Source organism: Rhamphochromis longiceps, linkage group LG9 (assembly GCF_057381845.1).
Source record: "Rhamphochromis longiceps isolate RC_006_pf linkage group LG9, R_longiceps_female_GT1.1, whole genome shotgun sequence".
Taxonomy (NCBI): Eukaryota; Metazoa; Chordata; class Actinopteri; order Cichliformes; family Cichlidae; genus Rhamphochromis; species Rhamphochromis longiceps.
This window is the reverse complement of record NC_140565.1, coordinates 7,850,267-7,922,355: the sequence shown is the minus strand read 5'-3', so window position 1 is coordinate 7,922,355 and position 72,089 is coordinate 7,850,267. Positions and strand designations below refer to the sequence as shown.

Genomic DNA, 72,089 nt, shown 5'->3' with positions numbered 1-72,089 from the left:
GCTGAGTGACTAGTTTTGGCATGTGATGTTTCATACGCCCCCTCTATCTTCCCTTCCCACCATCCTCTTCTACATAGTTAGATAAACATTCACAGACATATAAAGGGGCAACTTAAGAGACTAATGGCGCTAAAAGCCCCAGTGAAAAGGAACACCGAGCTAATAAATGTCATGTTTTAACGAGTTGAACAAACAAAGACCCAAGGGCAGTTTGGTTGTGTTTACTCACTAGTACTTAAAGGACATGAGGATCCATGGCGCAACATGAAGTCCCTTAAGAAACTCCTCATAAAATTTCATCAAAGGTTCAGTCTGAGGATAAGTGTGTGTTTTTTCTCCAGTGTTAGTTTTCCCAAGTCATTAACATGAGTGTTGTTTACCTGATTGAACCCTACAACTTCCCATACATACATCACTGTTTTCTTGAGACTTTTGCATGACTCATCATTTCAGATTTTTAGTGTTATACTGTTGGCTACAAAGGTCAAATAAAACCCAGCGGTGTTCCATCGGGATAAGCAAGGCAAGCAGTGCTTGCCTGGTCTAATTTAAAAACAGAAATAAATAAAAACATATCAAAGTAAAGCGATCTGTCGCCATTCTTATTAGGAAGCGTTCTCATAAAGCTCCTCCTCTGTTTGCATCAATCTATTACATTACTCCCATCTTGTGGCCATATTCAGCTATTGTTGCTGAAAACTCCACTTGTTACACATTCACAGGAAACTGTAGCTGTTCCCATTTTAAAGGTCTGTCCATTTCCCATTAACAATGACTTGAGTTGGGTTCTAAACCACTTTGTCCAACATGTGAGATGTGGGGAAGATGGGGTGTGAAAAAGTTCTTAATCACTCCTTTGGTACGTTAGTAAGGAAATAACTGACTATTATGGAGAGAAGATGGAAGCTCTGACCATGTCCGGTCTAAGAAATCATGTCAATTGACCAGGTGTGGGCTCAGAAGCAGATTAGCATCTCTGAGAAATCATTTGGTTGTAAGGCATTAACCAACTGTTTTGCCAACACCCCACATTCATTTTTAATTTTATTTTTTAGTATTAACTATAAATATCATAGATATTGACAGCTAACCATGTCACATACTGCTCAAGGCTTTTAATTCAGATGACTTTTTTGTTATCGCTATATTTTAATATCTGTTTTCTTTTCAAGATGTAGACATGTGTTTTTGAACTCAAGAACAACTTATTTGATTCAGAGATGTGGTCCTCTTAGGACAGCCACTACAAACATAATAAACATAACAAATTCATAAAATATGATACTGAACATTAAACAAAATATAAAGAATTTAACATGAGCTCAACCTTATAAAGCTGTTGCAATAATATTAATCAATTTAATGTTGATAGGGAACATTTTTCTGGAGAAAAATTTTTTTTGTCTTTGATACTTCAAGTATAATTTTCTAATAAAACAGTTTTGTGTGTACTGAGGCATTTTCATTGTCTTTTATTGCTTCTTTTCTGAAAGGATTGGTTTGAAACATTCCTCCACTACCTGCATCGTCAGCTTATAGTAAATATTTTTTGGTGATACAGTAGATATTTATTTAACTGTACAAGTAAAAAAAATTTACAATTCTTTAGCCAAGTAGGAGTGCAGAAAGATGAAGTCCATGTAGAGGGACTTCACATGTCCTCCATAATATTTTCTTCATCCTGAACAGAGCTTGTGCCATGTTGATCTGGGGCAAATGTCTTCCCCAAAAGGAGGTTCAAACCTATATCACCTTTGACCCCAGCAGCACGTCTGTAGCCCAAACAACTCGCCTCTGTTGCACCTTTTCTGGTTTTAATTACAGGCTGAGAAAAGTTCATGTTTGATGTGGATGGGTGGTTAAGAAGTACAGAAGAAGAGAAGGAGGCAGGGGAAGGAAGGGCTTGCTGTCGGAACTGGGTGACCAGTCTATTTGATGTCTACCAGACATTCAGGCTCTGTCACTCAGGCCAATTCAGGCTCCTTTCAGAGGCAGTCAACTTCAAAGAGGGGAACCAGTCTGTCTCTTGCAGTGGTCTTGTCCAAGCTCAGACCACCAGGTAGAAAATGCAGAGTGAGGAAAGAAGAAAAGATGGGGTCCCAGATTGGATGGCATGAAACAAGGATAGCACTATACTTACCATGCCATGAATAGAAACTATAACTCAGAGGACCACTTGAAGCAGGGATGGTATTGGGATCGTGAAACCTTGCAAGTCAAAACCTTAATAAGATCACATGTAGCAAAGTTAGACCCTGACGGGACCTGATCCATCCTCTTGTGGACCATAATACTACATGCAGTGTTTCCTATATTAAGAATCAGTGTGTTCACACACTGTAAATATTATACCAGAACCTTAGTGGCTATATAAAATTGACTTTCCATTTTGAATCTCTGACGTACGCTGACATGGACGCTCTCAGTATTCCAGTCTCCTGCGCTTCCTTCCCTTTTACACTGAAGACAGACTTTGTGTGTCCTGCTGAAGAGGCTTTTTCAGAGGCAAACAGAAAGAGGGAAAAATAAAAGTACATCCTGTAAGAGTTCACCCCAGTGTGTAAAACTGTTTGCATTATTTTAAATAGTGGTCACTACATTCCATTCAAGCCTTCTGAGCTCTGAGATGGGTGTCTACACTGAGGTGAAAGGAAAGGATTTACAGTGGTTTGAAAAAGCAGTTGCCACCTTGCTTATTTGTTAATGTGCATCCACTTAACGTCTTCCAGTGGCTTTCTACTATAATAATGTGTCATGTCCCAATGCAATTTGTTCGGCAGATTTTATTCCCTCCCCAAACACGAGGTCCAAATCCAGAACTCCTCTGAGCTGTTGTACATGAGAGATCAGCAACATGATTTCAAACTGACGACATGATGAGCGGAATCCTGTCAAAACGGAGCAGAATCTCAAATTCATGCTCCTAAAATCCATCACTTCAAGATTCAAAGATTCAAAGTGTTTATTGTCATGTATCACAAGAGAAAAGGCATTTCTTTGTGCAATGAAATTCTTTCTTTGCTCTCCACCCACAGATGCCGATTATTATATACAATAGAAATAGAACATATAAATACAAATAGTACAAAATAAATAGCTGAAGACAGAAAAGGAGACAAAATATGGAGATTTCAAACAGATGTTTGCAAAAGAGCTATAGTTTAATATGCTGGCTTAATATGTAAGATGATCAGACATGCAAAAAAAATTATTATTACTGTTCAAAATGGGTCAGCTGTTGAAGAGTCTGATGGCAGTGGGGAAGAAGGAGTTAGTGAGTCTGGATGTTCTGGATTTCACACTTCTAAACCTTCGTCTCGAGGGCAGACGTGTGAACAGTCCGTGTTGGGGGTGTGTGGGGTCTTTGAGGATGGAGGCAGCTCTCCTCTGGACTCTGCGATGGTAGATGCTCTGCAGAGAGGGCAGCGGAGTTCTGATGATCTTCTCCGCGGTTGTTATCACTTTCTGCAGGCGTTTGCGGTCCATACAAGTAGTGCTGCTGTACCATGCAGTGATGCAGCTGGTCAGGGTGCTCTCCACAATGCAGCTGCAGAACCTGCTGAGGATCTTGGCCGACATACCAAATTTCCTCAGCCTCCTCAGGAAATACAGCAGCTGCTGAGCCTTCTTGACCAGCTGTGTGGTGTTCAGTGTCCAGGTGAGGTCCTCAGAGATGTAGACGCCCAGGTACCTAAAGCTGCTCACCCTCTCCACTTCAAGGTCCCGGATAGACAGCGGTGGGTGAGGCCTCCTCTTCTTTCTTGTGTCCACTATCATCTCCTTTGTCTTCTCAGTGTTGAGGGTGAGGTTGTTGTGCTCACTCCATGACACCAGACCGGTCACCTCTCTCCTATAAGCTGCTCCAGTGATGCGACTGATTGCTGCAGTGTCGTCCGCGAACTTCAAAATGATGTTGTCTTTGTTGGAGGCGACACAGTGGTGGGTGTACAAGGTGTAGAGGATGGGGCTGAGGACGCAACCTTGTGGGACGCCAGTGTTTGTAATAATGCTGGCTGAAGTCCTGTTGCCGATCCTGACAGACTGGGGCCATGAACCAAGAGAAAGGAAAGGAGGCTAAAACTGTGTTATCATGTCATAGTGTAATATAATGCTGTTGCCATCTCTCTGTTACACAAATGGTTTGCCTTGGTGTCTGTGCCCTGACACACCAGCTGCAGCATTATTGGCTGCCTAAAGCCAACGAACCTGTTTCAGAGAGCTTCAGAGCCTGCATCAGGAGGCTGGAGTGGGTGAAGATGACAGCAAAGAGAATGTGGTTTACAACATTTTAGTTTGCTTTTCTTTTTTTTCTTATTTGTTCCTATTTTTACTTCCTGGTTTAGACATCAAAAGCTATTTTGCTAGGTTCAGGAAAATATGATGGTTTGTGTTCAAATACAGACGTTTTTAACTGTCGCGGTGCATGTCGACAAATGAGGAGTTGGGAGTGACAGACTCGTCTCACAAATGTCACAACCTGGCGCATCACACTCTGTTGCCGAAGGACAATTTGTGCGTCAGTAAGCCCTTCCTGCAGCTCTCACAAGACGATGTTGACGCCTCAGGAGAAAGAACACACAGGCTGTACAGGAACAGGTATGTACCTGGAATTAAAGTATGGAAACAATCTTTTTGCTTATTAAAAAAAACAAAACACCAACAATCTCTCTGCTTCACTCTAATTTTTTCAGAGATAACCAACAGGGCATCCTTTGAGCACTGAACCAAAGCGTCTGAAATCACAACAAGATAGCGATGTCTTCTCTTCCGAGACGGAAACTCAGCACCCGCCAACCGGGCACAGCTACACCCCTGTTTTTTAGAACAAACTACCTACACAATGGGAACCTTCTTTGGATGAAAGGACAGGCGGGGTTGGGAGGGGAAGGGTGTGTTTAAGGATTGGGGGTGAAGGCAGGACAAGGGGATGACAGTGCTGCACCGAGTGTGTGTCAGTTTTGGGAGTTAAGCAGAATTCGGAGGCAAGTTGGAGTGATGGGAGGGGTTGACGGGGAGGTACCGCTGGGAGACAGAGCAGAGGCCTGTGCGTCCGACACTTTGAATGCAGATTATGTTACACTGTACACGGCTCCCCCTGAGTTCAGAGGGAGCGGGTCATTTATTTTGTGGATATTATGAATGTCGGGTTTGTGTTTGAGTCAAACCGAACGAGGAAGTTTTCGCTTGTTTCTCCACACAGGGGCTGAGGGGTGGGCTTTTATTTTTCTCATATGGAAACCATAGGATTAATCACTCTGTAATGTAAAGCCTCCTGCAGTAGAAGTGTTTACACTAGCAGAGAGCGTTTAAAGCAAAGTTTCGGTGTGAAAAACACTAATGATAGGAACTTAAAAGCAGGATAAAGTGCTACATGTGCACAGTTACAGTGCAATGTACACAATCTGGGAATTACAGAGGGGTTAAAAGCTTTTTCTCAGCTGACCTGTTGATCACAGGTCAGCAATAATAACCCAAGGCAGACTTTGCTTGATGAGGGAGGAAGATAAAGCCTCACATGGCAAAAGTAAGGCCTGGGCCAACACAACACTAACATTATTGGCCCTTTTCTTCCTCTCTCCCTTTCCTTTGGCTAAACAATGTCTGCATTCATTTTTCCTTCTTTTCTTTTTAAGCAATAACGATATGAGCGAGCGCTGAGACACATTCCAAGCAGAGACGGCATTTTTCCACTAGAAGCATCGCCGAAAGAAAATCAAAAGCTTGGATTTATCGGGGGAGATACGGTCACATTCCACGACGTCTGTGTGTGTTGTTTTAACGCGCAGGCAGTGGAGGAGACCGAGAGAGACTGCTTGTTGGTTTTGCATCGATGGTGCATATTAAATATTTTCAGAGCGACTACTTAGATTTAGAGGTCGAACGAAGGGGTTTGATCACTTTTAGTGGAGTGGCTATTTTAATAAACTGAGCAAACAGGAGTTGGACAAACCGGCCTTTGTGTGGAAACGGCGCGGTTGTGAAAAATGTTTAATAATAACTCCTGCGACAGGCTGAGCACAGAAATGTGTGAGAGCATTTTGGGTGTGTGTGCATACTTGTGTGGGAAAGTTATGTCCCCAAAACGCTCACTCTGTTTTGTTTTTGCTTTTGTTTTTTTGCTCTAATCCTTAACTTTTCCTACACTGCGAAGATTTTTTGCCCTCTTTAGTATTATAATCCTATTTTCCACCTCAGTGTGATTTCCTCCCGCAACAGTATTCTTAATTAAACTGGCTCTGAGTCGGGGGGGGATTAGCACATATCACTTTTAATGCCAGCAAAAGAAATGACTGCCATTAACGACATCACAGCACCATCTCAGCAAGTCCCATCATGCTTCAAATGTACACTCAGTGGTTCTCCTATTCTTTTTCCAGCTTCTCGGACCTGGAAGACTCTTTTTGCTATTTAATCACAGGCAGGTATTTGCAAGGGTCACTGCTCGCCATATATGATGGATCTCTTGCTACTAATAACACAGTGCCCATTCAACAACCCCTGGTGGGTTTAGGCCTGAGGGAATGGTGTGCGTGTGTGTAAAGATGGACAGCAAAGCTTTAATATAAAATACTTTTAGTCTGCTTCTATTAAACATTAAAAATTGTAGGAAGATTTCACATCCAAATGTTCAGGCATTTTCTTTTGTTTGTCACCCTGACCTCACGTTAGGGGGCCCTCTCCCATTTCATTTTGACACCTTTGACAGCTCGAGAAAAGTCTTATTAAAAGACTGGGAAGGGCAGGGAGAGAGCTGGGGGGAGACCCCCTGCTTGTTAGCCTGGGAAGGTACTTTTTCCCCTATGAAACAACCCCAGCTGACTCTGTCACTCAGGAGCAAGCGTTTCACAGGGAGGTGTATGTGTGCGATAAGTGGATAAAGAGGGAGATAGAGTGTCAGCTGTACGAGCCCATATTGAAAGTGGGAACTCCCTATGGAGGGACTGCACAGACACGCTCAGCAGGATGATCACTGACGCCCAAAGTCTCAAAGCAGACTGAAGGTGGTGGAGCTGGGGAGGCAGTGGAGGGACAAGTACGTGGGTCAAAGGTCATCAGGACCTCTGAGTTTAAGGGGAACAGAGGGGCCCTGTAAAATATCTCTGCACACTGGGGGTCGACAGACTTTTAAAGAAGTCTTTAAACAATATAATAATATTTATGCTAATAAAAACATTTACATGTTTTAATAGATTAATTACATTTTAATGAGCCTGTTTTTTCTGTTACATTGTCCTACTAAATGTTTCTTAGAAAGAAATACAAAATGTAATTACATCTGCAACAAGAGCAAAAATCGAAACAAAGAAAAATAAAACATTAATTAAAAATGACCAAAACAACCTATTTGCTCACTTTCTCTTGTTTTGTTTTTTCACAGTGGCAGTTATCAGCAGAAATCTTCAGTACAGAACAAAAATAAGAACCCTTTTCTCAACGTATCCAAGGATCTTGAAAATAACGTAACTAATTAAAAATGTTTAAATGTTTAGCACATATATATTCATAAGACTGTTGAACTACTTTCCAGACAATTTGATTAATGCTTTATTTTGTCTCTATATAATGTAATGTTTTACAATGAATTTCAACAAATTTATGCTGATTCATTAAAATCACATCTTTTCAGTAGGGATGGACAGATCACATCACTGTGGCCAATAGTTTTGTCACATCAACTTACTAGATATTCACAAAACATATCATGAGTCATAAGAAACTGCTAAATTTTTGTTCTCTCACATATCTGAACACAACAGCCACCATTTTTCCCCATATAAGCCAAAAAGGAAGTCATTGTTTTGTGATTAATGCCTCAGTTCCTGTTTTTTGCTGATAAATTGGCAAAAAAAACTCTCTGTATGCTGACTTAAAAGAGCTCAATTTCCCCCTCCTCTGGCACTCGAGAAAAATCTTCTCTAAAGACTCATTTGTAATGTTGAGCCAAACACGCTCTCTGGACCTTCTAAATATAGCATCCCCTTTGGTTCCTTACTGAATGTCTAACTCTAAACTTACAGTGCTGTGTAATACAACTCCACTCTTTTCAGTTGACATTGTCAGATGAGCTCGACATTATCTGCACAGTGTGGAGCGGCTGAGAGCCGAGGGTGGATCAGCACGCAGTCACGCATGTGTTACCAGTTTTAAACACTGTCAGACACAGACACATATGCTGCACTTCTCACCCAAAATCAAACGGCACTCTTGGTGTTTCATCCCGTGTAAATCGTTTCAACTGTTTTATGTGCAAACAGGTCGACCAATTATGAAAGCATGAATCTATCAGCTGTCAGTGCACAGCAACTGAAGGGAATTATCGCTATGCTTTATCTGTCGTCAAGAGACAAACAGGCCCAAGAGTCGAGGAGCTGGGGATCCAATGTTCTCACAAACTAGCCCTTTATTGTTTTTAAAACCTTCTTAAACATCACATTAGCTGCTGACTCCAGTTATGGCCTCAAATATTGAACTATGGCTGGAAAAAATAACTCTGTAACTTCTGTCGGTGCTGTGCTTTTGGAAACCGAATTTCCCAGAGGAACCCACCCGAGGGATTAATAAAGTTTTATCTTATCCTATCTTATCTTATCTTATCTTATCTTATCTTATCTTATCTTATCTTATCTTATCTTAAATCACCAGTAATACTCTTTATTGACCTGTGGACGGTGGTGCGCCACGAAATCTGGATGCCCATTATTTTTTATTCAGTTTTATTTATATAGTACCAAATCACAACAACAGTTCCTCAATTTGCTTTCGTGCATATTAACAAATGCATTAATAATTGATGCATTACAGCTCTCTACTTTTGTGCTTTGGTTTACTTTTTTAATTTAAGAAATAGATTTTCCTGTATTTTTAATTCAATTTCATACCCATGTTAGTTTGTCAGTTTGTCACAGTGAAAGAGACAACGTTCCTCCAAGATCATGGTGCTACATATAACAGACAATCAGCACAGGACTACATGAAGTGCAATGTGCAAACATTGCAACAAAAACAAAACAAAGAGACACGAGACAGTGCAGACACAACAGTGCAATAGAAATGTGCAAAAGATTCAGCATTGTGCAAAAAGCAACTTGGTGTTTAATGGTGTGCATAGGATTCACTTCTGTGGATGGATGCAACATGAGAGGAGGAGCTGGTATGGAGGTGGAGGGTTTTCAAAACAGCTTGCAATAACTGGCAGACTAAAGCAGTTTGAATAGTGTGCCCTGTATTAGATAGCTAATAATAGTAGTAGTAGTGTATCAGTTGAGCCATCGGGCAACGTCGGCTGGCATTGAGATCAGCTGATCTGCTAAGGCGTGGAAGGAAAATCGGTGAGATTTTAGGTCCACAGTGTGAGCCCTGTTGCACGCATACAGCAAAGCAGAAAAGTTTAACAAAATAAAATGACAAAGTGAAAAAAGGTTTGCTTGAAATCCATGCAAATGAACTAAAAATAAAAAACAAAAAATATAACAAGTACTCAAGTATTCACAATCTTTGCATGACACTCAAAAATGGGCTCAGGTGGATCCTGTTTCTACTGATCATCTGTCAGATGAGTCCACCTGTGGGGAAGTCAGCTGATTTGGACATAATTTGGAAAGGCACACACCTGTCTATATAAGATCCCGCAGTTGTCAGTGCATGACAGAGCACAGACCAAGAAGTCCAAGGAATTGTCTGTAAACTTCCGAGGCAAGATTGATTGATCTGTGGAAGGGTACAGAAACATTTCTACAACATTGAAAGTCCCTGTGAACACAGTGGCCTCTATCACCTGTAAATGGAAGAACCACCAGGACACTTTCTATAGCTGTCAGACCAGAGAGGCTCTGTGACCATGAAAAAATGCTCTGGTCTGTTGAAACAAAGATAGAAGGCTTTGGCCTGAAGGCCGAGCATCGTTCATGGAGGAAACTAAAGTAGCCAAAATCATCCTAACAGTGAAACAAACAGTAGGGATGTTTTTAGCAGCAGGAACTGTGAGACTAGTCCAAGCTGAAGAAAAGATGAATGCAGCAATGCACAGAGACATCTTTGATGATAAACAGTTCCAGAGCGCTCAAAGCCAAGATAACACAGGAGTGGCTTGGACTTGAACCTGATTGAACAACTCTAGAGAGATCTGTAAATGGCTCTGCACCAACACTCTCCACCCAATTTAATGGAGCTTGAAGGGTTCTAAGAAAAGTGGGAGAATCTGCCCTAAAATAGTTGTGCCAACCTCGTAGCATCATACTCAAAAAGACTTGAGGCTGTAATTTCTGCCAAAGGTGTTTCCAGAAGGTATTGAGTGAAGGGTCTGAATAGTCATGTATGTGCATATAGACACACCTCCCATGGCTTTTACTGTAATAGCAGTAGACCTTCTATGTCTCTTGACGTTATAAAATGCTTACGTGGGTGCATGCGTGTGTGTTTTACAGTAACAAGCCCACCACCATGCTAACTGACTTGACCTACACTATACTTATCCAAACCGTTGTGGGGTCAGTTCTTGTGCAACAGCCTAACCTCAAAGCTTTAAATAACCTTGCCTTCACCTTGCTGAATCAGCAGCATCTGTGATGTCTCACAAACAAAGAGGCTTTATCTCCAAATAGCAACCCACTCTTTGGGTTTTAGACATGTTTCCCAAAAGTCCTGACTCGTTTCCTCCTCCGTGTTAATAAAGTCCATTACCGGGCCAAACGTCCTCCTCAAATCGCAGACACACGCCCAAATCGCACACAGTCTTGAGCTTTTAGTGCCCCTTTGGTTGAAAGAAAACAGGAAGCATGGAGACTCTGGGATGGGAAGGGATGGCTCCCCTGTCTCTGGATGTTTTAGTTGGATTCCTGTTTGGCCCTAAAATAAGCTTCACTCACTTTTCTCAAGACCTGATTTCATATTTTCATCAGATTTTAGAAATCCAAAAATACAACACAATGGTTCAGGCTTTGGGATATGAGAGAGGCAGTTGAGTTCGTTCCTGCCATGTTTTTAGTATCCCTCCATCCCCTCCTTCCTCCCCCTCAGGGGGTACCTTGACTTGTTGCTGTGTATTCCCAAGAATCTGCCTCATGAATCCTCATGGCTTTTTTTTTGTCCCCTGCCATTCTTGCTACTTCCTCTGTGAGTTGTATAAGCTGGCCTCTATGAACAAAACCTCCGCTGTGCTTTTTTAATTCACAGCAGTTGAATTATGCTACGGTTTCCACCTGTAGCCATGTTTTCCTCTCGTTCCCAGCTGATTTTTATCATCACAATGAGGACCACTGTGTCTGTCTCTGATCGGAACTCCACTCCTAGGCCAGCTGTCAACATTGTATATGTAAAGTGTAGTGAATACTGTGTTGACTCTATTGCCCAGGATGTGTTTAACAGGCACACCAATGACAAAAACAAACCCCCTGAGAGAGTTTGAATTGGACAGAGTTGCACGTGCCAGCTACGTTCAGATCACGGAAAGTACAACAGAATGTAAAAAATGTATTGGCAACATTTAATACATTCAGTCAGAAATATGTTTTTAATGTGAAACCACTGGCCCTTTGGCATTTTTTCTCACTTAGGCTTTAAGCATGTACTGACAAGTGGGATTTACATCAAAATCTGAAAAGTAAAAATCAGATGGGGTGTCACGGTATGGCATGGCACACCGTGGAAGGAGTGGGGAAGGAGGACCCAGGCGCGGTGCTCTATGTATAGGCAGTGTTTATTTACAAAGTGAAAAACAACGTAGCAATAAATCCCCGTGTTCTCCCAGACTCCCGTGTCGTGTCTCCCCGTGAATAGTCCGTGTTTCTGTGCTCTCCGCTCCCGTGTCAGCACCCCCCGGTGCTCGCTGCTCCCGTGTCTTCCACGCTCCTCCTGCGGGAAACAAAAGACGCAGCCGTCAGGACACATACAACTTGCGGGCATACACACACTAACTCGGTAACAGGACGACTAACGTGGGGTCTCATGCAATGATCCCGCGTCAGTGGGAGCTCCAAGACTCTCTTAAGTAGCTCCCCCGACGAGGCCTGATCAGCAGCAGGTGTGTGGCTTCGGGTGTGGCCAGTCCCCTTGCAGGACCACACCCTCCAGGCCTGACGCCGCCTATAAACAGGTGCTCAGCCACACACACACACACACATATACACAAGCACAGAGAAGGGAAGCAACACCAAAATACAAATAATAATAATAACAATATAATTCATAACTGCTCAGGGATCCTGGGTCGCTCAGACCCAGGACCCTGACATGGGGCAAGGATAACTAAGGGAAAATAGAATTCAGCTCAGATGAATGAATATGATTTTTTATTTTAGTGAAAATAAATATGAGTCTTCTAACGTTATTGTGAAAATGTTTTGTTTTTGTTTTTTTTACTAAAATTCAGTCTATTTTTTCATGTTAATGATAAAATTAAAAACATAAATTGCCGTCTGTAGCTTTTTTTTAGCTGCATTTTCCAGATAATGTTTGATAACCACTAACTAAAAGACAGCCTGATTTGAGAACTTGCACAACAAGCAGCAAGTTTATCTACAATCAGTGATATCAAAATAAAACATAACACAGGCTAAAATATCGTGTAACACCAGCTCTTGTATAATGAACATCATTTGGATCACTGCTCCCGTCAAAACTGAAAGCCCAACCACCCCATCCAGTGCTCACCCTGCTTTTGGATGAATGTAGCTTCATATTTGCACAAATTCTTCTTCTTTCAAAATATAATTTTGCTTTAAACAAGCCTGGTAGGTTTTAAAACAAATCACCACCACTGATGGTGAGCACAGCTGACGTAATTCGCCAAACACATTCATGTTCTCCTCAATATGACTTGGGCTTTGTGATAACTTTTAAGTTTCAGCACCAGTTTTTAATACTTTGGGTTATGACAAAATATTTGCTAAGCTAATGAGCCCCAGCTTACTTTTTCTTTTTTGCTAATTAGCATTGATGTGCTAGCATCTGAAATTACAAATCCATCCATCCGTTCACCCTGGATAGATTCCCAGTTCATCACAGGCCAAACAGTACAAATTAACCACGCTAAAGATTGCATCTGCAAGTATTCAAATTTAATTTGTGAAGTCCTCAAAAAACAAAAATAAAGAGCTGAGAAGTACACTAAATTAATTATGCTGAAATATTTTTGGATCTGGTGGACAGAGTGAATGACGTTTCTGGTTTTTCTTGGGAAAGAAGACAGTATAAATCCATCTCACTGAGACACGAGGGGGACGAACAGCCTCGCACAGACTCCAGTTGTTTGCGTGTATAAACGAGACAAACAGGCCTGTGTTTTTTTTAATTGTACATCTCCAAAGAGCATGAATGGAAGACAGCCTCCTCTGTTAGCGTGGCGTGACCCTCCTCACGCCTTAAGAAAAGGCAGAGCATTCTTAAGAGAGGTTATGACCCCAGCATAGAAAAGACACAGTGGTGAATGTGCCACACTGTTAGCTAAAGCCCAGCTAAGAGTGAGCAAAGGAGGAGGGATAGGCTAGTCAGAGGAAGAAAAAAAGAAGGGATTGAAGACCAAGGAATATCTGTGGTCTCACTGAGCTACATGCCAAACCTTACTCCGGATACCAACCAGCCCAGGATGCCATGTTCCTTCACTCACTCTTACCCTTTTCCCCCGTTTTTTTAAAGGACAAACAGACCTATGGAAAAAAGGAATGTGTTAATTAAAAGTGTCCAGATGCAGGTGTGTGAGAGGTCAGCCAGGATACCTCCACTTTGGATTTGAGGCCAGCATGCTAATGAACTTGGGCCTTCATGTTGTGTGGTTAGGGCTACACTCACTGAGAAAAAACACAGGATGGAAATACCCCATGTTAAAAACATGGGGAAGAAGCCGAGAGAAAATTTAGAACAATAATGATATCTCCCATAACTCTCACTGAGCCAAGCTTAGAGCGTTTTATTTCTGATACTTGCCTGGCCCCAAATTGAAAATGACAGCATTGATCCGCAGTCATAAACTTGAAAGCAAGGATTCAGATTTGAGTTGAATTTCTTATATAGTGTAATTGCTTCATGTGTTTATCATTTCCTCTTGGAAAATTATTATTCAGCGGGACTAAAAGAGCCTGGGAAAATAGCCCCCCGCCCCCCATAGTTATTGTCATTGCTGTTGAAGCAGAGTAGGAAGTGCATGAAGCCATTTTCTGTTATGATTGTCGAAAAGCTTCAGCAGCCTCAGCGCTGCGCAGCTCTTCTGTGACTGAGGCTCAGACATGTAATTAGGAAAGATCTGAGGAGTTGTGGTTTGGCCTGGCTTTAGCCACAGGACAGGGATGGCACTGAAAGAGATGAGAGGGTGTGTAGACAGAGACAAATGGAAAACTAGCAAATTTTAGTTAGGAGGTTTTGATTGTATCCTGCTGAGTTGCCAGCTTTTTCTAGCATATCTTCACAAGCTAGAAAAATCTTTATAACCAATATGCCTCCATCCGGCACGGAGCATTTAAATATTAGTTTAGTTTCGAAGGGGAGTCACTCATAGTCTCTGTATAATATACAGATGATATAATACCATGAGCATCACCCCAACCGGTCGCAGCAGATGGCCCCGCCCCTCCCTGAACCTGCTTCTGCAGGAGGTTTCTTCCTGTTAAAAGGGAGTTTTTCCTTCCCACTGTCGCCAAAGTGCTTCCTCATAGGGGGTCATATGATTGTTGGGTTTTTCTCTGTATCTATTATTGTACGATCTACTGTACAATATAAAGCGCCTTGAGGTGACTGCTGTTGTGACTTGGCGCTATATAAATAAAATTGAATTGAATTGAACTGGTTCAGCTGGTCTAAGTTTAAGATATTGGTATATTTAGAATATTTTTTGACGATAGACTGAAACATTTTCTCACTGTCTTCAACACCACCAAACTCATTTCCTAACACGAGGTTGCAGTGCATGGGAACGGCCACTCTAAGGCTGTCTCTGCTTTCCCTAGCTTTTAACCAGCCCTTAAAGGAGTGTCAATAAAAATAGCTCCATTCAATGATAATAGTTTTCCCAGAATTACCCGACGTTATCAACATTATGTGAGTGAGCACATATGATCCTATTTATACTGCAAGAATGTTTAGTAAGTCAGTACAGGAGTAAGTATGCCCTCGTCCAACAGGTTGGGAAGAAGAAATGAAGATGGAGAGAGGGTGGTGGAAAGCACTGCTTCATTCTTGTGAATTGGAGAATGAGTAAAGATTACAGTGACACTTGGCACAAACAAGACAAGTGCACAGGTGTGGCTAGCTTGCTCTTTGTATCTGTGTGAACACAGAAAGTGAAAGTGACCGCAGGGTGTTTATCTCCAACTTCTAGCATGAGGAGAAAGATCCCACCAGAACTTGGTAGAGAGCCAGAGGCCAGTCAAACAGTTATCTGCATTCCCTGGGAGCAATGGATGGCAGAGAGAAGGATTATCCACATGCAACCTATGCAGACATACTTGTGTGCAGTTCTTTAAAGAGCCGACACTACGTAGCCAGATGGGGACGATGCTGTGTGTACGTTAAATGCTGACTGGTTGAAAAGTGGGCCTGAACAGCAAAGTTCACAAAGAATTGGTAGATGCCTAAAGAAATATTTTAGATCAATAAAACCACATGAAAAGCACAGACAGTGGCTGAGGTGCACATTTTTTATAGTTTTATCACTTCTCTGTTTCACTTCAGCTCTTTGCATGCTGTAACCATAGACAGTGTAAAAAACTGAGATAGCTACCATGATGTCATCCATTGATTTCTCAGGGCCTGTCTTGAAGCCTTGAGATCAGCGTCTTCACTGTTGCTTGGTTTCAAAAAACTAAACATGATGAGGAGAAGTGGGTCTGACTGTCAGAACAAGTCATCATCCAATGAGAATGACATAGATAATCGTCTTTTTTGAAACACAATATGACCAAGATTTGCACAGAAGACTGGCATTTTTCTTCAGTGTGATGAAAAATAGGGATACGCTCCAGCCCCCGAGACCCTGAACTGGATAAGTGGAAGAAAATGGATGGATGACAGAAAATGAGTAAGCCCAGAAACTCATCATGTGTACAGAGTTCAAGAGAGAAAGCCATATTCCCAGAGACTAATTATGTTTAATTAGAATATGCTAGAGACCTGTATGCTGTTATTATATTTAAGGTTTTCTATCAAATACCATCTGCTGAGTTAAAAAAAATGAAATATGCAAATGTTTTATAGCTATATAATCTTCTTTATATCATGTTAGCTATACATAGAGTTTTGTGTGAACTTGTATATTTCTATTGTAGCTGATCAGGTATAATGCAAAGTTTTCCTGTTATTGAATTCTTTGAGCAACTTGTCTTTCATATTGCACCACCCAGTGGCAGCAGGGCTCTCTTGACTCAGGTACACTTGTTAATAGGGTGTTGAGTTCTGTTAAGTGCAAAGAAAGTGGATGAAGCCAAAGCCAGCTCGGTTAGCACCATGGTTCAGAGCTCACCGTGCCGTTCATTCCACCTCTTTGGGAAAGAATTAGGACATTTTTTTCCGCACGTTGTTCAGTAAATCACACATTTTTGGTGTACTTAAAGTAAGCCCCCCGGCCCCAGCAAGCAGTATTAATTTATAACAGCAGGGTGGTGGAAAAGCGTTAGCCGTGTTTATACATTTCAGCTAAAGGAATAACATAAATCCTTAAGTAAACCTAATCTGTCTGTGATTGTAAACAGTCTGTCGCAGTAATGGCCCCAGGAACAAATGAGGACCTCATGGCGGGGCCTCAAGTAAAAGCCCTCCACATACCAAACCCGTTATCCATCCCTCCCTCCCTGTCTTGCATTTTACCACTTTCCATTTAAAACGTGCATCATACTCAGCATATATGTCTATTTTAAGAGGGAGGAGATGTTAGAAACTTCCTGCCGCTGCTTTAAACTCTTGGGGCACTGATTATGAAAATGGCAGGGCAATGCAGGGCCAACCCCTACTCTGTCTATCTCCATGGGAGGCCTGGGGGGGGGGGGCTCCTCTGACACCAAAGCAGGCCAAGCCAGGATCTGTGCACGAGATAAGACAGGCAACAGGAAGGAGACAACCCAGAACCCCGTGCTCCCTGACGTGACAGAGCCACTATTCATTTTTCAGGAAGAAAGAAAGAAAAACATCATCAACAATATCAGATGCAGCATAGAAGAGGAGAAGGGGGATAAAACGAGGAGAAGCAGGCATCTAATGGGCAACTTAGGAAAAAAAAAACATGTCTCTGTTTGTGTTGGCTTGCTAGAAATCGTTATTAACAAATAATTTAAAAATCACCATTTTTTTTTCCAAGTCAGCGAATAATCACACAATATGTCTCCACAAATTAAAGTTGCTGTGGCGTTAATGGCTCCGGGCTTCAGCCAGTTCCACAGGATAAAGAAATGCACTGGCGCCACAGCAGTCCAAACACTTGTTGTTGTCACTACACACATAAATCACTTCTTTCTCTTCATCGCTTCACAGGAGCTGTGAACAATAGCAGGTAAACAGAGATGACGTTGGAAGAAGAGCCTGTTAGCTCAGTGCTGTCCTCTCCCACACACATTCCTAACAGCCTGTGTGTGGAGTAAAGGTGCAGATTAACAGCCACGGTGCCCTATGTCAGCAAAGCAAACATGCCAGGCAGAACAGGGGAGACAATTAGGATCACACACACACACACACACATGCAAATGAAAGAAACTGCTACACTTGTGTGTCAGAGAGCACGCAGAAAGCCCAAAGCAAGAAAAGACCCATGAATGTCATATACAGTGGCTTGCAAAAGTATTCGGCCCCCTTGAACTTTCCCACATTGTGTCACATTACAGCCACAAACATGAATCAATTTTATTGGAATTTCACGTGAAAGACCAAAACAAAGTGGTGCACACGTGAGAAGTGGAACGAAAATCATACATGAGTCCAAACATAAACTGCTGTTCACAAACGCTGTCCATCTAATCTGACTGAGCTGGAGCTGTTTTGCAAAGAAGAATGGGCAAAGATTTTAGTCTCTAGATGTGCAAAGCTGGTAGAGACAGACCCTAAAAGACTGGCAGCTGTAATTGCAGCAAAAGGTGGTTCTACAAAGTATTGACTCAGGGGGCTGAATAATTATGCACACCCCACTTTGCAGTTATTTATTTGTAAAAAATGTTTGGAATCATGTATGATTTTCGTTCCACTTCTCACGTGTACACCACTTTGTTTTGGTCTTTCACGCAGAATTCCAATAAAATTGATTCATGTTTGTGGCTGTAACGTGACAAAATGTGGAAAAGTTCAAGGGTGCCGAATACTTTTGCAAGCCGCTGTAGCTGACTCACTGCTGGGTTGTGGAGATTTTAATGAAATGTTCATTCAACCATGTTTGCACACAAATGAGTTCACTTCAGCGATTTTGGTAAACGACACTGTGCAGACTGCATTATGTCATAGGTGACAACTTAAATCAGGGCTGTCGAACTCATTTGACATGCGGTGCCACAAACAGACTGCTTTGATCTTACGTTGGCCAGTCCAGTGAAAGTACATAATAAATGTGTAAAATTACAGAAAATGTTTCTGTTGGTTCATTGTCGGAATGATAAAATATGTTTTCATTAATTCAAAGAAAATGTTTGTGTATCAAGTGTAAATTTATAAAGCAGATTTTGAATAAACAGGAACTTTCTGTCATTTAATTGTTCATCTATTACTTGATTGCGTTGGTGCAGTATGAATGGCAAATTATCAATACAGCTGTAAAACCTATCCTAACCTAATCCGTACACTCCTGCACATTTTCTAGAGCTGTCCAGTGGGCCAGATTGGAGTCTTTGTCTGGCCGATTCTGGTCCATGGGCCTTCTGTTTGACACCCCTGACCTAAATAAATACTGTTGCACCGTTCACTCCTTTGAGCTCAGCTAACAGAGCGTCACTGCTGCTAAATTGCTTTGATGTGAGTTTCTAATTTTGCAGCTTCACATATTTAAGTCATCAACAAGCTTTTATTATGCAGCAGAAGAAATGAGGTCTACATTCCATCACATTGCAAAACCTCTTAACTTAGAATTAAATATTTTAAGATTTTTATTTCCAGAAAGAACAGACTTTAGTTGTCCCAAAACACACCAAAAAGAATGACCCACAAGCAGTGAGCCTTGAAGTCATGCTTTGCCTGTATGTGCTGTCAGGCTGGTGGTCTCTGGAGTGGAGGATCAGCTCCTTGTCCTGCCTTCACAGTGGGAAGACAGAATGGCAACAGTGTGGACAGAGACATGTGGATTGAGGAGTGGGAAGAGGAGGAGGACCAAGCTGGACTGGACTGGCAGCAGCAGCAGTTTGCCTAGGGAACAATTTGGACCGCATAAGTGTTTGGTTCACTGTTTCACTTTAAAGACGAAAAAAGAAAGAAAGAAAAAAGAAACACTTGGTGTCTGATCGAATGAAAAGGCCCCATCTTGCTGTGAGGTTAAGGGTTGTTGTGGGTCTGAGTGCACGTTTATCTCAGACGGGGACATCGTAGAGGCAACTGCTTGTGGTGAAGTACTGATACATGTCAGTGATACATCATTTGGCTCACGGGCGCGTCACTGCAACTCCCCCTGGTTTCTGCTCCGCGGCTGCTGAGTGAGCCCTCATCTGGGACTCTCCTCAGCTCTTTCTGGGACAGTGGCGCGGCTGCCCCTCTGTTGGTCTTCCTTAGTCTCTTGTGTTCTGGGGGCCTCTGGATGTCTGGAGTTTTGATCTCCTCCATACCTGCTTCATGCCCTGGAGGACGGGGCTGTGCCCCCCCCCCACCCTCTAGCAGATCATTACATGAAGGAACCTTTTAAAAAACAAAAAACAAGCGCGTCCATGCTCACAGGTGTACAAACGGGTGATCACACCCACAAACTACACCCTTTTTGGCTCCTACCTCAAAGCACACTGTGTTCTGTTGATCTTATGTGCTGCACAATAATGTTTAACATTTAGTATTTACTGTCATATTCCCATATATCATTGTGATGCTGTTTATTCTATTACTCTTGTTCTCTTCTGCTTGTTTTCTTTTTTCTTTCTCAGCAGGTGACCCAGGTGATTGATATATGCTTTTTTTTTCTTTTTTTTCTTCTTTTTTTTCTTTCTCTGCTCATTCTGTTGGTTTTTGTCTTTTGCCCTTCTCCCCCGTCCCTCTTCTCAGCTGTTTCTCTTTCCCTCTTTCTTTCTCCCCTTCTTTCCCCCAGTCAAGTCTGTCCCATATTCAGTAAGTGAAAATAAAATAAACAATAAAAGGTGAATCAAATGGACCATTATGGCAAGGCTGGGATGGTCAATTTGGTAAAGTAAATCCGTTGGGCATCTTTCTTTGCCTTTAGACAATAATTCTGATGGCAAAAGAGCCAAACGGGACAGGCAAAAAAAAAAAAAAGAAAAAAAAAAAAAGATACATCATTTGGCCATATTCACTTTATCAGAGATGTACCTTATACAAAAATAGCACAACGTACAACAAATACAATTTTAAAAGCCTAATATATGCTTTATTTACATTGAAACATGCTTTTAAATAAAACTTACTAAAAACTAAGAAAACCAATTATTTTATAGCCAATTAAAATTTATAACATGCTAAAAATACAGGAGTTACCTATCTGTTACGGTTACATGTTTGAGTTTTTTTATCCAATAAAACATACTGCTCTTCTGCTGGCCAGCTAATCCTAGACATATCTATATCTATTATTAATGATTTTTAAGAGAGCTTTTTGAATCTGCTTCCACACTCTTGCACATCCACAGATACTTTTTGAGGGGCTCGTTAGATATTAGCCTGATGACATACACTTCAATAGCAAAAACACCAGATACTGTCGCTCCGTAGGGACGTTCAAACTCTTGGCATTGAATTTTCCAGTAACATACGAGTCTACTTTTATGGCTATGACGGTGTGATAAAAGTAGAACTGCACTCGCGTTTTTTCACAAGACCAATCTGTTTTTTTAAAAACATTATTAAACAGTGAAAATATGTACAATGGTAGTGTGACGATGCTGAAGAATATCTCTCTCATTCTTTCTGTTTCACTCTCTTGATTTTCGGCAGATGGCCCCGCCCCTCCCTGAGCCTGGTTCTGCTGGGGTTTCATCCTGTTAAAAGGGAGTTTTTCCTTCCCACTGTCGCCAAAGTGCTTGCTCATAGGGGGTCATATGATTGTTGGGTATTTCTCTGTATGTATTATTGTAGGGTGTACCTTACAATATAAAGCACCTTGAGGCGACTGTTATTGTGATTTGACGCTGTATAAATAAAAGTGAATTGAATTGATTTATTGTTTACAGTTCTGAGGACGGTGGAAAGTGAATTGGACTCTCTCATTTGGCTTTAATGTAAATGTCATTGTTGTGTTTAAAGACTGTTTAAAGACTCCAGAATTAACTAATGCTGTCAACTGAATGAGTAGAAATAACTGCTACGTCCAAAATATCTATGCCGTTGAAGCGATATTAACTGATTTTAAACAAGTGCTGCGCTTTACTTTTATGTAATACAAATTTATACCACAAGATGGCGCAGTTAGTGAGCAGAACCTATATTTGATTAGAATAGTGGCCTGACAAAAGGATAGGTCTAATGGTTAAATGTGTGTAGAGCTAAAAAGAAATCAAAGGTTAAAGAGCAATGCTCATTAGCCATCTTAACGCACTTAGTTGCAAAGCACTGCACCCGTGGTGACATTTTTAGTCAATTTCTACAGAGAATAAATATAAAAAGTACCTTTAACAATCCAACTCTGTTTTGTACATTTTTTCTTACCTATTTTATAGAAATAATAATTAAAAAAAATGTTAATTACATGAAAATTCAAACTACAACATGTAAATTTCATGCACTTTATTAGACTCTATTGCTTGCTTTTAGGTACGGTTTCAAGAAGGATTAAATGTTTGCTGTTTCATTTTCACTGAAATATACTGATTCAAAATGTGGATATTTGTTTCCCAAATATAAACACATCACTTAATCCAGTTGCAGTGTCAACGTGTGTTCCTGCCATATTTCTGGGGCATCCATTTCCAGTCCTGTTGGGAAGAACTAAGGGGATTTTGTGTAAGTTTTGAAGGCACAATCAGAGATTACTCAGAGGCAACATATATGTACTGCAAACTTAAACTGGGATTTTTTCCCTTCTTTTCTTAGCATTAGGGGCCGCAGTGAGCACTGATATTACATGTTTTAAAAATGCCCCAGGCGCTATGTGTAATGATCTGTAATGTATACTGTGTGTTTAGACTCCATCTTCATGTTTCTCTGATCCCCAGCCTGCGTTTTACAGATGATAAATCTCTCCACAAGGAACAGAATAAACATTCTTATTGTTAATTCAGATTTAGTGCTTATATTTACATTTGTTGGATGGTGTTTGAAAGCAGATGTGTGGAAAGTCTTATGCAATAAAGATTAACGTTAAATTGATACTAAAATAACTACTGCACGACCTGTTAAATCCAACCTATATTCCCCATTCCTTCAAGCAGATCCTTCTTTTCACTTGTATTTACACAGACATGAATTGCACTCCAGTTTATATAGTGAGGAACAGATAATGAGTTGGCTTGTTTGCTCTGTAACGACAGAAAACTACGAGGGAGTCAGAGAATTGTGAGGTTTGAATTTCAGAGAGGGACCCAAAGGAAGTCATAAAGTTAATTCTCTAAGACAAGACAGTGGATGATTAAAGCTAAACAAACAATATTGTTCAGTGCAGGGAAGTTTGACAGGATGTTTGGCCAAGTAACAGCACAGAATCACGTCCGCTGGAAGGCATGGTGAAGTTTCTGCTCGCATTACTGCCATGAGGTTGCATTCAGGAATTAATGGTTTTCAAAGTCATTATGGAAAACTTAGCAAACAGAAGCTTGTTTAGACGTGCATTACTATCACTGGCATTCACTTGGAGCCTAGGAGCCGATGTAAGTCATTTATCTTATGACTTACATAAGATAAATGACTTACATGACTTACCTCTTTATTTATATATAAATAGAACAATGCATAATTTTAGATTACTTTTAGTTATTCGTCTATCTATTTTATACAGCTCATCCAAGCCTCTTCTCATCTGCCTGTAGTAGGTTATGACTCTTTAAAATGGGTACAGATTTGTTTAAATTCAGATCTATACTCTATGGACCAAACTGATATTAGCCATGTAAGCTCCGTCAATAAAACGTCCTTTTTTTCCCACCCTCCAAGTCACTAGTGTTAAACTTTTTTAAGGGGCCAAGACATTAAATGATCCTCTAAACACCTGCGATAAGCACTAATGTCAGGCTTTAAGTCTCTGGGCTTCTACAGTAGCATTATGTTAGAGTGTCCATTGTTAGTCACGGGTAGCTTACTGGCTTGTGCAGTATTAAACAACACAAACACAGAACAGGAACACCTTAATCACAGAGCAGCTAGGGCCAGTAATGTGATACAGAGGGATCCAAACTAGTGACCTAATGAGAGACATCTGTGATTTCTCTACTGTAGTCTAGCTGAAAATGTCACTCTCACACTTCAGCAGATTGGTTCTTTATAGTGAATGGAGGAGAATATATCTGACAATTGAACTCTAGGCTAAATGTACCCAACATGGACTTTCTGAAAAGGTGTCTAGGTAAGGCTTGATAAAATATCATGAACAACTGGGAGTGATTTCTTTGAAGAGTCTTTGGTACAAAATCAAAATTGAGAAAGAACATGTATTGAGGACCACCTGGCATAACTGCGACGCATTCTGTGCTAGTTTCTGTGTAATCGGGCCAACTAACATGTGTGAGGTCTGAGATGCACAAAGGATTCATTTTTTTAATGAGTGCTGACATTAAACTAATGTAAACTACTGGCTTGCCAATGTGACAATCACACCGGTGTCACCAGATGGGCTCTGTGAGAAAATACTGTACTTGAGATAGTACCAGTACAATTTTCCACATGGTGGCATGCAGAGTGGAAAGTCACCTAAAATCACAAAAGAAGGCTTTAAAGAGCTTTTGTGTTTTTGCTTTATTTGTGTCTGTGAATCTCACCCAGAGAAATACTCTGGAAACAGAGTTTGTTTTCCTGTATCTGAATGTTTTGGCTGTTTTTTCCTGCATTTCTCAAAGTGAAAGGGCATTGGAGTTCTGTTTGTAGGGTTGCTGTTCCCCCGGGTGTAAAGCCGTAGAGGCCATACCAGGATTGCTTCATCTGAAAACAAGCAGCCGTTCTTTGGTAAGCCCATGAAATCTAGGTTGTTTTGGTTCACTGTGTCTGTTTGCCTTCTCTTAGTCCTAATATTCCAACTCATCACACAGAGAGGGAACCTGGCATGTGTATTCTCTTGGGCTATAAGACTATTCTGGAATTTGATTTCATTTTCATGAAATGCAGATGTATAACTCACTTTGTAAATCTTTCTGAGTGTGCGATGAAAGCAGGTACGTGTGCACATTTTTAGCATGTTCAAGTGATATTTACAAGTTAATCAAACAGTCTTCAAGAAATGGCACAGGCGTTGATACCTGCCTACAGCCTCATGAATCATACAGCCTGTGTTTGGGTTTCTGTTAGGACAGTGTACGGAGAGGTTTTCACCCACTGCAAACATGGTCCCATGTGCATCACTGAACATGGATGACAAATGCAATCGTGGAATACTAGTTGGTTGATAAGTCTACTGGAATAAGGATTGGAGTGACAGTAGAGTTCACGAGGAATGGGATAAGTGTGAAAACAATCAAAGATAAAAAATACAGCATGAAAAGTACAGACAGTGGACCTTTTCCATTGTTTTTAACACTCAGTTTCACTTCAGCTCATTCTATGTTATGACTTCACACTTCTGACGGACCAACAACAGCATCAACAAGAGTAGTCCACAGACCGGTTGTAGCACATGTTTTTGATACTACCCCCATCTGGCAACAAACACTCTCTGCAGGTAGGCAATTATCAATCAGAGTTATTATAGTCAGAGTCAAAAGAGCAAACCAATTCATGCGAAAGCAAATAAAGTCAGAGAGGTTTGCTGTCCTCTGAAGGACACAACAACATGCAAAATTTGTTTGTAAGTTCAAGTGATCATTTCAGTGAAGTAAAAGTCTCTTTGTGGAAAAACATCACATAAGCAGCTGCGGAAATTTCAGTTGCTCTAAATGATGCCGTTCCATCAGGGCCATGCAGTAAATGTGCCCGCTGGCTTGTTCGTGGTAGCACAGACAGACCTTTGTCGGCTTGACAGAGGAGCCCTGGCTCTGCTAAGAGTCCATATTTGTATGTGATGATGGAGCAACACAGACTTGAAAGAATAAAAACTGCTTCTTTTGTTATTTGATTTCCATCAGATGCTTGAATAATTCAGTTTTGGAAGGATTTGTTTGCTGTGACTGTTCGCATGAAAGAAGAAGAAAATATCATTTCTGAATTATTGTCCTAAATAACTTGTGCAAGTTCAGGTTGGTGGCACATCCACACACAGCAGCTCTAGACTCTAAAGATCGATGCTTTGTTTGCACCCAAAGTTCGGTTGGCTGCACGCACCAGTGCTGACAAGCTTAGTTGACCCTAACACAGTCACTCAAATATGTGTGCTGCAGGTTATCCACACTGTGCAGAGACATAAATGTGTACAGTTAAGACTGGGTTTGCACACTGTACTGCCTTTCCATCACATGAGTTTTCACTTGCTGCTTCTGCACTCGACACAAAGACCTCATTGTGACCAGCGGGATTCCACTGCTATAGTCCTAGGTGAGATTATACAAACACACTTATATGTGTGCTCTACATCAGCTCTAAAACGATCTTACACCAACATATAAATACTTGCATTATAGATTTTTGTAATGTCTAAATGCACAGAGCCACACAAAGAGGGTGCATGCTGTTCATTAGAAATACTGCAGGTTGGATTCACATTGCCTCTGCAAGAATCAAAGCCAATATTGCCATCTTGTGGAGAAAGCCCCATACAACACATTAAAATAGTTTGGAGATACCAAGTACATATGCTGTCATTTTTAAACAATAAATGTTTAAAATCTAGTTTGGCTTTACAGTTGAAAATAAAGTAATTTAGATTGTTCTTCTAAAAAAAGAGTTTAATTTCATACCCACAGTTGGTTCATCAAAACATTTCGCGGTAGCCTGTGTTAAATAAAAACACTGCCACATGTTTTATCTGGTCATTGTGCTTATTAGAAACTGTATATATTGAAAGCTGGCTTTTAAACAAGCATGAAATGATTACATTAAAAAAAAACATCTCTTTAGTCCCAAACTGAAGGCGACAATCCGACACATTCAGACGTAGTAGTAGATGGAATTATTGAAATTATTATTTTATTGATAAGTACTCTATGTCTAATTTGGTTGTATTACAACTTTCTATGTTGTAAGTTATATTGGTTGCGCAGCCGTTAAGTATCAAATCTGTACCAACACTCTCCACATTATATCAAACAGTTGCATGTTTAGAAATGGAGCTGTTAGACAGAAAAACATCTACTGGTTTTCCAATATATTAGTAATTGTCTTTAATCATACTTTAGACCAACCTGTTTTACTTCTCCTTTCATTTGTGCTTTGGCTTGGGGAAATTGTTTCTTGATAAATTATAAATTCACTTTCACAATATTGTGAATTATAGCAACATCATCTTCTGTACAGTAAGTTCAGATTGTTATGATGATGATACCCAGCTCTACCTGTCTACCAAACTAACAACCATTAGTAAGGAAATTACAGGAAATCAATTTTCAATTGTCGCGCAATCTTCTCAAATTACACCGTCTGAGCCGAGTTGCCGAAAGCGGCAGGTCGAGGGGATGTAGCTCAGTGGTAGAGCGCATGCTTTGCATGTATGAGGCCCCGGGTTCAATCCCCGGCATCTCCATTTTCTTTGCCTGCAGTCCAGCGCACTGCTGCTCGAACTCCGAGCTTTCCTAAATGACACAAAAGATGGGTAGGGGAGAATATACGTCATGACACTAATCCCCTTAACAGCGTGACGCTGGTTGTCCTCCGTGTTGAAAGAGCAATGTCTCATTGGAGAAACCAAACAGCCACTTCATAAACGCAAGGCACATAGAAGAGCCACCTCAACAGGACAAGACTCAGCTGTACATCTGTATCTGAAGACCAAAGGTCGCTCTTTTGTGAATGCCAGTGTCTACGATTTGGACAGAGAAGACAGATGGTTTGAAAAAGGAGGGAAAGAAGCCACCTATGTCCACTGTGAACGACCATCTTTGAACAGAGGCGGTGGCTTTCCACACCAAGTGTCTGCCACCAATAATCCAGTTTTGAGATCCCTTCCCAGGCGCCTGAACGCCCATTCAAATCTTTGGTCATTTGACCTCAGTCATATGACAGAGCTAGGCAAGGTCTTCACCCGAAACCACTGTTGATAATGACCCACACCCGTCCACGGTTTCTCGGATGAGTGTTGAAACGTCTTCAAGAAACTTAAAGATGTCCCGACGCTTTTGTTTCCAGGCTCATTAAACAATGTGCTTAAGTCGGACTACAAAATGCGCATCTTAAACTCACCACTATGTGTTCTAACCCCGTTGAAACCCTGTTTTATGAAGGCAATTTAAACGAGAACAGCATGTGAAAAATACCATTTCATTACAAAGGTTTGAATTCTTAAGCAAAAGGAACATTTAGCGCCACATTTATGATCAGATTCATTTCTGCAGCATCGCAAAGACTTCTTTTGACGTTAAAAAGCTGCTAGACTTCCTGAAAAGACTCAGAGTAAGTTCTGTGTCTGAAAGGCGTGGGGTGTTTAGGATTGTTGTAATTGCAATAAATAAATTCATTACTTGTTCCAGCATGTTACCTCCCTAAATCAACTGAACTATAGAGAACGGTAAACACACTTTGATCAGTTAATATAGATCATCAACTTTAAATCTATGTTCTTCATACAACAGCGATTCACTTCGGAGCTCAGAGGTGTTTCGGTGTTTGATTTTCAGGACATTCTGTGCGATGGTGGTATAGTGGTTAGCATAGCTGCCTTCCAAGCAGTTGACCCGGGTTCGATTCCCGGCCATCGCAGCGCTGGATCTTTTGTGTCTATCCTTGGCGCAATGTGTTTTGTTTTGTTTTGTTTTGTTTTGTTTTGTTTTGTTTTGTTTTGTTTTGTTTTGTTTTGTTTTGTTTTGTTTTGTTTTGTTTTGTTTTGTGGGGGTGCCTTACTCTAATCTCATCACTGAATCAGTGTTACTGCAGTTAACTAAAACCAAAGTGATAACTAAAAGTAAATGTGAAAAACCGTTACCGTTTTTGAATGTTTTTATGCAGACTTTGAACGTCTACAAGCCTGTGAGTCTGTGTCTTGCCTCTGACATTATGCCCTCCATTCAAGAATAATTAATAAAGACAAAAACTGAAACTAAACTAAAACTAAACATCTACAAAAAATAGAAATTTTAGAAAATAGAAAACAGACTAAAAACTAAACTGAATTCAAATCAAAAAGTTAAAAGGAAATAAATATAAAAGCTAAGAAGAAAATACAAAACACCCTCTGAATTGTTTTGAAACAATTTAGCTGCTGTCTGTGTTAATCTGTTGGAAAATGTGTGGTTAACCTTCAGTATGAAAATGTATTTATTGATAAATGTCCTGACTTCCAAATAGAGTGAAAGTAGGAGCAAAAATTTTAATGCCAAAAAGTATGCATGATATGATGAGCATCAAGGTGAGGACATCCTGAGCACACTTAACCTCGTATTCCTGACAGCATAGTGCAGTCATAAAACCATGTGTCCAGCAGATGGTCCTCTTACTCTGTTCTGTCTCTGTCTGACTGTCTCGGGTTGCATAGGAAATTTTGTACATATCAATCACTTTGGTTTCAGATTGCCTAATATTTAGTAAGAACATCAGTTTGACAAAATCAAAGAGGATGCTGAACATAAAACCCTGCTAACCCTGCATGCAGTTAAAAAACAAACCGTATTGCAGTAAATAACACACAAGTACCATCTATTTTTCTTTTAATGTAGCCATGCTTTCATATTGTTTATACCAAATTCTGCAATTCTCCAATCGTGTGTTGTGCAAATTTGGTGAAGCCCGTGTGAAATGTAGCTACAGTTTCCTGTTCTTAGGTAACAGGCGTGACATCCAGTGGGGTCTTCTTCTGTCGACATTGTTTGAGGTTCTCAGAGATGCTCTTCTACGCTAACTGTACGGGCAGATCATTTGCATTTCTGTTGCCTTTCACTCAAAGCAGTCTGGCTGTTTGCCTGTGACCTCTGTCATTAACAAGGCAATGCTACATTCAAAGCCACTTAAATCGCCTTTACTGCTGCCATCTGATTAGCTGACTAGATATTTGCATTTAAGCAGCTGAACAGGTTAATATATATTTGAGGTTTTTCTTTAAATAAAAAAATATAATCATCCACTAAAAGCTTTTTGTGTTGACTGTCACATGTATCTATCCATCCATTCGCTTCCGCTTATCCTTTCCAGGGTCGCTGGAGCCTATCCCAGCTGTCATAGGGCGAGAGGCGGGGTACACTCTGGATAGGTCGCCAGTCACACACAAAGACACAGACAACCATTCGTACTCACATTCACTCACAGATTCACACCTATGGGCAATTTAGATTAATCAATTAACCCATCCCCACTAACTGCATGTCTTTGGACTGTGGGAGGAAGCCAGAGTACCCGGGGAGAACATGCAAACTCCACACAGAAAGACCCCGGCCTGATGGTGGAATAGAATTCAGGACCTTCTTGCGGTGCGGCAACAGTGCTAACCACCGTGCCACCGTATTTATTTTAACCGTATATATTTTAGTTATAAAAGCCTAAAGCACATTTAAACAGCAGAATTTGAGCGCTTTAGAGTGCTTTAGAGACAGGCACATTTACATACCAGGTCTCCAAAGATTTCATTTTTAAATCCATAAAAAGCTGAAAGCTGTGTTTTGTGTTGAACTAATAATTATGGAAAGTAAAAGTCACAGTGATTTAAAACATGTTCAGAATTAGCAAATTGATGATGATTCATCTCATAAGTCCTGACACACTGCTCTCCCTTACATAAGCTGCCTTTTATAGGTTAAAGGTGTTGGTATCACTAGCCCCGTATTTACTTGGTATCACATTGAAATTAGCAGTATGGCACAGCACCACTGGCTTGCTTCTTGACGGATATTTCATTACATTAACACAATGCAAACAACCAGAAGCAAAATGTTTCATGCAAAGACTTTTATTTATGAACAGTCTGCAGTACTGTACAACAGCACAAACTTGTCTGTATTTCTGATCATTCTTAATGATCATAGCAAATATAGACAAATACTGTGCCTTCAAAAACAGTTCCCTTTTCACAATAATCTAAAAATACCTTGTTCTTTTTAAATATGTAGCTTAACTTTTGAAAATAAAATATACATTATATGAAATATAACAGTTGTTTATTGGATAGACTATATTGTACCAAATGCAATTATATGCAAATACACTTTCTCTCTGTGACTTCTTACGCATTACATGCACAAAAAAAGAGGAGGGGAAAAAAAGATGCAGCGCATACAAAAGAAGCTGTACATACCTCTGTATGAAAATAGAAAATATCAAAGCAAGATGTGCACCAATAGTCTAGATTATGTTACAAAGAACTCGCCGTACAAAAAGACCTACAGGAATGACCAGATAACACATTACCTGGAACACAGAGGTACGGGTACTGGGTTGTTTTAACAGAACAAAGACAAAACCTTGTTTTTAATGCCCTGCCGATGAATTCAGGGTCAGAGCCACATCCGAGAAAGTCTAAAACCAGATCCCAAATACAACTGGATCAAAGAGTGACAGGGTCATACAAGCAAACCAGGAGTTACAGTTTTAGCTTGGAATTTTGCCATTAAACCCAGTGAGTGTTGATGTCCAATGCATAGCACAAAGTTTGGTTTGGTTTGTGTTTAAATTTCTTGTATTGCTACCCCATAAGTGACGTGAGTCTGAACCAAATTGCCAGTTATGCCCACAACTTACAAAGCATTGATATGTCAGTGTTAAATTATTGAACATGTACAGATACTGTGATTAGTATTCCAACATCAATGTTCTGTACAGCATCGATATTAAGCGTTTCTGGCTTAAAATCATTATTATTGCCAAAACACCTTCATACGTCTCCAATCTCATTTAAAATAAAATGGATTTGCTCATGTCCAGTTTAAATAAGCACACAGAAAAAGTTCTCCACAAAGACAGCGTGTACCAGGCACACTGCTACATAGCTACATCTATCATTTCCTGCAAAAAAAAGCACTTCTGAAGTCACACATAAGGTAGGGTGTGAGCAAAAACAGCAAAGACTCCACAAATTCCAGGAAAAAATATATGTGTTGAGATTTCTTTAGGAACAACATGAGGATTAACGAAAGACAGTCCCGGTACATGTCTCGACTGCTGATGCTGAGACTCGAGCGGGGAGGGTGTGAAAAGCGAATCCCTCCCAGTATAATCTCTGAGCATTTGCAGAGATTATCAGGTGCTCATAGGTAACATAAAGCCAATAATCTCAGCTGTGCAAATCTAACGCTTGTACCAAAAGGTAGAGCCTTTAAAGCAAATGAGATCAGTGCCTTGAAATAGAGACTTGCTTCTGAAATCATTTCACAAACACCCCAGCGTGTGACAACTGTATTGCTCTGAGTGAAGCTATTCAAGGACCACAGTGTTTCTCTATGCAATCCTCTCTCGGTACATTCTCTATCACACAAATATAAGAATAAAGAGCAAGGGCTTTCCTTACCGGTAATACACCCAAACACTACAATCCCCCCAAAAATCTACTCTTTCATAACATACATAAGAAAATATACATTTCTTCAGCAATTAAATGTCTTAAATTGTTGTTATTTTTTTTAATATTCTTAATAAAATCTTATAACTCTTTCTTATTTACATTTGGTTAGGTTAATACTGATTGTAATGCAATACTGTCGCCTTCACGTGTGTCTGTATGTTTTTTTCTGTTACATTTCTTTTGTTTGTTTGTTGAGCAGAAGCACTTTTACATTCATATTTCAACACCAGAGCTTGCTGAGAAAGCCCCGAGTGCAGACGGGAATAATGACATGCATTCCTCCAAAAGCAAAATAAGACAACTTCAAAAGGAGGAAGTCCTCTTGCTCGAGCAAATAAACTAGCTGAGAGGTGGAGAGAGTGGAAGGATGACAATGACGAGACTGAAAAAGGCCTGGAGAGTTGGCACCCAGCAGTGCCTTTATTTGGCTGTAAAAAAAAAAGAAAGAAAGAAAGAAACTCTTGCAGCACCGGGACAGTCAGTTCTGTGAGAAGTCATGTGTGACATTACTGGAGGGGTCACAGCTGACTGAGCCAAGAGGTGAGATGAAAGCCTTTGTTGCTGGAAAAAGCTGTTAACTTGACAAAGACTGATTTCCACAGTGGTGAAGGCAGTGGTCAGAGGTTACACCCTCTCCACTTGACTGGGGTCGTAAGAGTCTGATGAGAAAAGAGAAGGAAGAAAAGATGAGACAACGCCACCGAAAACAAGACATATCGGTATTATTTGCTCTCACCTCAGTGGACCTTAAAGGAATAGTTTGACATTTTGGGACTGTTATAGTGCGACTGTAACAAACACATTTATTCACGATTTCCTAAAGAGGAGTACGGTAATTGGAACTACGCAAGACACTTGTGAAATTTTGTAGGTGTCACTGACAAAATAATAACAGCCATGCTTGATGATTGTTGTGGGCCAAGAACTTGCTGCAGATTTATGCTTCAGGAGGAAATCTACGCCGTGACTTACGGCGTAACCGATCTCTGTAGAAACGTAACTGCGTGTTGGGTCGGTGCATCCTGCAACTACTGTAATTGGCCTGTTCATTGATTCCTCCTGTTTATTTCTGTCTACTTTTTAAATGTATCGGCCAGAGACCAACAACAATTACATCGTCTCAATATGAGGAAGAATAATCATAGCATCAATATAAGAACTTGTAATGTTAGGAAATTCTTGAGGGGAGATTTGTTTGCAATGAAAAAACAAAACACTGACCACAACAAAGAGCGGGACCCACAGGAGGAAAATGACCTAGCATTTTATTTGTTTCTACAGGCTGGCACTGCATATAAAACACTGGGACACGAACACATGACAATTAACACATATTAAACCCAAACAAGCATAGATGACAGCAACAATGTCATTTATGGCTATGTCAGGCTACATCGCAGGGTCTACAAAGCCTCCCTAATGACTTATGTTAGTAGGCTAGTTCTTTCCAAGGCAGGTTAGCTATAGCAAAGCTCGATGTTTCTATGTATGTAAAACATGCTGTAAGCGTTATAGTGAGATATGAGATACACAAAGTATAAAGCTATAGCTATAAAACATCTTACAGGAAACAACTAGCCTGGCTTTGTTCAAATATAAAAAACAGTCTTAACATAACGGTGCAAACTTATGTCTTTCTGTGAACTCACATGCACTCCTGGCTACACTCTCGATGTGCTTAACTGCATCTTAAAAGATATTTAATGGTTATAAAGCTTCTCTTCTAAATCTTTCCCCCAGCCATTAACAGTAACATAATCAGCAGTGTATGTACTTGTAAATGGTTAATAATCACATGTGTATAGTACACTGAGGGTGCTTTATTCAGGAGGGAAAATAGGCATAGGAAAAGGTTGAATCTAGCCACTGACTTGAACCCACCTGAAATGGAGAGCATTTCCTCATCCTCCATATCTGAGGGGCCACAGGTCCCAACGCTGTAGTTAAGTGGCAGCGTTATTTCTCTCTTGGGAACACTGCGAGGTTTAGGAAGCAGAGGAGGCTTCTGGAGCCTAGTGCGCTGCTTTGGTTTGGGTAACTTTCGCCCGCCGGTATCTTGAGTTGTCTCCGCTCTGCTGACCCCTGCTGCATTCAGTTCGTCTTCCACCTTATCTTTAGAGTTTTCATTGTCTTCCTCCACAATTTTCAAAACCACTTCTTCTTCTGGCTCTTCCTTTTTAACATCAGTTTCTACTTCTTTACTTCCTTCATGGTCTGCTGTTACCACAGTCTCAACATTAATCCCTTCAACCTCGTCTTCCTGTCTCGGCTCTTCCTTACACACCCCTTCATTCACTTCATTTGATCTGCAGTCTTCTTCAGAAACTTCCAACTTATCATGCTCACTTGGGTTTTTCTCCTCTTTTCCTTCTCTTGCCATTTCGTTCTCCTCCTTTTCTAATTGTTGCTCGACTACGTCTTCTTTTGTCTTCTCCTGAACTTCACATTCCTCTCTGTCTTCATTTATCTCTTGCGAGTACTCTTCTTCACCAGACCTGATGTCTTTGAGACTAAGGCGTCTTATTCGAGACACAGAGTCCAGTTCTTTCAGACGGGCCATTCTGTCTGCTGTTGACCTGTCCATACAAGTAGCAGATGAAACCGCGGTAGAGTTCAGCTTATCTTGCAGGGATTCGATTAGTTTGCATGCTCCACCTCGCCCCTTTTTCTCCCAACTGCAAATGCTCAAGGACAGCTTCTCATCGGGGCTGATGGGCAGAGACAGGGGAAGCTTACTTGGTGGGAATTCGGGCAGGTCTAATACTAACTGAGTCTCTGTATCGTCATTGTCTCTGCCATCACTGTGATCATTGCTGTGCTGTTGCCTGTTATCTTCTTCTTGTACTTGTTTATCCATACCTGATGGTGTCTCTTTGAACTCTTCTTGATCTGTACCTCGGACAACCAAGGACTCCTCTTTCACTTGCTCACACTCTCGTTTCACTTGCTGTGTGTCATCAGTTGGGCTTTGTCGTTCCTCAGCTGCAGTAGCTTCTGCATCATCCTGGCTGTCATCAGACTGCCTGTCAGCCACGCCTAAAGCTTCCACTGGAACGGCTATACCCAGGATCCGCGCCGCCCTCTGTTCGATGGACTCATTTTCCGGGATTCCTTTTGCGCATTTGACCTCGTACAGGTTGCTGAGATCCTCTGCACGTAAAGCATTGGCTTTCTCTTGAATCAATAAGTTCTCTAGGTGCTTATCTGCTATTGTTGACTCATTCTTGTAGGTCAGTGGCTCCGACATGGCATATCTCACATCGCCATCATCATCCTCAAACACAAAAGAAACCTCCCTGGTCAACCTTGTGATATGTGGTGAACTGTCTTTCTGGGGTGATTTGCTGCTTTCACTCCTGGTCCTGCAGATGGTTAAATTCACGTCTCCCCTTAATGGTGGAACATTGTTTGATTCAGCCTTTCTTTTTGCATTCCCCTCGGTTTCAAGTTCATTATTTGAGTTGTGCTCAGGGCTACACCTATATTTAAGAATTGCTGTCCTCGTGTCCCAGGAGGGCTCCATCGACTGAGTAAAATCTTTCTGATCCAGCGGTGAGGGGACTGAGAGTGAGCGCTGCACTGGCTCCCCGGGACCACCGGGAGTTTCAGTGTACACAGTTAACCCCACATCTTTCAATAAAGACTCTTGAGGGACTGGGATATCCTGTCTATAGTGGCGGTTAGACTCATTGTGAGGGGGTAGCGAGGACAAGTTGTCTCTGCAGTTTGAGTTTGTGTGAACTGAATGATCATTAGTAGCTGGTATGTTGTTGGCCTGTGATCTGGAAAAAAACCTCCTCATACTCATGGACTCTAGGTCAGCAGTAGATGCCAATGACTTTGATCTGACTTTTGTACTGTTGGGCTTTATATTGTGCAATGGTGGAAGACTGATTGCTTCCCTGCCTGGTTCTGGACCAGCAATAAAGTGTGCTCCTGCATTAAACCGAGCTAAACTCTTATTCATCCCATCAAGATCATCAATGCACTGAGCCACAATGGGCCTCTTGCTGATTGTGTCTTCCATTTCCTTATTGATGCTCTCCAGTTCACCAATAACATCACAGGGTCGTCGGTTCACTGGCTTTAGGAGAAACTGACCAAAGACGACTTGCTCTGCAGTCTCTGGGGTGCTGTTTTTTCTCGGAGATGATGGCTGCTCGTCTCCCTGATTTTGAACCTTGGGTGGAGAGGACAGGTCTTGCTGCGCGGGCTGAAGGGATAGCGGTTCTGTTGGGCTCAGGCTGAGGCGGGAAAAAGCGCTGTTGCTGGAGAGATGAAGGTTCTTCTGGCCTGCCATCGGATAGCCATAAGAGGAGCTGTTGTCTGTCACCACGCCAATATCCGTGGTTGTATTTGAGGCAGACTGAACAGGTCCCTGCCCACCCGGAGGGCTCTGGGGTTCTGGACTTTTTACCACTGTCAAAGGTGAGCCGGTCTGAGTTTCCTGATTACGGTACTGGTTTCCAGGCCAAGACCCAGCATAGCACAACTCTTTATCTTCATTGGCTTGAAGTGTCCAGGCATCTATTATCTCCTTCCTTAAAGGAGCTCTCTTGTAATTCCTCATTGAGGATGTGCTGCTGGTGTGAAAGCGAGAATAATGGGATTTAATAGGCATCTCGTTCACAGACTTGCTCCTAATATTGGGGCTCTCTTTGAGGCCTACAGCGAATGTCTCAGTGTTGGTGACGGTCAAGCTCGGTATTGTCTCATTGTTGTTCTGATCAGCTCCAAAGTCTTTGTTAATGTTAGTCGGTGTATGAACAGGGACAGACACAAGGCAGAAGATGGTCTCACTCACTCTTCTCTTGGTATTCCTATTGTTTTCTGGCCCTGAATCTGGGGCAATTTTCTTCACTTGGGTGATGGTTTCAGCAAAGACCTGGTCTGAGCTGGAGCCCTGACGAGAAGAAGATCTTGTTAACGGGGTTTGGAAGGCTGAAGAGGGCGAAGGAGGAGGGCGATGGTTTTTAGGATATCTGTTGTTGCAGTTTTGGTCAGGTGCTGGGAAGTTATCGACGGTCTGTTTGTGCAAATTGCTGTGCCACCTCTTATTGTCATTGTCAAAGTCGCTAGAAGATGTCTGGTTACCGTCATCGGCCAATTTGGCAGCGATGAAAGGCCCCAATGGCGGGGGCAAAAAGGCACTGTCGTCGGGTGCAGGTTCCGACACGGTGACGCTGGGAAGCTCGTTACGAATGTGGCGAATCTTATCAGCATCCGTCAAGGAGTTGCCACCCAGGGCTGAGGAAATATGGCGGATACGGGGATCATCAAAGGGGATATACTGGACCCCTCCACCAGGGTGCTCTTGGGTAGTATACACAGGGTAAAGTTGCTTCTGGCTCCTCTCTCTCTGGGGATCAGCCCACGGACCTACTGGATGTCTGGTGAACCAGTGAGACCCATCTGGAGCAACTTGAATGTGCTGGTACATCTCTCCTCTGTACCTACGAGTTAAAACAACAAAGTTAACCAATACGGAGATGAACATAAAAAAAAACAACCTACTGGCTTCAATATTAATTTGTGAATAATTACTAAACTATTACTACATAGCTTTGCTCCAGCTTTTGTATAGCAGGTCAGAATTATGCATCACAAGGTAAATTTATTTAATATTTACCAAGTACCACCAAAAGGACAGAAATTGAGCCTTTTGACAGAAATAAAAAAGATGGAATTATCTTCTGGGTGTGAAAAGTGATACAAGTGTATGAAACAGAAACAACCCTTAGCGCCCTTGATTTATGACCTCAGTAAAGACTTAATGAGTTTTTGGTTGCTTGTTTCAAGTCTTATTAAACATATTATAACACTCATTTTGTAAATTATGGTCCCCATTGGAGTCACAGACAAGTTTAAATTGGAATATGCTCATTGGCTAACGACTTGTAATTGACAAGTTGTTAGCTAATGATTGCTCAGTTTCTCAGTAAGATACAACTCTCATGTGACAAGTCTAATTTTATGACCCCAAGTTTGTGACAGTAAAAATTATCAGTTGAAGGCTTCATATTTGGGCTTCCCTAACCAACAAATGACGTTAGAGTGGCTACCTGCTTTTAGTCTATGCATAAAATGCATGTCCTACTTAAGAAAAATATGTATAGGAAGTGGTATCAGATATTTCCTTCTGACATTTTTTTTCTTACAAAAATTATCGACACATTTCGTCATGCTTGTCTTCTGCTGTAGGGTACTTTACAGCGGGGAACATTACAGTAGGGAACATTAAAGCTTCTTATCATGTCCATACCTGTAGTCAACAGCAATTTCACCATATCCCCGCCGCCCTCCTCCCATTATAGGAGCTCTTTTATATGATGGGGGAGGGATGTATCCTGGAGGTCCAGAGTCCTGTGCAAAATAGTCCAGTTGGAGGTCACCTGGTCTTGATATGGGAATTGGCGTTCTGTCCCTGGACTGGGGAATGGTTGAGTCTCTGCCAGACAACACCTCACAGCTTCCCCTGATCTGCTGGTGCATCTCATAAGAGGGAGGTCTGGGGGGTCGGGTGAAGCGGGGCTTTGGTGTCATTGAGAGCTGGTTAGCGCTAGCTGGCCTGCCATTCTCTGGCCAGCGCGGTGCTCTGTAAAGATCATGGTGTAAGAATGGGTGGCCATTGACCCGTCTGTACAGGTCCTGACCAGATGAAGGTATTTCCACAAACTGCAGACTTTCAGGCTGTAGCATCCTGGGCAGGGACTGGGATTTGGCTTTGGTCCTCGGGTGGACTACCATCCCCTCTGGTGTCCTGGCATGGAGCCGTTGTTGCTCCTGTGTCCAGCGCTCGCCCTCACTTTGTGACAGCTGGCTGCCAAAGTTCACAGCTGGACGCCACTCATCTGTCCCCAGGCTCTGGCATTTCCTCTCAGTCGCCATCCTCCACTGATGGAGAGCAGCCTCCCTGTCTCTGGATCGGGCCTGAGCCTGGGCTTGGGCCTGGACTTGGGCCTGAGCGTGGGCCTGAGCTTGGGCTTGGGCCGCCCATCGCTGCCTCTCCTGAGCTGCCCTCTGACGCTCCTCGGCAGAGAGCTCTTGGCCTCTTGCTTGTTGAGGCCTGTCTGGTCTGCTGTAGCTCCCTGGTCCCCCTCCATGGGGATCTCGGAAGTCAGCATAATCCAGCAGCACAGTGAAGTCCTGGCCTCTCCTCCGCCAGTAGGACACATCTTTGGACTGAGACTGAGGACCTCTGGTGCTATCACAAAACCTGTGACGAAACACACAAAGGCATCCATATGCTTCAAGTGAAATGCTTGTCGAAGAAGAAACAACCCATAGCACAATAAAGATGAAACTGGATGAAGAACTGGGACAGAAATAACAGATGAAGAATAGAAATAGAAGTTCTATGAAATTCATAAAATTCCCTTATCTGTCAGTGAAATTGTTTAGATAAGAAAACAGGAGATACTTCTGAACACCAGAGACTACTTCCTGTTTAAACTGCCAACGCTGGAGAACCTGCAGTGAAGCCAAAGCTAATGATGTTAAAACTTTTTTATTCATTAAAAATATTTAAAATGCTATAGTTAGTAGTCTTAATGAGAGGTGTTTTAAAGGTAGAGGGTGTTATGTAGGGAAAAACCTCACACTGGCTTTAGCTAAGATCATATATATTATTTATAGAAAAACTAGTCCAATATTTAGGTACTAGGTAACCAAGATTTTAACTCTTTTTCTTCCCTCCTTTAAAGAAAGTGTCTCCCCAATATCTGGCTGTAGATGAAGTAGTTTAGTTATAGGGTAAGGCTCTCTTCATGATCCTTATCGTTATAGTTGATTTAGAGGTAGGCCAATGCAATACTGCATGACATACGCACTGAATAAATCTCAGTAAAGCTGGGCACTAAAAAGTAAAATATAAGTGATATAAGTAGCAAATTTTTATTCACAATTTGAAGAGATTCAATTTTAAAAAAAGGAGCACATTTCCCACTAGATGGAGACAAATGACTATGAGTAATAATGGAGTGTTTGGTAATTGTGATTTTCTATGGGGCATAATGAAGATGTTACACAATGACAAGCTGTGGCTGTTAGTCCCGGACGTCCTCCGAAGCAGATCAAAATGTCGAGGATGTTTCACTGACAGTCTTTCTACAGCACTGCTCATTAGTCCTTAATCTAAGACAATGGGCACGGTCTAAATGCAACGACGGCTTCTGCTGTATCTCTGTGAAGATGTTTGATGACAGACCCAACAGACAACAAGCCGCATTTGGTCCCTACATGCAGCGGGATTGTTTCAGCCTATTTGTGGAGTGACAGACTGACTGACAATGTAAACAAGACGCAAGCGCATGTGTAGTCCCCCTCGAGGCCGAGGCCGCCGAGCGTCCTTGACATTTCCATCCGTGATCATCACTGGTCACAGACGTTGGCTTGAAAGAGAAGGAGGGGAGGGGAGACTAGCCGTGGCAGTCTGCTAAATTTGAGGGCATCTTGTGTAAGATGAGTTAACATCATTAGGCTAATTTGGTCTAAGTAGCACTGCTGAGTGGAAGTGCCAATAAAGGCCCGTTCCTTATCTAAACCAAAGCTGCCAGGCAAAACAGATTTGCATGAGGAGGAAGAAAAGAGGGATGAGCAAACAACGGACTGAAATCGCAGAACATATGTCTTTGCGATTCCCTCATTCCCAGCAGAATGCTCTGATAGCACTGGCAGAGCAGCGACATGAAAATGCGGATTACTCATCTCAAAGAATAACACCAAAAATGAAAAACAAAGAAAAATGCCACAAACACAACTGCTGACATTATTCAAGGTCATTTGACTATTTCGAGATGCTCCGTCACTGACTGCTGGCTAAAAAGGATTATGGGGAATCATCCAAGCAAAATGTAAGGAAAAAGGGGGTTGGGGAAGAGATCTGACAAGCCTGTCTAATTGTGTGGACAAGGGAACAGCTGTATTGACTTTGTCTCAGTTACAGCACACTAACCCCCAGAACTGGTGTAAATAGGCAAACTAAACAATCCTGTTTTCAGGGGAAAAAACGGGCTGGCTGCAGCCTGGCGATATCTCCGGAAATATCATAGGTTTAACAGACCTTACCCGAGAGGGTTTCACTTGCATAACTACTCCAGACTAAGCTAAATATAGCCTATGATCCATATACATATTAAAAAAAACTATATGAATACTTTATAATTGATGAGATATGCATTATGTAAGCAGGTTTAATGCCTTTAAAACAAGAGGAAGCCAGTAAAGTATACTTGATATGTACAACCTGGCATACAGAAGGGGGTATTCTGACAAGCCTGGCAACCTAAGTGTGTGCGTAAGACTGGGCATGCTCAAATGGGGCACATAGGTTTGGCCAAAAGCTGTTTTGATTACAACTCCAAGGCCCCATGTGGCAGATTAGACTCCAGCACACATTATCCCTCCTCCCCTCACCCAAGACTTGATTGGAAAGAGGAGGCAAGAGGGAAATAGAGATGAAATGAGATGAAGTTACACACAGGGGAAAAACCGGCAGCGGTGTTAGTTCCATTGAATATGTACTGCAAAATCCTTGTGCAAAACTCTTTGATGACTTACGTCATTTTAGAAATCTCATCCAAGGAAACCACAACATCAAATGATAAACAGTCAGGACAAAAAGAATCAGTTCAGGGCATGCAGAAAGACATCTAGACAGCAGCACATCACGGGTCTGTAGCTTACCCACTGTCTGAGGTCAGCGACTCTCCCAAGGAGTGAGTGTCAGTTTGGCACCGGTTCTCGCCATCCCGTCTCGGCAGGCTCCTATCCCTGGACTCGTTGTTGTTGGGACAGCCCCCAGCATCGTATGCTTGGGGCTGCCTGGTTCCGCCACCATTCCCATAGGCCACTACGGGCCCTCTTTCATAGCCATTTACTGTCCTGGGGCCAGACCTGTTCTCTAGTATTTCATGGTGCTTGCTGTAGGATGGTGGTGAGGTTGAACGGGGTTGGTGGGATGAGGGAGCAGGGGCTGGGGTAGGGGTAGGGGTGGAGGACGTGGCATGCTTGGGCAGCTTATATCCATGAGAGATGAGGAGGTCCTCCACGCTGTACATGGTCGCATTTGTTAATGCTGGTGTGGTTTCGTTTTTCCTCTCTCTGCTTTTTTTTCTGAGAGAGAGGAAGGTAGGTCGGTTGTCAAGGCGTTTCTGCTTCTTCCCTACGTGCAGCGGCGGGATCACCGGCACAGCTGCGCAGCTGAGGCCATCACTGGGAAAAAAGAGAGAGAGAGGGGGACGGCATGAAGACACCAGAAGGAAGACAGAAAAAAAGAAGGTGACGATAAAACCATTATCCCCGCCACCCGTGTCCAGTTTTTGTTAGGGTTCCCGAGCTTTGTGAACATTTGAAGGCACAAAATGAAGAAAAAGAAAATGACCCCAAATTCTGAGTCGCCACGACGAAACCCAGCCCAGCCGCCTTCCCAACAGCCATTCCCTCCCATCTATCTTCTCCGGTCCCTCCTAGCAACAACCCTCTTTTCATTTCACTCAGACATCATCAGCACCGAACCGTCAATGCTCCAGAACTGATGGTGAACCGGGGCTACACGAACACCCTTAAAAACAAGCCGCAGTCGCATGTTCCTCAGCGGGAAGAGGAGTTTCAGGGGGCTGCTGGCGCTGCAGTGAAAATGCAAAATGTCACTGTTTACAGTAGGCTCCCTGCAGACTTCCATACAGTCACTGTAAGGTAGCTGTTAGCAGCCCCTTCCGCTGCTTCATGTTTTGCATCAATGAAGCAACTAGGGGATTGTATTCCTCTCTCTCTCTCTGCCCGCCTCCGCATCTTTTCTCTCCCCTGTCATCTCAAAAGTATTTTCTGGTTCTAGAAGAAGAGGACATGCTTTTAGACATGTGCCCTAAATAAATTTCCTAGTTGGGAGTAGTCGTTTGTGTACTCCTAAGCTCTGTACAAAAATCATTAGAATTTCATATGATGTCAGATTTTCAGTCTATGATTATCCTGGCAAAGGAAATTCAAATCCATCAAGCACAAAAGTGTGCTGTTTTTAGAGAAAAGCTACAACTTAATCTATCTTATTAGTTCAATTGTTATAGAAAAAAATTAAGCAGGGAAATTAAAAAAACACAGGGAATTGTTATGACATGACACCAACTTATGTGCACTACTTAATGTGACTTACTCACTGCTACATGTTCATCAAGGTTCATTGGGATTCAGTGCTCTGTTGCTGGTATATATATAAATTACTTAAATTAATCTGTCTTCATGCTGTAAATGTTAAATAAACTCCAGTATATCTCTCTGTTACTGTCCTCTCTCCTACCCTGTGCAGAGCTACGCACCACGCAGTAAGCCTTATAGATGGTGCAGTATGTCGATAGCCCACATTACCCCACGTTTACTCGGTATGAGCATCACAACTGTAAGGCCAAACTGAAAAACCCCTGGCTGTATGGGTAAATTACAAATGGGACAGCCTCAAAACAGTGTGTATCAAAAAGTCTAATCAATCTTCAAAGAGCTTTGAAACACGTACCATTAGAAAAAGCAGATTCGTGAGTTTCACGTGTTTGCAGGTAGGTAGCATACCAACCTGCAATGACTCCAGACATGTTTGCATGGAAAACTTTATATTCAGCTTTGTATTTTAAAATTTACCGCCAGCTTCTCTGCCGAGTGAGCGAGTGATTCTTTCTGATACACCCTGAATAAAAAGTCTCCATATACTTGTAACCGGGTAACCAGGTAATACGCAAACAGAAAAAATACTGGTATCAGCTGTAGGCCAAATTTTTATTTTAAATATCAACATCAGCCCAAAATTTCACAACAGAAGCATCCCTCCTAAGTATAACAAATAAGCAGACGCTAATGATGCACAACATTTTTGCTAAAAACCAGTAAGGAAGCAACCCAGTAAGGAACTGCAGTGCTACATCCACTTTAGGCTAGCTAGACGAGCTCCCCCATAGAAGTACCATTCTCTGCAATCTTCTAAACAGGCAGCAGTGCGGGGACCCCCAGGGGAAGGTTGGATTTAACGTTTTAAGAATTGCTTTCTGCCCAGCAATCACTGTATCAGTATGATGGGCTGATGAAGAACTGAAATGATGATACCCAGTGTGCATCTGCTCGTGATGTAATGCCCTTGATGAAGTCATGTTTGCTGCCTTGTCAACAGGACAGATGCTGCTGCGGCCCACTCATTCAATACTTTCTGCTGGAACAGACTGCCAACAACCTGGCTGTCCTTAATAAGAAATGGCATACAGGAACAGCGGCGTGTGACTCGTTGCCAGAATCAAACGCCGTTCAGACGGTTTTAAGAGCCAATCACTTTATGATTGTTAAACGGCAGAGCCAAATTGCTTGTTTTCGCTTCTGAAATAGACGGCAATGCAGCCTTGCCGAAATGTATTCAGCTGCAAACACATTAGCATTTGTTTTGCTCCATAGAATTTGTTCAGCCATGATCGTCACAAAGAGATTAAAAAAAAATCCTTCTATAAAAGGAGTCCTGACTCAGAGGACAGCGTCACCACCCCTTCTCCCTCCTTCTTGTACCTGAACTGTAGGAGAGCCTACTAGGTGATTAACAGGATCCAAGACCGTGAAATGCTGCTTTCTTTGTATGTCTGGCCCCCTAATACGATTATATTTTTCATTTAAAACCTTAAACCTGTTAGTTTTGGAGGATTGACTCTTGGCTCTTACCCAGTTATTACTTTTATTGACTTTAACTCTTTCCATTTGTGTTTTAGGGTAATCTTCTCAAGAAGGAGCTGGGTTTGGAGTTTTAGCTACTTGTGAGCAAGGTCAGTGAAAACGGGCTGGCAGTTTGCTTCATTTGCTTTCAAGCGAGCAATGTGGACCTAGAACTTTAATTCAACTTAAGCTTGGTACAGCTGTTGCAGAAAAATCGCATAAATGCCAGTAAAATGCACGCTAAGATGTTAATATTTATGACAGCTTGTCACTCATGTGATGGGCCTTTTCTTCTGTGCTTTAAATTAAGAATAACCACCATGCCTCCCCGCAGCCTTGCAAAGGCCCGTATCAGAATCCGCAATCTGATTGGTATCAGTACCCTTTCCTTCCTGCAGCTCAAGCCTATCCCTCCAACCAGGCAAAGGCTTAATTAATTAAAGCCTTAGGCCAAGGGCTAATATGATCATTCATTTTTTGCTATGATATCTGCATATCAACCAAGCTTAACTCAACATCCATATGCTCACTAATCTATCTTAATCCTCAATCTGAGGCTCTCGGTGTCAGCGCTAAATGAAGATTATCTGCATCCTCAGTAAAAGTGAGGATTTCCTACTGTAAAGTGAGCTGCATTCATTCAGTCCCTCTAACCGTCCCACCCCACCCCACCGTGTCACCAGCCCTGCTCCTTCCTTCCCTCCCATGATGGGCTCTGTTTAAATGCCACTAATTCTGTTACGCAATGGAATTACTGATTTTATGTCAAATAAAACCTTGGATTTGAGAACTGGTATGCAACAATGGGCAGCTTTCAACCCCCCAAAACACAACAACATTGTGTTTCACCACAATGCCTTCTTATGTGAAAAAGACATCGGTGTTGCAGCCTCTCGGATTTGGCAACTAGAAAAAAGGGCTGATCGGCTGTATTTTTAATGGCATGGCTCACTCACAGAGAGAAAATTAATGATATAGTTTATGGATAACATGTGCTGCTAAAGTAAGCTAAAAACAAGTGGAAACATATAGGGACTGGCATTCTCATACCACCCCTCATACTATAAACTACTACTGTAGCATCTTTTGTGAATGATAGAAGAGGTCAATTAACATACAGTTGGTGTCAGAAGTTCACATGCACTGAACATTTATTTGAAACGTTATTTTTCCAGGGTGGAATTATTGTGTAGTATACATCTTTAATGACTTTTATAAATAAGAATTGTGTGTGTGAACAAATTTGAATTTATTTTTGATTATCTCTCATTCGCAGGGTCAAAATTATAAATACAGGCTCAAACATACACAAACGCTGACTCACACAAAAAGCAGTGGTGCTGAAGGTTCTACAATGTCAAGTCCAAGGCTTGTTCACGTCTCATTGGTGATTATGATCAACTACAACTGGTAGTTTCTCTTTTTGCCAGCACTAAATGGATTGACCAGTGAGGCTGGATTGGATTGACTCAGTCAACAATGGGAAAGTCCATCGAAGGTTTGTTGGAGCCATTATTAAACAACTACTGATTCAGAGACCATCGGTTCAAACAATTGTACATAAGTACCAGTTATTTGGATGTCTCACCACTTTTCCAGGCGCTATACTGTCAACATCAGATGAGAGGAATGGTTGGGATGTTCAGAAACAATGCAGAAAAGCACTACAGCTCAAGCTTGCCTTTAAGTAGAAAACAGCAGCCACAGTAAAATAAGTTTTACATGAGAGCGTGCTGACTAAGAAAGAAACCGCTGCTCGAAAACCAAACCTTTCATGCTCAACTCAATTTTGCAGCTGCCACAAATGGTCAAGCCAAATGCCTTATAGAGAAAACTTTTATGGTCAAACGAGACGAAGATTGAGCTATTTGGCCACAAAGACGAGAGGTATGTTTGGAAGTATATCGGTGAGGCTTTCAAAAGTGAGATCAATGAACCAACTGTCAAGCTTGGTGGGGGAAGAATCATGCTCTGGGGCTGTTTTGCTGCCAGTTGTAGTGGTACATTGCACAGATTGGATGGAATAATGAAGAAAGACTAATTCCAAATACTTCACTTCAAATCAACAACTAGACAATTGAAACGTATTCACAACTAAGTCTTCCAATAAGACAATGATCCCCAAAACACACGAAAACTGGTTTTGGAAAGGATAAAGGAGGCTAACATTAAGCTTCTGGAAGAGCCTTCCCAAAGTCCGACTTCAACCTTATTAAAAATTTGTGGACTTCACTTAGGTTCATGCCAAGAAAGCAAAGTAATTTAAATGAACTATACCAATTCTGCCCAGAAAAGGGGCAAATATCCAGGCAAAATAATCCCAGAAGCATGCTGATGGTCGCCAAAAGTGCCTGGTCAAGGTGCAAATTCTAACTTGTTCATCTATTTCTTGATTTTTAAAGTCATTAAAGATGCACGATAAACAATCATTCCACCCAGTTCAAAGAAATCATTAAAAGACCAAATTATACTCATCACTGTAAAGAATTTCTATGATGAGAGGGTGTAAACTTCTGACCACAACTGTACACTGTTATTGAAAACAGGTAGGAGCATTATTCTTTTAGTTGAGTGTGTGGTGGCTACATTGGGGCGGACTGCAGGGGCATGACGGCTTGCAGGTTGACAGTTTGGTGTCAGCTCCTTATTCATGGCCTAGCTAAGATGGGGCGGGGAGGGAAGAAGAGAGGGCACACAATGCAGGACGGAGACCTAAATCAGGCCTTGAGGTGCACAGAACTGCAGCGTTAGAGGGTGTGACTAAGCACCCCGGGATGCACGGATTACAAACCTAGCACGGTAAAAATTAGCAGAATAATTCAATCTAAAAAAAATAAACTTTACAGACAGTTTGCAGTTGAAGTCTGAAGTAGAAAAACAGAAGACTTTTCACATTGTGCTCAAAACCCACTGAGTAACAGTGATTAAAGTTAACACAGATGTGTTAAAATAGCACATTCCTGTTTAAAATGAAGCACTACAGACAAAAACAAATCTGGATTTAACAGGCTCCAGCATAAAGGCACCACAACAAAAGAAATCTCAAACACCAGGGCCTGGAACCAAAAAAGACGATAAGCCCGCTTCCTAAAATATTCCACAAGAGCCGCACCTCTCCAGCACATTGTTCCCAGTCTCCTTGGAACTATAACAACTGACCCGTGTGGGTGTGTTTTTGGCAAGTGTTTGGGCTGCATCTGTTAGGAGTGTGCATGCACAGGGGCTTCTCAGAGATGACGGCCGAACACATTCGGCAAACAGCAACGCCGTGCAGATTGTTTATCTATGTGACATCACCATGTCCAGCGGAGGGGCCGTCTCTCTTCCTGAGGAAGTGCGTTGAGTGTGAGTGTGTGTGTGAGGGGGGGTGGACGGACGGAGCAGAGCCAGCAGTGTCGCAAGTGTTTCCAATCAGGCGCTCGGCAGGCTCCTGTTTGTCCCAGGGAAAGAAGTTTGGAGGCGTTTTATTTTTTGGGCTGAGGCCGGAGGAATAAACAGCCCAAACGAGCCTGAGGCCATATTTTACCCACAGTGACCCGCAATGTTCCCCACATCAGGTAGGAGTGTAACTCAGCAACATGAAGTGTGGGCATATTATCCGGGGAGCTACGTGCCCTCTGGGCACTTGCTATCCTTTGGGAAAATCCCACTGGGCTCAGCAGCCACTAGAGTTTAGGGCAATTATTATCTTCTGCAAAAAAAAAAGAAAAATTACAGCTAAAAATGAACAAGTAAAGAAATGCTTGAAAGCAAGAAGATTATTACAAAACAAGAGCTCTTCACGACATTGCAACCCATGTGCTCTTTCCACAATGTACACCCTCCTAACAGAGAGGGTAGCAACAGGCTGGGTGCTAGAGGTGGGCGGAGCCATCCAATTATCGATAGTATCAATATCAGCGCTGGTATGGGTATCGGATTAACACGAGCATGATACTTTGTTTCTATTCGCTAACTTCAGTACTCGCCCACTTAAATTCTTCTAAATTAATTATTTTTATGGAAAACAAAAATAGAACTCAAACTATGAAAAATGTCTGAATCCCAGTGTGTTGTCATGTCTATTTTGTTTATAGCTTATAGCAGATTTAAAGAACAGAGGTTGGTCCAGTGTGCTTTAGAGACAGGCACATTTACATTCCGGGTCTCCAAAAGAACACTATTTCGGAAAATACATTTATTGGTCATTAAAACGTGTTTAGAATTTCCAAACTGATGATGATTCATGTCATAGGTCATGACACACTGTTCTCCCCTACTTAAGATGCCTTTAGAAGTTAAAAGTATCAGTATCGGCATCATGCAATACCGGCCCTGTATTTAGTTGGTATTGGATTGCAGTCTCGCACAGCACTACTGGGTGTGTTTACCCCAAGTCAATTATCTCACAAAGGAAAGGTTTTGCCAAAAAAAGCACCAAAAAAAACCCCAACCACTAGCATTATTTTGTTTAGCATATCCCATGGCAACAGTTGTTTTTGCTTTTGTGAATGGCAGCTCGCAGACAATAGCATGTGGACCGCTAAGATATTCCTGCTGCATTGCCGCGCTCCAAAGTTTATTACAGTCAAACTCCGCTGGCAGAAAAATCAAAGGCAGGATGGGATGGAGAAGGGGAGTAGGAGGTTGGGAGAAAGGAGGGAGGACCAGGGGGAGGGTGGTGTTTTTGCTCCACCATATTCCAACGCATCGGTGGTATGGTTCTGATTCATTTCAGACGGTCAAGAAGTAGTCCAGCCAAACATTTGTTCAACCCAAAGACAACGTTCAACAACACTGGCTCAGGCACAAGAACAGCACAGCTGATGGCTCATTAATGTACGAGGCAAGTCGAAAGGCGCTGGTGATGTGACGGTTATTATGTCAGCGGACTCATTTTCCATTGTGCAGTGAGGCTTAGCGCAGTTCAGCTCAAATGCAGTGATTTGACATCACGAGATTCTCCTCGTCTGAACGCATCCAACAGTGGTATGCAAAGGGAGATCCATGCCAGAGTCAGGAAATGCTCATAATTTCATATGTGAGGAAAGAAGAGGAAAAAATAAGGATTTTATGCACGTTAATCCAGAAGGCTACACAGCAGGCTTCACCTGCACTGAGCTATTCCCAACTCATACTCATTCTAAGCCTTGCCAAACTGGCTTCATGGTAATTAGTGTCTGTCAATGTCCGGAGCTTGCTAGAGATGACAGTGGTTTGGTTTATCAGCCAGCAACACAGTGATCAAAGGGTTAGCATGCTCTGGCTTTCTGCTAATCAGATGTGGACTGTGCATGGCTCCTGCTCAGCATCACAGAGGGAGAGGTAGCGAGCAGTCCTGCATAAACAGAATCATCAGGAAAGTTTAAGCACATTGCGTGCGTGTCACATTTTAAGACAGCTGAATTGTGTTGACAGGTGACTGTGATGCACATCACAGGTGGGATGAAAAAGGCTCTCCCACACAAACGGAAACAGGAGTGCTGTCACTAGTAAATGTGGAAAACTGCTATGTAAACACATGAAAATGAACAGTCAGGGTTATCTCAAGGGCTTCATTGGCATAAAACTGACACAGAGAAATCACAAAGCAGACACAATCTCAGGCCATCTGCCAAACATATGGGCATTCACCGGCTAGCAGCCAGAACTTAGCAATACTTCTCTCTCTCTCTCTCTCTCTCTCTCTCTATACATATATATATATATATATATATATATATATATATATATATATATAGAGAGAGAGAGAGAGAGAGAGAGAGAGAGAGAGAGAGAGAGAGAGAGTACGCTTTCCAGATCATTTCATGCCTCTGATTCTCGCTCTGAGAGGCGTGCTGGCAGATGTCAGTATAGCTTTCACATGTTTCATGCAGGCTTCATCCACCAGCCTCCTTCCCCTCCCGCCTGCGTCACCTCTGCTCTGACATCACATGTGACATCAGGCGAGACCTCAGAGGGGATCCCTGTAGCCGGGCAAACATTAGATGGCTTTCAAAGGCTTCAGCTGCAGCCACCCAATAGCAGAAAAAAAAAGAAACAATAATTTTCTTGGCCTATAAAAGACGCTGGAGACCGACTGAGAGAGAGAGGGCAGAACTTGCTACTGTTAACGACACCACAAACAATCACACACACACTTACAGACGCACACATACATACAGACAAGATTACTGAAAGAGAAGTTTGGATCAGTCCTGAGAGTTGAACTGCTACGACTCACTTCATAGCTGTGGAGGGCCCCTTCCAGTTTTGCTGACCAAACCTTTCCTCTCACTGCTGGAGGGAATTAATGAGCTGCTTCCCTTCTTAATGCACTCCCTATTAGGGCTGGGCCATATTATACCGTTCACGGTAATACCGGTATAATGTTAGGCAACGATAGGAAAATGAAATATCGCGATAGAATGGGAGTAAAACGCGCATGCGCAGTGCCTTTGTTTTCATACGCACATGGCCGATTGTTGGTTTGTAAAAATGGTGCAACTTCCGTGATGTGGAACTGGTTTGGTGTTTGTCCGTCAGATACACAACAAAGCACATTTTTTTGCAGAACATGCAAGCGGCCGTTGTTATTGTCGTGTTTGTCGGACTAAGATGCTCTTAAATCTGGGAGTAATCTGGGTCCCAAACTCCGTATATTTGACTTCAGGTCAAACAACACTGCAGCATCACTGAGAGTTGAAAACTGTCTAAATTCTTTGATCTTTAATAAAACGATCAGCATTGCTGCTTTACCAGGTGTAACTATAAAGTTTAACTTCCAGGCATCCATGAAAACAAAAGTTATTACATTTAACGGAGTTAGAAGTTAGCAGGAAGCTAGCGGAAGTTAGCTCGCTAGTTTCGCTAGTTACCTAAACATGATATTGCATGTTCTGACTGAGAGATTTCTGAAAAAAATCAAACGTACAGCTCTGCTATCACTTCCAACATAAATGAAGACGGGAAACTAAACAGCAGTGACGTTTGTAGGGTTACTGAAGTTGGGCTAGCTGGTATATAATGATGTGCTACGTGATCGCTAGCAACACAGCTATGTTAGCATAACATAAACAGTGAAGCTGGAGGACGAACACTAACACTTTTCCACTTATAAAAGTTAACGTGAAGGTTCTTCATGGTTGGAGACAAATGCAATCGCATGGCAGGATGCTGTAAACGGACCAAACTTCAGTCAGGAGAACAACTGAGATAATCCGTCCACAATACGAGGTTAGTCATTAATATACTGCAACAACATGGGAATAGCTCAGCTGCCAGAGAATTCAACATTAATGAATCAATGGTACAGAAGTGGACGAAGCAAGAAGAATGAGTTTAATAAAGTTTGATTTATCTGACTGCTTTGTTTCGCTTAATGTGCCTTATAATCCCGTGTACCTTATGGTCCGAAAAATGCGTACTGCACACTGCAGTTTAATGTTGCAAAGCACCTCTTTTTAACTTCAGTGGATATTATACATGGTTATGCTCAGGATATGTCAGCCCATTTCTACTGGAAATGCCTTTGGGTTAAACTTTCAGCAAGGAATTTGCATTTGCACTGTTACATTTTTATAAAGCTTTAATGTACATAAAAACCAGCTTCTTGTTTACGTGAAAATAAATGGAAGGTTGTCTTTTTGCGCTAGTAATGTTGTGGAGTTGTATTTTGTCTCGCATCAATTATATCATCGGTTATATCGTTATCGCAAATTTTCAAATATATATCGTGATAAATATTTTTGGCCATATCGCCCTGCTCTACTCCCTATCCCCCCCCCCCCCCCCCCCCCCTCCACTCCACACACACATACACACACCCTCCTCAGGGCATCTATCACAGCCTCGCGTTCCCACACCATCTCAAATCTCAAGGATGTGCAAAAGACCTACCACATAACACTCATGCACCCACGCACGCAGCCTTTTCTTTTTTTTTTTTTGCAGTGTTTTGGCTTCTTATCTACAAATCCTGACACACTCTGAGGTCCAGGAAATGTCTTTTGCTGACATTTACTAACAGCTTTCGATGGAAACTCACTGACCTAAGAAAGACCTTGGCAAAAAAGAACAGATCACCCCTGCATAATGTTAATTAGCAGTTTGACAGCTGAAGTCAGGTCAGCTTAAATATGAGCGATCGGTGCGATAAATGCACCGTAATAACTAAACTGTAACAAAATCCTGAACTTGGACTGGTCAGGTAAAACAGTCTTGGCAATCTGGCCCCTAGAGGTCTCTAAGTGACAGGAGGAATTTGTGTGAAAGCCATTCTAAAATTAAAGCGGCAGAGCCATCGCAAACACTGTGACATAATTTAAGATGTATGGTTAAGAGGCAAAACACAGGCCAGTGTTTTATACTTATCTAGCCTTGTGGGCTATTTAATGGATTTACTCAATGAAAAACATTTAAGATCAACATCAAACAGTGGACCCCAAATCGTGTTATTTCCCAGTCAAAGTGACAGCAGGGTGGCTGTTTTGACAGCGCGTTTCTGCGGAGGTTATAAGGCAGTGCGTGCAGGAAGCCTGCACGGTGGGAAGGAGAAGAGAGGTCAAGCAGCAGCGGCAGCCACCATCATGCAAACACGCTGCAGGTGTGACAAAGTGACAACAAGCAAACATCAAAGCCGCCTAAACTTGACAGACCATTTGTCAGAGGCTCATTGCGCCTGGCTTCCGTCGCAATTTGGCGCTCATCGTACGTACGACGGGCACCGAGAGCTACACGCGTTACCGGACCCGAGTGCTGTCACCGTGCTGTTCTCAGAAAATGATTGACGGGCTCGGCAGGATGCTGCTAGCCCCTCTGGTTCTGGTGCAGATTACTGTGTGCCGTAGCATTACTAGCCTAGCCCAGAAACGCGCAGTTTTACAGAGAAGAAAATTCAGCTTGTTTGGGGTTTAGTCATGTGAGCAACACACGAGTAGACGTTATAACATGACTTGAGACCTTACATGGATGAGTGGAACTCCTTGGCTGATTTCGGCGATCCACTATGCTGTCATCTTTTAATGGTAGCTCCGTTTTGTAAGTCGGGCTAATCACTAGGAAGGAGATACCAGCAGGGCGAAATTAGAGAAAAAGCAATTCTACAAGTTACAATTGCATATAAGTGACAGTTGTTTGGAGTAACGCGGGATGCCTCCCGAGCACCAGCCATGGCCTGCAGCGTTTTCGCTCAAGTCTTTAATTAGTGCTCCGGGCAATGGAAATGTCCGCGCGCGTGCTAGGACATTAAAAACTGCGTAATTTGGACGGAGTTTGGCCTCTGTTCCCCCAGCACGCGCGCAGAACGGCACATAGCGCGGCTAACGCTAGCCGGACTAGCTCCGTGAGCAGTCTTTAACCTTCAGCTGATAGGAGCGCGTCCGCAAACTGTGGCAGCCGCCACCGCAGACGCTCCAAGTTAAAAATAAATAAATAAATAAATAAGGAGCTCCATCCTCCCACTCCTTCACCTTCTAATGCCATATCCTCGAGGTGGCCCGGCCGTTTGTCCCGAACCTCCTATTCCACCAGAGGAGGCAGACAGAGCGCCGAGGCAGCTGGATCAAGTTGAGGGAGCGCTGGAAATGTTGAGGGCAGAGCAGATGCGACTCTCAGCCGCTGTCTACTGCCTCACAGCAGCAGCAGCAGCAGCTCGCCTCCACAGCTGCCGCATGTGTTGTCAAAAAAATAGAAATCACAAAAAAATAAAAAGAAATAAAGAAAAAGCCACAACCAACAACGACCCCTGAGTCCAAAAGAATGCCTGGATGAAAGGCGCCCTGTGTCGCTCCACTTTTACCTGTGAAATGCGTCGTTGCGTTGCCGCCTAGTCCCCGGCGCTCACCCGTGCCGCTGCTCTGGACGGACTGAGCTGGGATCTGCTGAGGGAACAGCCCCTCTTCTCCACCAGCGCCGAGGAAACATCCCTCTTCTCTAGCAGGGAGGCAGCTGGAGACTGCTGAGCAGTAAGGTCACTTCACACTTAGGGTTTCAGGAGAAAAATAAAAGTGAATTCTCTTTTAAAGCTAAACCTATCCATGCACATTAAACGTCACTGTGTCAGCCTCTGAAGGCGACTTGCAAACAGAAATATATGTGAGTTGACGAGCAACTCCATAAACTACAGGGGCGTTTCCAGGACTTATTTGATGAGGGGGAGGGGGGCATAGGGGGAACCAAGAAGAAGCGGGGAGGTTACAGGAAGCAGCTTTTATGGCATTATTTTTGTGCCACTATTCTGAGCGCACGTAAAAATAAAAATAAAATGAGCGCATGTAAAAAAAAATTGCAAGTGCAAGTGTTGCATTTTGAGGAGAAATTTATTTTGAGCGAAGAAAAGCTAAATTTGAGTGAACAAAATTCATTGCTGCCTGCAAAAAATGTATTTCAGTGTTTGCTATTATCCATACACACACACAATAGCAGCCCCTCTCGCTCAGTTTTTGCATTTGCGCTTGCTCGCAATGTGTTGCTCACGCTCTCAACATTTCTGCCCGTGCGCTCAACTCTTTCTGTACACCGTTATATTTGTGCCACAAAATCAGCCAATCACAGACTTGGATGCAAAAAAATCGGATTGGCTGTTTTGGTCTCCAGTCAGCTCGAAATGATGAAATGCAATATCCCAGAATCCATTTTGTCCGAAACTCAAACGAGGCAGTGGCGGAGGAACACAGAGTGGCAGAGTTTGAAATATTACTCTTTCTGGGTCACAAAATAAACTTTTAAGATATTTTCATGCGAGAATGGTGCTGTGTAAACTTCTAATATCTGCTCGATTTATAAATACATCACATATTTGCATAAGTGCTCTAACGTTTTCGGAGCGCGCACGGACAGAAATGTTGAGAGCGCAAGCAACACATTGCGAGCGAGCGCAAATACAAAAACTGAGCGACAGGGGCTGCTATTGTGTGTGTGTATGGATAATAGCAAACACTGAAATGCATTTTTTGCAGGCAGCAATGAATTTTGTTCACTCAAATTTAGCTTTTCTTCGCTCAAAATAAATTTCTCCTCAAAATGCAACACTTGCACCTGCAATTTCTTTTTATGTGCGCTCAACTTTTTTTTAACGTGCTCTCAGAATAGTGGCACAAAGATAGCGCCATAGCTTTTGATCGGAAATAAATAGTGTAGAAACTTGGCTCTCTGTTACCCTCATACAAATGGTATTACATAAAAAGCAGCTGTGCATGAAAGCCTGGCAATTAAGTACTGAATAATTAATACCATATAGTCATACTACTAATACTTTTGATTTTTTTTAAGTTTAATTCAATTTTATATAGCACCAAATGACAACAACATTCACATCAAGGCTCTTTATATTGTAAACTAAAGACCCTACAATACTTAAGAGAAAACTCCAACGATGACCCCTTGTGAGTGAGCACTTGGTGACAGTGGGAAGGAAAAACTCCCTTTTAACAGGAAGAAACCTACAGCAGAACCAGGCTCAGGAAGGGGCAGCAATCATTTGGGGGCGAGGGGAGAGAGCCAGAGATTATTAATAACTAATGGTTAAACACAGAGAGTGAAAAATGGTCAGTGAAGAAAGAAATCAAATTAATAATATGCAAGTTTTAATATCAAAGTATACCTATAGTAGCAAAGGTAAATGTGTTCATAATGCATCACATACAATATAATAATATTTGGATCATAAAAATGATTAATTAATATAATCCAACATTAATACATGAAATAGTCACAGCATTTAATTTATCAATTTGTGTTACTTGACTCAAATATTTACATTTTTCTCGTTCTCAGACACAAATTTCCATCCCTTTGCCCAGAACATGATTTTTCATCACAAACATCTCACTCGTGCTTATTAAAATCAAAGTGCTATCACGGGACAGATTTTTACACTGTTATTACTGTTATTCGTTGTCATTAAAACTACTCAGGTTTATACTATAATAACTACTGGTCGATTTACTCTGTTTACTTGGTTGGTTGGATGATGCTTTCCTTCAATCAAAATATGCTTACCATTGTCAGACTTTAGCTTTAGAGTCACGCTGACAGACATGAAGAAACAAGAGCATGGATGTCCATAGACAGGAAAAAATCCACTGAGTTTTGTTTTTATTTCATGTTTTGCCATAAGAGTGGGCCGATGTATTACTTTAATGTTGCAGCAAAAGATTTATTCTAATTATTTGTAATTATAATAAGACAGTATAATAGATTTCTATTTTGAATTCTGCAAAATAGTGATGCTAACAAAAGTGAAGCTTTATAAATAAATATTGTAGTATGATGTTTGCATCCAAAATATTTTGGACTACAAGGAGAAAGTAGCATAACATGAAGTACTGAAATACAGTAAAATTACACTTCATTTCAAGTACTGAGTAAATATACTGTGCAGGCAACAGATTTCAGTGGGGGACGGTCACCACTGAACAAATCACTGCTGTAGGTTCTGTAACATTTAGCATACACAGGCTAGATGCCCAAACTTGCCTTGCTTCTATTAACATATGCAGAAATGTAATAAGTTGATTAATTACTGTGAAAACAGTAAACTATTATAATAACTGATTATTGTTTATGTAATTTTCAAGCCAGAAGCCCAACAGCTCTTTGGTCCTAGGCTGCTGTTTTTGAGAAGTGGCCATTCTTTTCCATTTTTTTTAACTGTTTCAACAATGACTGAAAAATGATCATTAGCAGCAGCCCTTAGTTCTTGTGCCAAAGTAAACATATATCTACATAATTTGCTTCAGCAGGCCCATTTTCAACAAATTACTGTAGCTTACATATACCATAGTTAGTATAAAAAGTTATTTACAGCAGTTAATCAAACTTTTTTGTTCCCCCATCAAGTTTGCCAGCACCTCCTTTACACCCACCCGGCTCCAAGCCTTCAGAGCTGCAACTCCTTTTCCAGGCCTTAAAAAGAACAGAGGACCATAAAGCCTCCATAATATTGACACAGATGTTGCGTATAACTGAATTCCCCTGAAAGTAAGGGAGGCTGGTAGACTCAGTGTCTTATCATTGACTTATTTTTAATTATTATCGACTGTCCATTTACTTGATCACAGCTGTTAATATGTTCCCAACAAAAGCAGTCATGTTTACATAAAGTCAGCTTAACGTTGAATTACCTCCTTGATGATTATCTCTTCCCCTCCATTGTTCATAGTTGTTGACTCTACACGCCCTGGCTATAAGTGTATGAAGAAAAAAAACATGCCCAATTTTTTAACAGAGTCAAAAAGATCGAGATATTTAAGTTCCCTTCTGCACATTTGTTCTAGTGAATGAAGCAGTTAAGACAGCGGACATGATGACTCTGGCCTGCCTGACATGTTAAGAATGTGAGTTGAACCTGAAAAAAACAAAAGGAACTAAATTTGTATGAGACGTTCTAGCTGCTGTTCTAGTTTGGATAAGATACAATGTTTCATTTGGCCTGTGTTGCTTTGGCATCTGCACATGCTCAGTGAAGGTCAACACCAGTGGTTCTTCCATGTGTTCAGGGAGTGCACGCCACACGTGAGCCGCACTGCACCCAACACACTGGCCTGCGTCTGTTTTCCATTGTGCTGTGCGTATGCAGCTCATATGCAGCGCACTGAAATGTGGTGCAGAGACACTGATGTCATTGCTCCGTTTGCCAGTTGTGGTTTTGAGGTTGAGCGTTTCTGAGCTCGGTGAGCAGCACTGCCCACTGTGGGCTGCTGCATTTGCCGCTCCCTGATTCCCCAGAACTCGGGTGTAACATCTTGACTCTCTAGGTGTGGGGAGGGGTTTTATATGAATACCTCCCTGTTCCTCTAATCCAGCAGCATCAACCAGGGAGAAAACGCTAACATGAATTCACGAATCTTAAGATTGATACTGTGTAGAGGACAATAAGCACATCTCTTACAGATTAGATTGCTTGTATCTGTGGCTGAAACATTGTGTATGACTGAAAACTAAACTCAAATATCACGGTCCACTTGTTAAACTTAAAGGTCTTGAACACCCTTCTCTATCTCCTCCTCTGAGATTGTCCTTCCTGAGAAATTGCTGCAGGTTTCTTGTGTAAACTCTTATTATGAGCACTAGTTATAATTAGAAAGTTTTATGATAAGTGTGTAAAACCCGTGCTGCTGTTATCTCCTTTAGATGGGGCAGAACTTGGAATTCAGAAAACCCAGAGTTTTCTTCTTCTCAGATGGTAGAAACAGAGGAACTCTCCTTTAATTATTTTACTACTTGAAAAAAATCCTTATTCACAAGGGATCACCATACATTTGATTTGGCAGATTTTTACACCATTACACAGGATGCATTTCCCAACATGACCTATGGATCTTTTAGTTATTACAAAAATGTTTAAATGGAGCCCCTAGATTTTTCACTACATGATTATTGTAGCCAAACAAATAAATGATAATGATAAATAATAACATGATTAAAAAATGGTAAAAGCACCAAACTACAGTGGCTCAATCGGAACAAACTGTAGATACAACACCTCGGGGTCAAGACATACAGCAAAATAATGCAAGTTTAGGAAAAGTTTTGTTTATATACTTTGGTATATTAACTGATTCAGTTATTTACAGCAACAGTCACCTCAAGGCGTTTTATAATGACCCCCTATGAGCAAGCACTTAGTCATGGTGGGAAAGAAAAACTCCCTTTTAACAGGAAGAAAACTCCAGCAGACCCAGGCTCAGGGAGGGACAGCCATCAACCGTGAACAGTTAGGCGAGGAGACAGGACAAAAGACATGCTGTGGAAGAGAACAAGACATAACTGATAATTAAATGGTCATCCAAACCAGAGTGGTATATATGTCATTGCTGACAAGATTTATCACTTGCATATGTCTTCATTAAATATTGACGACATCTAATAGACCGTTAGTGTAGTTAAGCATATAGACTGGAAAAATGGGGAAAAAACAAGCCTAGCTTAGTCTACAGATCCAAAGCCAATTACTGCACTTGGCCAGGAACTAGTTTAGCACACAACTCTCCATTAAACCACAACTTTTTATTCATTTTATTGTATAAATCAAACATGTTGATAAGAAAAATTGAGATGCTCTTGTTATTCTTGGCAAGATAACAAGAGCATCCCAAAAACATCTGTGTTACCGGTATCCCTCTGCCCCCAGTGTTTGTGCTAAGCTAACCTTCTTCTGGCCTAGCTAGGACTAGGTATCGTCCTTCCCAAAATAAGACTGAGAGCTAGGCTAGCTGTTTCGCCTGTTGTGATTCTTTGAACTAAATCCAAGTTTCCGGTCTGGCTTGAACTTGGTGAACTTCCTCCCATCTTCCCATAGTAACAAAGCTCGTGAGGCTCCTAGAACTTGGTTTCATTTCATCCAATCTTACCTTTTGTTCTGAATCATTTGGCCTCTGTTAAAAAGGTTCTAAAAGTTCATGCAAATATTTCAATATTCAGTAAAAGTAATTTGGGAAGTTGAAAAATCTACTTCAGGTTTTGGGCCCAGAAATGAGGAATAAAATTTACAACCTGGAAATAGGCTTGAGACAGCTTTAATAAAGAATAAATAAATTCTACTATGTGAACTCTAACTTGTATTTGCTAAACTTGTCAACTTACAGGAAAAGAGAAAGAAAAATATGAGCTGGATCTAAAAAACGTCTGTCTCTTGACTTGTAAATACACCTCTGACTGATTGTCATTATGTCCAATCAGTGGGTAAAGGGTTTTGTATACCGTAATTGTCGGGCTATAAGCCGCTACTTTTTGCACAAGCTTTGAACCCTGCGGCTTTTAGTCAGGTGCGGCTTTTCTATGGATTGTCCGTGATTTTTGTCATATCGTAAGACGATTTGTTTTGTTTGTTCCGCTGTTGTACGGCACTACGTTGCCTGGCGGAAGGATCGGGGTTCAAGAGTGGTATGTTAGTCACATGTCCGTCCGCCAGGCAACGTAGTGCCGTACGAAGTAGCGCGAAAAACAAACTTCAAAGTAGCGCTACGCGTTCAGCGGGAGTCGTGGATGATGAGCGGCGATAAACTTGCAAAAAGCAAGTTATGCCCAACTCCACCGGTGGATTCTGACAGCGTGGAAAAGTGTGAAAACATCCACGATCACCAACGGATTTTGAAGGGCTGGACTGCTGCATGATGGAGAGGAGGACACCGCCACGGCCCTTCTTAGGGTGTTCGACTCTGACACTGACAACGAGGATTTCTTTGGTTTTGAAAGTGACAACGAAGGAGAGAAGAAGAGTGGATGACGAAGCCATCCTGAGCCTGTTCGTTTCCGACATTGGAGAAGAGGACTTTGGTGGTTTTAGAGCGCAGGAAGAAGAGAAAGATGGTGAATGACTGACTTTTCTTCTTGTTAAAGCCGTGTCACTGCACCTGAGCCTAAAAGGTAGGCCGAATCTATTTTCCTGGTGTGCTATAGGTTACTGTTATGTACTACATGTGCAAATATGTACCCATAACTTGTTTTTCAAAAATATTAATAAAAGGGGTGTGTCTCCAAACAGCCATCTCTTTCCTGACAATTCCCTTTGTGCATATTCTCTTACATATGATAAGTCAACATTGAAACACCTGCGGCTTTTAGTCAGGTGCGGCTAATGTATGTACAAAACAGGATTTTCCCCTGATTTTAGCTTGTGCGGCTAATATTCAGGTGCGCTTTGTAGTCCGGGAAATACGGTAGGTTACCCCCGAGGTAAAGCTCACATCAAAGGTGCCTGGGGAAAGAGGTTCGCTACAGTAGCTTTAAATAGATCAGCAGGTAATAGGCTTTGGAAGGCTGTAATTGCAGCAATCCCAATGTAGCGAGTGCAACCACCTTTTAAAGCTTGGCATGGGCCAGACAGATTACCATCAGGGGGCTGTGGTGCCACCTGGCAAACACCGCTCTCTGTGATCAGTCTAATTTATGGCCACTGGTCATGCTGAAGCTGGCTCTTAGTCTCTTGTCTCAGCATTTGTTCTGAGTTCTGACAAATAGCTGATGATGATTTAGGCTTTCCTCCTGACAACAAAAAAGAAAAGTGGGGCATGTGAAACCTCTTCCAGACAGGTTTTATTTAACATCGCCCTGATGGCTCGCTCTCAAAGAGAATGCCAAAGAATGATTTTCTGCTGCTTCGAGTCCATCTAGCTGATTTCTTTTTTCTTTTTTAAAAAGCTTGATGTATTTTTTTTTTCATACACAAAGAATGTGCTAAACTTGGCTCGGCTATAATAACTGCACATTTGTGGGCCTCCTGGACCAAAATTGTCCATTTCCCATCAGAATCCATCTGCAGACCTGTAATTAGGAATATTTTAAGAACGCCAGAGTATCCAGTGGTCATTGCATCGACTGAATCTATCTGGCAGAACCACAGGAGCTGCCCTGAACCCAAACAATTGCACCACAGTGTAACATAAACACAAAACTGAGTGTGTGTTACATTCCTCTCTCCATCATCATCGCTTCCAATGAAACTGTGAATCAACAGCAGGGGAATACTTTCAACATTTGGAGTATTGTTGTGCAGTGATTATGAACATGTGTTCCATGTTTACTTCTCACTAACACTGTTGTCTTTTTGTCTGCAGCAGTATGTCTCAGAAACTCATTTAAAAACAAAACGTCTTAGTCACCCATCACATGATCAGATGTGATTACAATTTGAATAGACAGTGACAACGAGCGAGCCCGGTACATCACATCCCAGCACTGGTTATCTAATCTACTCAGTTCGTTCCTCCGGAAGGCTTTATTTTTCAAGGCCGCAAGCCCAAAGTGGGCGCTCGGCGACTAGCTGAAGTGGCAGAGAAATTTGAGAAAAAGCACCGATAATCCAAGCAAAAACAAAAACATGCACAGAATCCTCTCAAATATGATCTCAAGGCTTTTACCCGCGTAATACAGCCGTGATCAAACTGCCCCTCCACCAACAAAGTAAATCCCAAAACAGCTGGGATTTGACAGAATAAAGTGCCCTCTGTAACTAAAGACAGATGTGGAAAGGGCCTGACTGTAAGAGGTCTGAACCCCCTTCGGCGGTATCACACCACCCAGAGGCTTCTGCTCAGGAGATCTGAGGAACCGGCTGGGCATTTTTTTGCGTGTTTTTGGTCCGGCTGTGGATTTTGATTATTGTTGTAAGGTAAAAGATCTGTGGGGAAGAGGGCACGCGGGCCACTCTCAACACATGAGGATCATGTAAAGCTGCCTCACCTCTGAACCAGTGGAGTGAACAGCTGCTATGTGTTGATGTAGAGATTTCCTTTGATCCACCTTGATCCGGATTCACGCAAACAGCCGTTTTTATATCATATAGGAGAGTTTCTTTTGGAAAGTGCATGATGTTCAGCTACCAGGTTTTATCTACATGTGTAAATGGAGCATTCTCCCACCAGGACCACATTAACCCATAGACATGCCATGGATTCAAAAATAAGCCCTGGGCCCCTGCTTAATTTGCACAAGCTAAATGTGATATATGGACAATATTAACGCATTTGAACAAAAAAGGAGGCCTGTACAGCTGCTTCCTGCTAACACTGAAAAAAAGCAGAGCATTGCATTTTATACATATAGGAAATTACCATTTCACAGTCAGTAACGGATGATTCAGTTTACTTCTAACTACCAAGTATACTTCTGCATTTTGCACTAATCAGAGTTATTTCAAAGAAGCTAGGCTGCTAAAAAAATAATGGCAGAATCAACTGGAACAAATTGTTGTAGGGCTAATCTTTAGCATATGGCGCAATATTGAAAATAAATAAATATGACACTTCTGAAGAACCTTAAGCATACCTTTGACATTTTTATATATTTGTGTCACTTCTTAGCCAGACCGACAAAAGGTCATATCTTAGATGCAAAACGGTTCAAAGACAATCTCCGAATTCCCAACCTCATCTCACAATACTCCAAAGAGCTTTGTGCGATGCCAGGAATGGATGCATGACCTTCTTAGTCTTCTAATCATCAAATGTCTTGGCAAATGCTGAGAGGGACTGAGGTCAGGCAAAGTCCATGACAGCAATACTTAAGATGCCAGCATATCCTCTGCATTGGTCGTTTCATCACATGGTCAATTTTATTTATGCTCACCATTCAGGCACTATATTTCTGAACAATAGGCATCACTGCTCAGACAATACTGCTACATCAGCACTGATATAGGAAGAGAAGAAGCCAAAATCAGAAGCAAATATATCACCGAGTGCTTTTCCTACACAGTCTGATGTGTTCAGACTGTTGCTTCCTCTGTATATGTTGATCTCAGCTTCCCTACTGATGTTTTGTTTAAGTGGCAATAACTGACACGATCGACCTAGTTGTGGTGGTGCCGGCACAACCTGCCAGGTTACAACAACTGAGAGGTGCACAACCAGTCGAAGCGGTACGAAATAGTAGCGCCCACCAGAGAATGTGACGTCAAATTCGTTTCCCAAGCGGTGAGCATAGAGGCACCCTTACTCCTCTTTGGTCTTCGAGTAGTTCTCTGAATGTTTGAGATGTGAAGCGCTCATTTTCCTGTACTGTAATCACAGTCTGCATCAGTGCAGTCTTTACAGTGTTTCACTGGATATTTTAGAAACGCAGCCAAGGACTGCAAAATCGTGAGCCATCTGACTGCAGACCTCCTTCAAGCCTTTCCTTTTTAATTGCTGAGATTTCATTTAATCTGGTTTAAGATACTTGTTTAACAGTGGTGGAACAGTTGTTGGGAGGTAATGAAACATCCTTTTTCAACCTGAATTCATTGGTAAATAAAACGAACCCCCTCCTCATCCAGCTGTTGCCTGTTTGAGATCTCCTTGAGGATTCTGCACAGTAACTGGATCCTACTCAGGGAAAAATTAGCAATCAAGACTTTCTGGGATACACAGTGATCAGCACTTTAGTGTCTTTCCTCCAAGGCACAACATGACTGACACATCAGATCGGAGAACCGATAAAGCACAGGCACTTGTCTGCTGATCCCTATGGCACATCTCGTTATTTAAATGCAAAAGTATGTGTATCTAAATTAGATAATATTTAGATGCTTTGTGAAGGCAGGACACGAGGTACCCATGGGCAAAATATTTGACCTCTGTCTGGTATATGAGTAATGCAGAGAAGTGCTTTCATGCAGCCATAGTGGCTAATTTGATATGTCCACACCGCGTGGGTCAGAAGTGACATTTAGTGCACTTCACAGAGACAGACTGATGCCTGCCATCTTCTGTGCCGCTACAGATGGAAAATCGGACGGGTGGTAGCGGAGTCATGGTGATCTACTTCACGTTAATTGTCTGCAGCCTGGATATGGAATCCCACTAAACAAAAACAGCCCTTAAATCATTACATTTGGTTCATTTCACAACACAGAATTTGAAGTCACATAGATCATTCTTTTGGGAAAGGCATGCCAGACTTGGTAGACAACTCAATGAATCACTCTGCATGTGTGTTTTGCCATCCCAGAGTCTTGTTTGTGCGCCTCCCTGTTCCTCCAAGTATCGCCGGGATGTTAAGTGGCAAAACACACAGTCCCAGTAACACACGCACATGGTCGGAGTAATATAGGCTGTCTCGTGGGATCTGACTGGAGTGCAGCAGACGCACAGACAGGCCCAGCCAGCCAGACATGGAAAAGTGAGAGAAGGATGATGGTGGAGCGCCAGAGGGAAAATACAGGCTTATCGTGTAGACAGCCCAGTGTTTCCAATCTGCAGGAAGTTTTATAAGTTGGCAGTAATGTGTAATTGCACCGCAGCTAGCCTAATTACGTGTCTTGACAATGCAGAGAAAGTGCATTATTTGAGGGTGAAGTGGTGGATATTAGGGAGGAGACAGGCTGAGAGGTGTACGGTTCTTAAATAGTTCCCTCACGCAAAATGTACAGTTCACTCTTGTTTTTTTTTTAGATTTTTGTAAAGGAATGATTTTTAAGAGCCGAGATAAGTTTTTTGGGGTAGAAAATGTGCGCAATAACACCTTTTCAACCGTTTCTTGTCTAATTCATATCGCAGAATTTGTTGGTAGTTTCAGTGCATTTTATTCAGCTTATTTTTCCAGCATTTTTGAACCATCATAGCTTCCCAAATAAAAGACCCACCAACAAGAAAATTTCAGGTCTGAAAAACAATTTTAACTGAACTCAGATCAGTTTTACACCCACTCCAAATGGCACAATATAAAGCCAATCTAGAATATTTTTAGATGGGGGTTTTTTCTATAACCGACATCAACAACTTGGGAAATGTCATTGTTTAGCAAAGAGCAAAACTGAACCAGTTTAATGTCTGTGACATTGAGGAACAGATACAAGCACTGCTACCCTGTATGTTTTAACTGCTTTTACTGGAGAAAACTTCAAAAAGTGCATTTTGGGTTAACTTTCAAAACAGTGATCAAAACCATTTTTAGAATATGCAAGACCTCCATGTCAACGAGCACGCTCAAGGAGGTTGTACAATGATACTTGTACAAGTCTGCAATCAAGAGACATCTTCATGAATGGAAAAAAACTGAGGGTCTGCAACATTGGTGCAAACCACTGGTTACACTCAAGGCTGTGATTAACAGCAAAGGAACTAACAGTTTCAAAGGTCTGGAACCAGGTAAGTGCCTCATCTGAATATCTGAATACCTTTGGCATATCAGAAAAGTTCACAAGTTCAAAAACATCTTCCATGAGGTACTGAAATGTCTGTGAATTCTGTAAACATAGAGCGTGCTCGTTAGCGTCTTTCAGTAAAGCTCAGAAACAGGCTTGGGACTCCCACCGACTGAGCCACCTGACTTTCTGTTTGATGAACAGACTTGAAATTGAAAAGATATGAAATTCTTTTCAAGTGTCATGGGACTGAAGGGATCAAAGGTTTGTAACAATCAGAAAAATTAACTCTTTTATTTTATGGCAGTTTCTTTTGTAGTTAATGAGTACAATGATGAAGAAGGATTATTCATTATTAATCTCTGGCTCTCTTCCACAGCATTTCTTTGTCCTGTCTTCCTTCCCTCAAACCCAGCTAGTCGCAGCAGATGTCTGCCCCTCCCTGAGCCTGGTTCCTGTTAAAAGGAAGTTTTTCCTCCCCACTGTCGGCAAAGTGCTTGCTCATCTGATTGTTTTTCTCTGATTATTGTAGAGTCTTTACTACAACATAAAACACCTTGAGACGACTGTTGCTTCTATGAGGGGGGTTGGTGTCGTATCATGGAAATGTGGTTTGATCTTGCTGTTTTGTGGGCTTGAGGAAATAGACAGGTTAAAGACTGAACTGTGCTATATGCTGAGCAAGTATACAGATTAGTAGATGTATACATCTGCATGCTGGAAGAATGATGCATTTCCTAGCCTGGCCAGTACCAGGCACCCATTTCTACCCACCAACTTATAGTTCACCCTCCTAGCTTACTCCCCTTAGTCCCCAAACACTTATAGCATGCTGGTCCACTGAGATGGGATGAGATAACTCACATCTGGAGCCACAAGCAGTGTCTCCATTCACTTTCACCTGAGTCAACGAGCTGCCAAGAGGATAAATACCCCTTGCTTGACTCAGAAGCTGTAAAGCTAATACTACTTCACAAAGCCTGCTACACTGGGCCTCTTTCCTTATTCATTGCTCAGTAAGTGCACAGTGGCTCAGTTAACAAGATGCAGAAAGGGAACACTGAAACTGACCAAAACCACAGGATTGCAGAACGTCTGTAAAGTCTTTCCTATCAAAACTGAAATGGAATTCCAAAGTAGCTGAGGGGGATGATAACATGTTTGTTGAACCAAACTGTTTTCGTGTAGGTCGCTTTTCACAGATGGCGCATATGAAAAAAGTTGTGATTTAGGAGAAAGTTCTCCATTATAACTGACACATCCAAGCCTCCCAGAGGAGACATTAGCAGTGCGATTCGCTCTGTGGGGGCCAACAGGCGTGAGAAATGGATGAGCGACAGGGTTTGATGGAGAGTATACACACACACACACACATAAATGCAGTACACATGGTTGAGATTCCTCAGCAGGTTCCCTCCCTCTCTTCACATGTTGCTGGGGGATAAGGAACTCTCTTCCTCCAGCCTGAGGACTTACAGCGGCCACTTTTCACAAAACTTTTCCAATGACTAATTATAGTGTCAGGCTATCTGCACCCATTCCTGCACCCTACTGTTCCAGAAAACTCCCTGTCCTTTGCCTGTAGCGAGGAAAACGTTACTCTTCCTCTATACAGGAAACAAGTCAAAGACTCACGTCTTCCGTTTTTACTTTATTTTAATGGACGCCTCTGCGGGAGTGGAGCTGGAGCCGACAGCACGAGAAGCACTTCCCATAATGTTCCACAAGGCCCATTGCACTTAAAAAAACAATTTACCTGTGTGTTCCCCTTTGAGGGGATGTTATGTGGACAATGCATTACGTCTACATTGCGGAGTAGAAATTTTAGAGAAATGGAACAGTGGACCTAAAAAAGACACATGAAGGTACAGAGCTGAAGAGGAGTGAGTGGGAGAGGTGTGTGTAATGAGTGTATCAAACCGAAACCACCCAAGCACACTTGAGTATTAAGTCAATTTGGGGTGAGGGAAATGTGACACGGTGTTATTTTTGCTGAGCTCCAATGGGAGCGCCCGAAAGAGGTAAGAGGACTGAGCGAAGAAGTTGAGCCAAGAGGACTAAAAGTGTTTGTTGTTTTTCTTCATGTAGAGCTGAGTGGAATCTAACCTCTCTGTGCTGTTGTGTTCTCCGCAATGGTGGAGGTCCGCGGCAGAAAGTCACTCAAAAACGAAGTTAAAGGTTCAATCTGCGACTCTCCGCAGCCCGTCTCTACCCCAGTATTTTGTCTCTGGCACTGCACGCTGCGGGACGAAGGGTGTCATCTGTGTCAGACTCATAATTCAATTTGTCTGGATGACTGCTTAGCTGCAGAAGTTTGAGTACGTGTAAACAGTGTGATACAGGGCAGGGGCGTTCAAATCTAGATGCTGTACTGTGGATCAAACCCCAGCCGATTAGCCCTGCTTCCAATCAGCAGCGTGCTTACCTACTGTGCTCGCAGTGCTCGACACGTTTCACCGACTTCCAGCAACTCATTTATTAACATTATCAGCAATTGCCCGGTTCAGCGCAAGTCCATCGATGCAGACTGGAGGCAGCACGCAGGGTCAAACACAGTGCAACACAGCTGAATCATTCTTCCAGAGTTTACTCCAAGCCAAAAGACTCGGGCTGCTGAATACAGATGTAGCTGTAGTAAAACTCTGCTGCTCAAACTGCTCCAATCTCGAAATGAGCTGGTCAACGACAGCTTTTCAAAGGGATCAGCAGTATAATATAGCACCGTGTAGCTACAACACCGTGGACAACATCATGTGCAAGCACTCCAGCTGCCAACCTCACTTTACCTCCTAACTTTAATCACTGTGATATATTAACCACAACCTGTCAGCACCAGAGGTCATTAAATCAGCAAATTAATGCAATAAGCAGTACATATGTCCAAGCTAACAAATGTCACATGACCAACTCTAATGTAAATGCTTTGAGGAGGTACAGTATTCTTATTAGTATGCAAATGTATGCATCTAGGTGCTTCAGTGCAAGTTTATGTGCTCCACGGGGGAACGTGGGGAGTGTTTCTCACTCTAACATGATAGAGAGAAGCATAATTACAGGTGATTTCAACCATCAGTGTTTGACTGTTTTGCCAGAAAAGAGCATATCTGAATGAGAGGGAGACACATTACTTTATCGGCAGTAGCAAGTTAGGTTAGCAAGCTCCTTCCTTTAAGACGGGTGCAATGCAGAGACACAAACGTCTCCTAATTAGTGCTGTAGTGATGTACCACAGAAAAGATATATATGTTGTCAGATAAAATACCATTAAAAATACTCCAAAAAGAATCAACTCAATACTCAGTTGAGACATCTAGTTCGGTCTATTAGCAGAGTGGAGACCTAGCGGACAGCTATCAGCTACAGCCGCCCATATTAGTATGCATGTCAATCAAAAAGAAAAAAAGAAAAAAAAAACATACATAGCTCTGTGTAGTCAATATACAGGGGGAAATATACTATAAAGGCCAGAACATTTCTTTTCATCAAGCTGTAGTAATTGCTGAAGTTGGGCCATTTATCGTGGGAGTCCATGGCGATCAACTCAAGTGACCAGTCTAGGAATTGCAGTTTTTCTCATTAATTAATTAATAGATTTTCAGCCCTGTGGATTGCTGCTTGGATTACACATATCATGTGATAACCACAATACAAGAAAACTGTGAAACTTGTTTGAGGCTTGCATTTTAACACAGTACTGACCCACACATATAGTTCTTACACACACTGGACATTCTGGACATTGTTTTCACTTCATCACTTAAATCACTTTAAGCATATTTGCACTGCAGAAGACATAATGTGGATTGCACAACACTGGTCACTACATTCTTCATTTCCAGTTAATACTTGTACAGCTGCTGTTATTGTGTATATATTTATTTATATTTCTTCATACATTCTTATATAGTTCTATATTGTGTATTGTGTATTTTGTTGTACAGTTATTTTATTTTCAACTTTAATTTATATATTTTATCTTATTCTTTCCCAGTTAAATTTACCCTTCATTCTAATTTGTGTTGTACAGTTATTTCATTTTTAACCTTAATTTATATTTTATTCCTTCCTAGTTAAATTTACCCTTTTTAATTTTTCATATTTATTTCCTATCTTATTCATAGCCTTTTCCTTTTTTGTTTTCTTTAGGTCACGAGCAGTTGTCCAAGCATTTCACTACATATCGTACTGTGTATGACTGTGTATGTGACAAATAAAATTTGAATTTGAATTTGAATTTGAATTTAAGGCAGAGACATTCAACTGGTTAAGGTTTGGCATGATGACTGATTGGACAAAGCTGGTCTTTCAGGTGGTGGTGATAGTTGGCAAATACAACCATTTGGTACAGGATATCTTAACATTCAAAAACTGAGCCTTCAGGTTTTTCTTTAATAGTTGCAGAAAATGATGTCAGAAACTCCTAGCATCACTTGTGAATCACCTGAAGAAACCGTAAATAAAAATAAATAAACCGCCTTAACGGAAGTTATATCCAGTTCCCTGTGTAAGCTCTGAAGTCACACATACTTCTTTGTCTGGGATCTCAGCCAAACTCTGTGCTGTTTTCTTCTGCTTTTGGCCTTTTCCATACAAATTTCACTGCATCTAAACATTACAAGCTGTTTCCGTCTGTGAAAGCCTACAAATCGGTTCAAGCTGGTAGAAACAGTGTTCAATTTGTCAACTTTAGATATGTTTCAGGAAGTCTTGAGCCATGTACCAAACTTTAAAAAAAAAAAAAACACAGTGAGACCTCAGAGCTCAGTCTGATTAACATTTCACACATGAAAATCACAAAGTCACCACTGCCCACACACTTCGAGTCACAGGGTGGAAAGATCCCTCATTAAGAAAAGACAATTTTTGTAATACTTTTGCCAACAAAACTGGACAACTAAATAATTGTCACTTTTTAGGCGTAGTCTAATAAAACCTCTGAACCACAAAGCCCCCACCCTCCAGCTTCTCTTCCACTCTGCAGTTGTTAAAGGGATGTCTGGACTAGCTACAGCCTGCCCACACATGCCTGGGATGGAGGGATGCTGCAGTAAGGCCATGTGTTCAGACTGACAGTAGTGCAGGAAAATACACAGCTCATTCTTTCATTTAAATGCATAAAAGTACAAAAAGATGAAAAGAGAGAGAAATCCTTTTGCTACAATTCAATGAAGCATCAGCTAGCAGAGTTTGCAAAGTTAGCCTGATCAACACTAGACACAAGCAGCTTGTCTTGGTGCATTACTTCCTAATATGAAGTGTATGTACTAGTTCTCCTGTTTACCTCACAGGCATTTTTCTGTTAACTCTGACTTTTTACAGAGAATCAGAGGACACGCGTGTGAAGACATAGTAATGACATTGTTATGTTACCCTTTTAACTGACTGAAAAGGATAGGACAGTTTTAGATGTGTGTCGTGCTGCATGATTAGGCACCAGCTGCAGAAATATCAAGGGTAGCAGTGTTTCTTATTTGTGACAACAGACAGAGTGTAGCAGAAACCAAGTCTGGTGTTGATTTTTCAGACTAAATATATTGAATTCTGAAAAGGAAAATGATCAATGGCAAATCAAACCAAAGACACCAGAGAAGTGTGCAGAAAGTCTCAGTTCCTCTAACAGCCACTTGAAGCTGAAGAGTCAACCCTCATAGACTCCCAGGTTAAAGTGTTCAACTTTACAGCAACTAAAAAATGTTTACAGGCTAGTACAAAAATATTTATTGTCATTTCCGGACAGTTTCCCCCTTCATAACAAGTGTGTGTGGGTGAATGAATAACAAACATACCAAACATAAATTGAAGTTTTCACAGTGCAATTAAATATGAATTCTATGCAATGATGGAAAATTATGTTAATTTGTGCACAGGGCAATGTGAATGTATACAATAAAATGGTGCGCTGTCACAAAAGACCAAAAGAGGAAGATTAAAAAGAACAAATATGTATATGTTACTGTAACTTGATTCCAGCTGTTGGTATCCTGTTAACTGTTTGCAAGTTACAAAATGGTTCAAAGACACTAAATGCATTCATGTAAGTAACCTGATAAAAGCTTTGCTTTTATGGGAGTGTTA

General features: G+C 41.8%; 1 protein-coding gene and 2 non-coding genes across 5 annotated transcripts; 2 read left to right on the top strand and 1 right to left on the bottom strand.

Annotated features, from left to right (window-relative positions):
- The first annotated feature begins 26,788 nt into the window (after positions 1 to 26,788).
- Positions 26,789 to 26,860, top strand: trnaa-ugc (transfer RNA alanine (anticodon UGC)). The gene has a single exon. It is a non-coding gene; the product is annotated as a tRNA-Ala (tRNA).
- A 1,100-nt stretch (positions 26,861 to 27,960) lies between these two features.
- On the top strand, positions 27,961 to 28,032 carry trnag-ucc (transfer RNA glycine (anticodon UCC)). Its single transcript has one exon. It is a non-coding gene; the product is annotated as a tRNA-Gly (tRNA).
- A 2,168-nt stretch (positions 28,033 to 30,200) lies between these two features.
- On the bottom strand, positions 30,201 to 54,532 carry jcada (junctional cadherin 5 associated a). 3 transcript variants are annotated; one of them, XM_085418128.1, is made up of 6 exons: positions 54,249 to 54,532; positions 53,920 to 54,113; positions 41,501 to 42,028; positions 38,079 to 39,032; positions 33,698 to 37,269; positions 30,201 to 32,475 (listed from the first exon to the last, which is right to left on the bottom strand). In XM_085418128.1, exons 3-6 carry the CDS (start codon positions 41,872 to 41,874, stop codon positions 32,441 to 32,443), a joined length of 4,935 nt encoding a protein of 1,644 aa, XP_085274254.1. In that variant the 5' UTR covers positions 41,875 to 42,028; positions 53,920 to 54,113; positions 54,249 to 54,532; the 3' UTR covers positions 30,201 to 32,440. The 3 variants fall into 3 exon arrangements, with proteins under 3 accessions (XP_085274254.1, XP_085274253.1, XP_085274255.1); XM_085418127.1 differs by lacking the exon at positions 53,920 to 54,113; XM_085418129.1 differs by lacking the exons at positions 53,920 to 54,113; positions 54,249 to 54,532 and adding an exon at positions 53,416 to 53,866.
- Positions 54,533 to 72,089: the final 17,557 nt, after the last annotated feature.

Bases quoted from the DNA above. Each gene is read 5' to 3' on its own strand.
- jcada (XM_085418128.1), bottom strand. From the start codon at position 41,874: ATGTACAGCGTGGAGGACCTCCTCATCTCTCATGGATATAAGCTGCCC. The intron at 39,033-41,500 runs GTAAGCTACAGA...GTTTCGTCACAG, and splicing joins TCGCTGACCTCAGACAGTGG to GTTTTGTGATAGCACCAGAG. The intron at 32,476-33,697 runs GTGGGTTCAAGT...TTTTCTCATCAG, and splicing joins GGAAATGCTCTCCATTTCAG to ACTCTTACGACCCCAGTCAA.